The following is a 72,089-nucleotide window of genomic DNA, read 5'->3' on the forward strand; positions in this document are numbered from 1 at the left end:
CCTGAGTCCACTTACAAGGACTGCATGGTCTTTTACCTTGGTTTGGTCCTGCATGAGACCACTTCCTTTTCTCCCTGTGAGTTTGCTGTTTTCTCTGCTGGAACACCTTCCCAACTTCCACATTGCCCAATCTGCCAATCAGAATGAGTTGTTTAATACTCAACTCTGTGTTTTATATCTGTGTGTTGTATTTTGGCTGTTTGTTTTTCAGCCTCTACACTAGATTTTAAATTTATGGAAATAAAGTTCTCCTTATTAATGTTGGTATTCTCTACAGTGTACGTTTCAGGACATTCTACAAATCAAGCACCAAGATAAACTCTGGCAAATGAAAGAATAAAATTTTTCTAAGCCTTGGTTTCTCACCTCTAAAAAGTAGAGTCTTACATAGTAGATTATATCAAAGGTTACTTCCAGATCTAGTATTTTGTAGTGCTTTATATGAAAATCTTAAGAGATTCTAGTGGCCAGAGGCACAATATTAAAATAGTCAGTATAATAGATTCCTAGAAACGATGTAGACTAAGAAAGTGGGAGTCAGAGTAGGAATTTCACCTACAACACCCTGGAGAGATGGTCACCCAGCATTTTGCTTTGTTTTTCCCTGAAATGTGAATGATCAGAAAATCTTTCCTCATATGGAGCCTAGTGCAAGTAGCATTTCATGTAGACCAAATATTTCCAGTTTTGTGTTCCTATCATGACATGGCATGCAAACATCTCGCCTCACGTGTGGTCCTCAACCGAGTGCATTCCAACCTCTCACTCCATATTCCAAATGCCGGCTGACCAGTACTGAAAACAATGGATTTTGTAATGCCTTGCCTAGGTGCTTTTTCACCTGTGAAAACATGCCAGTATAACTGTTTTACTACATTGTTTTGTTTGCAAGGGCTTCACACTGTTGGCTCATGTTGAGTTTATAGTTGAGTTTATAGATTTTTTTCAGAGAAATTACCATTAAGCCAGGTGTCTCCTATTCTTTTAGATGATCTTGGAGCCAAATATGCCAACCTGTCACAATATTTTTAAAACTTGATTCAGTCACCCCTTATATTAACCATCTCTCCCAGCTTTGTATTGGCTGCAGATGTGATAAGCAGGCCCTCTTGTCTTCACTGAAGGTACTAGTAATTGAACACAAGAGACAAGAATAAAACCCTGCAGCATGCCATCAGAACAATGTTTTTTTTTTTTAAATTATACTTTTCCAGATACTACTTCCATAAATAAAATGCTAAAGGAAAAAAGGAGGAAACACTTTTCATGGTCAGATAATTTTTCTAAAGGTCATTTAAGTTCTATATTTTATTTTTGTATTCCACAGACCACTTTGGACTTTGACTTGTGGTTCTGACAGGTTTATGGCACTCGTTCACATTTTTTGTTATACAAGTTTATTCTGTCTTTTGTACATGTCTTTAAAAAATATGATCTCACCCTACACAGCACCTAAGGCTCCATTTTATATTAAAAAAATAGTCAGTGACTGTATTATCAGAGGGTCATTGTTATTCTTCCTTCTCTCTGTAGCAATCTTCCCTTTTAGAATTTCTGGTCATGCGGTCATACCTAATTTGTTTTATACTTTTTGGGATGTGCTTTCCTAAAGTCCAGGGTAGATGTTTGGCTGTCCCCCTGCATTTCTTTCCACAGCTTTATTGTTAATTCCAAGAACATTGTTCACATTCTCCAAAGCTACTATCACTCCCATTGATTCAATCAATTTTTCCTTGTTGCAAATAATTAAGTTCAAAGTAGCAGTTCTGCTTGTTCACTCCTGGACTGATTGAGAGCTGAAATTAATGGCAAAGCATTATTGAATAAATCAGGTAAGTCTGAGTTCCTCATTCAATATATAACTAGTGCTTACCTTTTGCCAGACAAAGTTCTTGCTGGAAGGAATATGGCAGAGAACAGGAAAGAGAGAGGAGGCAAAGGACTTTGTAAACAAATACACAAAACTTTAAAAACTCAGCTAATGGTAGGGCTATATAAATAAAGTAAAATGCCATAATACAATTAAATGTTATCGGTCAGGGGCACACTAATATAAATTAGAGGCTAAGGAAAGGCCTCACTAAGAAAGTAACATTTGAGTTGAAATCTGAATGCCAAGAGAGATTGAGGCATAAAATATCTCTGGGTGGAATATTTCACACTGAGTACACTAGTCCTAAAGTGTGGATAGTCCTGGCCTATTCTAGAAAGAGGAAGAAGGCAAAAGAACTGAGCATAAAAAATAGAAGGTGGAGTAGTGGGAAACAAGCTATAAGAAGTTGGCAGAAGATGGAGAGACAAATAGAGGTCAGATCTTGTCCCTGTGTAAAAAAGCTAAGCCATGTAGGATTGACCTTGCAAGGTTTTAATCAGGGTGGTAACATGATCTGGTTTACGATTTTTTTTAAAGGACCCTGAGTCCAAGTTGAAGAACAGATTTGGGCATGATTAAACAAGATGGATGTAAAGAGCCCAGCAAGGGAACCAGTGGAGACATCAAGAACAGGAAGCTGCCATCTCTCTCACTGACATACCTCACCTCTCATTTTTGTGATCTTAGATATGAATATAATATATGTCTCCCCTGACTGACTGAACAGTGTCTGGCATGCTCCCCAAACTAGATTGTTTTCACATTTCTCATTTTCTTTCTCATTAACAGGCTCTTCAGGCCTCTCTCATCTGGGCCAAGGCTTTTAACATAGTCCATGCTTTCTTAACATGTGATTCTACTCTATTACCCCATCTCTCAGAATTGTTGTGTGTGAGGTTTTTTTTTTTACTTTGAACCAGACTAATAGTCTGAATGCTCCATTTGTGTAAAAAAATGTTATAAATGATGCCCCTGGATATTGCCTAAAATGTGTTTGACCATGAGTCATGTCCCATGTCCTACTCATATTTTATACTTCGAAGGGCTTCTCTTGAGTTTCTCAAAATTATTAAGATGTTCCCATTTTAATAGTTGTGTTTTGGATATGAGGAAGGAAAGAAACTAACTCTTATTGAGAGAAGTCTGGGAAAGAAATAACCTATCTGGGTTCCTTGTTCAAATTAGGTAGCCAATTTGGTATGGCAAAACACTTCAAGTGAATCATACCACTTTAATAAAGAGACTCTAGTCACTGAGAAATAACACTTGCTTCACATCAGACACTGCTTTGAACTCGCCAATGCTACCCAGGTTTTCTATGAACATATTAGTTAAGCACCGACTTCCAGGCTCATCCTTTCTTCCCCCATTGCTCCACTGTCCTTAGGATAATACTGAACTTGCACAAGGATCACAGTCTCTCTATGCTTACTTGACGCCAGAGACCAGCCAAACCATAAATCGGGGCCATGTTCATTTGCTTTTCTCTGCTGTGTCTGGCTCCAGGATCATAGTATCAGTGAGTCTTGCCTACAACCAACTGCTTTAATTTTTCACCAGAGATTACTGCTTTTATAACTGGATGAAGGCAGTGGTACTTCTCCAAGCTGTCTGGGACAGTTCTACTTGTTGGAATTTCACGGCTATAATAGGAAAGAAAAATAAGTGTTCTTAGCTGTTGCCAATAACATTTATAAAAAGAATAACTTCACATATTTTTAAAATAAACAATCCTAAAACACTCACCTCAATGATGTATCAATAAAAGGATTAAGAGTAAAACCACACACATTTTTATGTACAAAACAGAGGGATAATGAACTCTAAGGTACAACCCAGAAGTTTTCTGTGACTTACATCAATCCAGTAATATTATAGCTCAAAAAATATGAATGTGAATATACTGTGAATCCTTCTTTCTTGGTGTTCTCTGATATTTTCTGATTCTGCTATAACACTAATATAATTGCTTTGAGACTTGAATTCCATTTCAAATTTTGTCACCAGAAATCTGTGAGTGTTTGAACAGATTACATTGTCTCTTTTGGTCTCAATTTCCTCATTTAAAAGGAAATCCTGCCATGTGTGACAATGTGTATGGAACTTGAGGGCATTATGCTAAGTGAAATGTCAAAATGAGAAAGACAAATACTGTAGGATCTTACTTATATGTGGTTGCCAGGGTTTGGAGGTGAAGGAAATGAGGGGATGTTGGTCAAAAGGTAGTCTTTCAGTTACAAGATGAATAAATTCTGAAGATCTGAGGAGCTAATGCACAGCTGGGTGACTATGACTAACAATACTGTATTGTATACTGAAAAGTTGCTAAGAGATTAGATTTTAAGTGCTCTCACCACACACACACACACACACACACACACACACACACACACACATAAAGATAACTATATGAGGAGATGAATGTGTTAACTAACCTTATTGTGATCATTTCACAATATACATATATCTAATTATCATGGTGTACACCTTAATTTACAAAATGTTATTTGTCAATTACATTCCAATAAAGCTGGGAAAAAACATTAAGACCAATTACATAAAGGTGTTGTATTAGAAAATGAGCCCAAATGTTCCTTCTATTCTAAAGCTACATTTCTTTTATCAAGATTTTTAATTGAGACAAATTATATTAAGAGCAATTTTATGTATATTTTCTCTTTTTTATACCCTTAGCACAACGAAGGTTCTAAAGCATGAAATGAAAACCTTGGATTCTACTGAGCTTCTTTCTTTAAAATGAGAATTTGGTTCCTTGTTCCATATTCAGCGTTATCTCATTGTCTGATCAAAGTACTTTTTTCTCTCCAACATTCCAGCATGAAATACATCAACAGCTTTAGTGTGTGTGTGTTGGGGGCTGAGATGAGGGAGAGATGGGGGATTATCAACATCTGGAAAAGATAGCAAAGACTAGGTGATTACTTGTAGTTCATGCAGGAAAAGTTAGATTCAGATGTTTCTATGTCCAACTCTGGTTGTCATGAACCAACTCTAAACTCATAAAAGGAAGGTTGTTGTTTTTGAGTTTAGAATTAGGGAACAAAATACAAGTGAACACGTGTGTCTGCAGAATTTCCATCACATAATCATCACATATGCAAGAGGAGGTCAGCCTTGAGAGTGGACACAACATTTATCAGGGAGGAGAAGATAAGAGCAAATGAATGGTAGACAAAAGTTTCATTTCACCTAAGTGTTTGGGGTATTAACCAATCTATTTACAATAGCCAACTTTAATCAACTATAATCATCTTTGCTGTGTAGTTATATGATCATATATATTTCAATATGACAATTGTTTTCATCAAATTCACTTTATATGCAGGAAGTCATGATTTCTCCTTACTTCTTAGCTGGAAAATGATGACTCATTTGAAAGGTGAAGAGCAGCTTAAATATTGTGAGTGGTGTGGATAGTTGAGAAACAGATTGCTTGGATATGGTATTAGTAGTTTTTCACATCCTTCAATGACTTCTATACTATAATAGGACAAATAGAACTAGGACAGATATTTAATAGTTGATGTTAGTGATTTTCTGCATTCTCATGCTATCTTTTATATGTGAGTGTGTGTGTGTGTGTGTGTGTGTGTGTGTGTGTGTGTATACATACATATATATCCGAAGTAAGGCAGAATCATTAAGATATTAGGTTGGAATATATACAGTTGATTCTCATTATACATGATAGTTATAATATAAAATAGCCACGAACCCTGAATTTGTGATTACTGAACCATCATTTCTACCAGTCTAGGTTTCTATGATTCTCTGTATAATCAATCAGTGCATAAAATTGCTTAATATGTGTTTCTGTTTAAAGTCACCTTATTTTAATAAATAATCTTATCTAACTCATATTTTCTCCATAGTGCACATCACAGCCTTCTTGCATTAGGGACATGAGACAGCATTTCAACACAATGCTCAGGGATCATTTTAAACAGCAAAATCATTAATAAAAAGCACAAAATTATGAAAAAATGTGACATTAAATATACCATAAGAAGGACATTTGTTTAATGTAGGAGAACTGAAATGAGAAATCAGCTGGGAATGTGTACAGTGACTCAAATTTTTCATCTCCATGAATGTCCACAAATGGCCATTTAAGTGCTGTAAGTGGGTTTAGTGTTTACAAATAATTTTAGTGAGTAAGCAAATTTGCTTTTATTATATAGGATTCTTTCAACTTTTCACATGTTCAACTACAATACTCCTGGTTAAATGCTTGCCCAAGGCATTCTGTGACCAAATGGAGGGCAAAAGAGAGAACAGATGCCAAATAGCAGTTGGTCTCAAGTTACTTACCTTCTAGTTAGATGAGCAATGGGCCCACAGTTTCTAATATCTATCATGGTAACGAAAATGTGAGTGCTCAGAGTTGGCAGAGGCAAATTGATGGAAGGGATAAAATTTAGGTAAAGCTCTAGAAATATAGTCACAGTTGGAGAAAGAATAGGAGCTAAAGAAGAGAGGAGGAATCCTTTAAAACAGGACTGAGAGGAAATCATGAAGACTTGGAGGTGTACTCAGGTTTAAGTTCTACCCCACTGTCATCTAGCTGTGTTCACTCTAGTCAGTGATTGAACTTCTCTAAGTCTCAGTCTCTTCTTCTGAAAATATTGACATTTATATATACCTCACAGGACTTGGAGGAAAAAGTTTAGTGACAGAATACTTATAAAGTACCTGGCACATGAGAAGCCCAGATCAGATTTTATTTTACTTTGAAAGCATATCAAAGTTGATTGACATTGGCTTCTGAATAACAAATATCCCATTTCAGAGGCTCCCTCTCTATGGGCTAGACAAGTTTCAATGGGAAACATGGATTTTCTTCTCAAATTTACAGCTTCCATGTGTGCTACTCATTAGTAATGTGTGTGCATCGGGAATACCATTTATAGTTTTCTCCCTGGGTTTTCTTTAGGCTAGTTGGAATGCCATGGAATTATAAAACAGATGTTGTATACTTGAAAAATGTAGCAACATTCTCATTCTTCTCTTTTGTCAGACTGTCTTCACTTTTGTTTACATAAGGAAATGCGTAAGCAAATTTTAAAAGGGAATATTTTGGAATTAGTTTCTGCACAATAAATTTTTGGATACATGGACATGTGATGCAAAATTTGCTGGCTCTGTTTCAGAAAAAATGTTATTGTTTAAAGGCTGCCATTTGGAATGTAATTTAAAAACTTGTTTTCAATAGCTATAAAACTATTCACGGATTCTAAACAGAGAAATATAAAATGGGCACGTGATGCTCAATTTTTCTCACACATCTATAATAATCATTTAATAGTTTTAGAAGTAGTGTTGTGTGTGTGTCTTCATGTTTTTCCTTTGAACATCACTTCTTTCTCTGATTCATACCCTTTCTATTAATATTATTATTCTAAACTTCCATTTACAACTATCTCATTTTTAAATTATGAAAGAAGGTGTTTGATATTTTTCTTAAAGTGGAAATTCTTACATTCATTCATTTGTTTAACACAATTACTGTGGACCAACTATGTGTCTAGTGTCATGTCAAGTTCATTGAATATAATCTTGAGCAAAACAAATAGGGTCCTCACCTTATGGTGGCTTAAAAATATTGGTAGAAATAGAAATTATTGAAATAATTCCCAGATGTAATTATACACTGTGATAAGTGATATAAATAATAATTGCAAGGTGCTTTTTAAAAAATATTTTAAAAATGATTTTGAGAGAGAGAGGAAGGAAGAGGAAGAGACCAAGAGAAATATTGATGTGAGAGAGAAACATTGATCAGCTGTCTCCTGCACATCCCCTGCTGGGAATCAAGCCTGAAACCCAGGCATGTGCACTGACCAGGAATCAAACCAGCAACCTTTCAGTACACACTGGTCAGGGCAAGCAGGGTACTTTTGAAAGAAGAGTAAAGCGAAGTGACCTAGTCAGTTGAGAGATGGCTCTCCCTGGAAATCTGAAGGATGAATACAAGCAGGTGAGGAGAGGATGGAAGAACATTCTACACAGAGGCATTGATATATAATCATCAGAGCATTTTCAAGAGACAGAATACTCAACAAGAGACTGGAAATATAGGATTGATTTAAGGATTTGAACTTTATTCAGAAAGTTAAAGGAAGCCTAAGAGGAGTTTTTAAAATAAGTAAAATAAGATTTGTATTTTTAAAGGTCTCCGTGTCCAGGATGAAAAAATGGAGAGAAGGAAAGTAAAAGAAAGAGGAGAGAAATCAGGATGTTCCTGAGGTGAAGGGGTTTGAGATGACTGGTGATGGAGAAAAGTGGACAAATTGAAGACGGACGTGTGAAGAAAATGTTTCCTCTATCTTTCCCCCCATTGTTCCCCTTTATCCTCATTGTACCTGCCTTTTATCGACCTACTTTAGACAATCATCCAAATTGTTTAATGCATATCCTTTGCTCCTTTGTGGTCTAGACAAAATAAGAAATATTGATTTGTAAGCATGTATTCTTAATTTATGTATTGTATTTTGAATTTTGTTGATTTACGGCACAGTTCTCAATGGTGTGCTTCTACTCTCCCACTGAAGGTCATGCAGATTTCCTTCAGCTTTCCACCTGCGCCGCACGCCCGCCCCCCCAAAAAAAAAATAATGTAAAGGATTAGAGAAAGAGAAATACCACATGCTCTCACTCATTTGTGGAATATAGTGAACAACATAAACCGATGAACAAAAATAGATCCAGAGACAGAGAAGCATCAAACTGACTGTCAAGTCTCAGAGGGAAGGTAGGGGAGGGAGGGTAAGAGATCAACCAAAGGACTTGTATTCATGCATATAAGCATTAACAATGGACACAGTCACTAGGGGGTGAGGGCATTTCTGGGCGGTGGGAGTGAAGGTAGGTGGAAGAGGGGATAAATGGTAATTGAAGGAGACATGACTGTGGGTGGTAAACACACAATACAGCAGTGGTTCTCAACCTCCCTAATGCCGCGACCCTTTAACAGTTCCTCATGTTGTGGTGACCCCCAATTTCATTGTTACAAATTGAACATAATTAAAGCATAGTGATTAATCACAAAACAATATGTAATTATATATGTGTTTTCTGATGGTCTTAGGCGACCCCTGTGAAAGGGTCATTCGACCCCCAAAGGGGTCGCGACCCACAGGTTGAGAACCGCTGCAATATAGTGTACATATGATGTGTTGTGGAATGGTGCACCTGAAAGCTGTATAATTATATTAACCGGTGTCACCCCAATAAATTCAATAAAAAGGAAAAAAAGAATATCTAGGTACACATTCACCTGTGGACTTATGTGAGAAATGCAGTGAGGGGCTTACAATTCTTATACTGCTAATGAATTGAAGTAATTCTTTATAAGGTTGCTAGTCTTTTATTTTTTCTCTTTTGTAATTTACCTGTTTACTAGTCAGTTGTAAAAACAAGGAAATTTTACCTTTTACAACAGCATGGATAGACCTGGAGATTATTATGCTTAGTGAAATAAGCCAGTCAGAGAAAGACAAGTACTATATGATTGTGCTTATATGTGGAATATAATGAACAAAATAAACTAACAATAGTTTATTGTATAGGGGGTGGGTTCTGAGACAGACTCGTGAGTCCAGTTACAATCATTAGTCTTGAGTTCATTTGTCTACCGCTGACATCTTTCCTCGCGTTTAAATTATTCTTCTGTTTTCCCCTAGAGGCAGTCCCTCTCTCTAGCTCCAGTGTAAGACCTCACCCTAAACTCTCCCGAGTTCTGGAAAAGGAAAATCAGAATGTGGTCCAAGGTCAAGCGGCCACTTCACTAACTGTATAATTTTATTAACAAATGTCACCCCCAATAAATTCAACAAAAAAAAATTTGCCTGTTTATATAATTTACTCACGTTTTTTTCTCATGGATCAATGTATTTTTCTTATTGATTTACAGGTGTTTCTTGTATAGTCTAGATATTAATCCTTTATTGGTCTCATTTGGTCACCTGTCCTTTCACTGTATTAATAGTCTCCTCATTAAGTAAATATCTTTTTGGGTATAATTAAATCCATCACTGTTTTTTGAGAGAATGCCCGATTTTGCCAAGAGATTGAGTAAGGTGAGGGCTCAAGTGATCATGTAAAACAAAATGGAGTGGTATAAGCAAAAGGTGTAGGCTTGTGAGTCTCAGTTTTTTAATATGAAAAGCAAGAATATTAATACCAGAACTATATGCCTCTGTTTGTGAGTCTGTTTATGAAGAACAAATAAAATAATTTTGTAAGCTAGAAAGGTTCTTATAAATATTTGTTGGATTTATGATAACTGCTTTTAATACATAGTATGTTTCTACTAATGGTCTTCAGATAATGTAACATCTTGGTTAAAATTTAAATGGTACAAAACACGGTTTATGTGTGCTTTTTAATATTGAATTTTGCATGAAGTAGCAGCTAAAATTTTGGAGAATATACATGGTCTTAAGTCACAGGACATAGAATCTGAGTATTCCTTCTCAGAACTTTGCAATTTACAGATAAACATCATTTTGTAATACTAGATTTATTTCTGAAAGTAAATGCTTTTGTTGATTAAATAAATTTAAAATGCAATTGGTAATGTTAATTTGAAGGAATGAAATGTGCACATTCTCCTATAATTTGAATAATAACTAACATAAATGTCTACTTAATAAATTCATATTTTTCTAAGAAGTCAAATTTAATATTGCATAGAAGATTATGTTCTTGAAAAAAACTATATATTTTTAAATTGCAAAAGAAGAGCAATATTTTACAAAGTGTATTCTATACATTTTCTATGCCACTTTATAAAAGCTATATTGAAAAAGTTTCCATAGTCAAACAAGCTTAGAAAACACATATATGTTTTGTTGATGCAGGACCTCATCATAGTTTTTTATTATGCTGTTATTCATTGTGAAAGTATAAGATGTGATAAATTATATAGCGTTTCCTGAACTTATTAAATTTTATTTCTAGATTTATCTAATGGAAGCCACATATGCTGGAATATGCAACATCTTTCTTCCTTTGTGTCTACTTATTCTATTTGTTACTGAGAAGATACTTTAAAATTTCATTTTATTTGTATTTTGTATTTATTTTATTTTTTTAAACATTTGATTTTATATTTGCAGTCTTCAATATCTTTTTTGTCTCAAATGTTTAGGTTTCTTTTCCCTCCTTCTTAGCATTATTCTGGATAATGAATATTTTCATTATTTTATTTTTCCTCTATTTACATACAAGATATATATGTATATATATCTTGCACACAAATACGTATTTACATATATTTTTTCACATAGAGGAAACATAAAATAGTCAAATCTTTGATATACATATTTGATTATTACCCTCGAGATCACAACACACACATCTGAATTATTAGTCTAATACAAAAATTGATTTTACCATTTCCTCAATAATGCTAGCACCTTTTGGTTGAAGTTCTTGTTCAAATATTTTATGGGATTGTCTATTTTTTCATTATTAAGTTCTATGAGTCTTTTTAAAAGAAATGTATTCTTTATACCAGTCTATCAAGTATGTGTTTTAAAAATATGTGGCTTGTCTTTTCATTGTTTTAACAATAACTTTAAAAGTGCAGACATTTTGTACTTTTACTTTTGATTGTTATTCAATTTGTCATTTTTATTCTTTATGATTCTTGGTTTTATTCTTTTTTGGTATGTAAGAAATGAATTTGTCTCATGTAATGTAAGATTTTCTTATATATTTTCTTTTAAAAGTTTTATTTTCCTGTTTATTTAGACCTATGATACATTTTATGTAAATTCTTGTTTATGTTGAGATTAAAGTTCATATATTTCATAAAGATATCCAATTGTTTCAGAACCACTTGTTTAAAAGAGTATCCTCTCACCATTGAGTTACCTTTAAATCTTTGTCACAAGATATATGTGTGGATGACATTTCTGGACTCTATTCTATTCCTTTTATTATTATTATTATGCCAATACCACATTGTTTTTATTACTGAAAATTTATGGTAAGTACTGGAGTCAGATAATTTAAGTTCTTCTTTTTCAAAATTATCTTGACTCTTTTAAGTACTTTGCATTTATGTATAAACTAATCCCCCCTTATTCCCTGTTTCTCTTGCCATGGTTTCAGTTATCGACAGTCAACCATGGTCTGAAAATACTGAATGGAAAATTCCAGAAATAATTTATATGTTTTAAACTATGCATCATTCTGAGTAGTCTGATGAAATCTTGGGCTGTCTTGTTCTCTCTTGCCTGGGGTGAATCATCCCTTTTTCTAGCATATCCATGCTGTATATGCTAAATACCTGTTAGTCGCTTAGTAGCTATCTTGGTTATAAGATTGGAGAGAGAGAAAGAGAAAGAAAACATTCATAAGACTTTATTACAGTATATTGTTCTATTTTATTATTGTTGCTGTTAATCTCTTATTATGCCTAATTTGTAAGTTAAACTTAATTGTAGGTATGTATGTAGGGAAAAAAACACACAATATATATACCATTCAGTACTATCTGCAGTTCCAGGCAACTACTGGGGATCTTGGAAAATATCCCTCAAGGATAAGAAGAGACGACTGTAATTTTAAAAATCTGCCTCTCGATTTCTTAAAAACAAACAAACAACACACCCTGATTTTTATTACCTTGAATCTATAGATTAATTTGGGGAGAAGTGACATATTAAACCATTTAAATCTTCTGGAACATGGTCATAGAATACCTCCCCATTTATTTAGATCTTTTTATTTCTTTCCAGCAATATTTTGTAATTTCCAGACTACAGGTGTTACACCAGTTTGACAATGATGTGTCTAGGTATGTTTTCCTTTACATTTATTCTATTTGAGGATCTCTGGGCTTGTTGAATTTGTGGTTGTTATTTACCTTTGGAATACTCCTGAACATTAAACCTTTAAGTGTTTCTTCTGCTCTGCCCTCACTTTCTCTTTTTGAGAGTGCCCTATTTAAAAATGTTAAAAAATTTGATATTGCTCTACTGTTTCTTGATGTTTTATTCTTTTTTTGTCATTCTTTTTCCTCTTTGTCATTTACTTTGGATAATTTCTATTTATCTATATTCCAATTCATTGATTCTTTCTTCCAATGTGTTGAGTCTATTGATTAGTCCATTAAAAATTTTATATCTTGCCCGGCTGTTTTGGCTCAGTTGTTGAGCATCAACCTATGAACCAGGAGGTCATGGGTTTGATTCCCAGTCAGGGCACAGGCCTGGAGTTGTGGGCTAGATCCCCATTGTGGGATGTGCAGTAGGCAGCTGATCAATGGTTCTCTCTCAACACTGATGTTTCTATCGCTCTCTCCCTCTCCCTCCCTCTCTGAAATAAATAAAAAATATATTAAAATGTATATCTTATATTGTGCTTTTCATTTCTACCATTTCCACTTGACACTTTTTGTTAATTTTCATCTCTCTGCTGCTATTCCCCACCTACTTATGCATATTCTTTAACCTTTCCACTATATTCTTGAACATATAAAAGGATTATTTTTAAAGTCTTTTTCTGGTAATCCCAACATCTAGGTTATCTCTTTGGCTGATTCTGTTGACCATTTTATTGCTAAAAGATGGAACATAATTTTGCTTCTATGTCTCATGATTTTTAACTGAATGCTGGACATTTTAAAAATAAAAAAGTAGAACCTGAGTTAAATCATTTTATACCAGAAAATAGCAAGGCATCTTCTCTATCAGGTTCTTAGCATTGGGATTGAGTCATTTAAAAAGTAACCCAGCTGGGCTTGCGATTTTTTATTGTTATAGTCACTTTCATGGCACCACAGGCTAAAGAAAGTGGTACCATGTGGAAGCTCAAATCTGTAAGAAATAAAGATGTGGAAGCCCAAATCTGTAAGAAATAAAGAAGGAGAAATTTGTGTGGATAAATATGAAAGAATATATATCTGAGGTTTTATCCCAGGAATAGAGGTTGGGTTAATATATTTTAAAGTCATGCTAAAAGAGTAAAGTAAAAATTTTTATGACCTCTAAATGGATGCAGAAAAAGCATTTAACATTATTCATTTATGTACAAATTTGTAACAATTAGGAATAGAAGAAAGCTTATTCAATCTTACAAGTCATTTATTTAAAAGATCTACAGCCAACAATATACCCATTGATAAAATATGTACACTTTCCCCTTGTAATATTTATAAATTGAGGAGGTCCACTCTCACCATTTCTATTCAACATTATACTGGCAATCCTACCTCACACAATAAGGCATGAAAAAGGTGGGAGAAAGTTTATAAATGAAAAAGTAGAAGTAAAATTATCTTTATTGTAAACAACATCATTCTTTCATTAAAAATCTCATAATAGTAAGTGGTTTTAGTAAATTCACAAATATAAGAAAATAATTTGTATTTTTGTAAGCAATGAAAAATTTAGCAAACTAAAAACCCATCTAATATAGCATTTAAGAAGACTTACTTAGAAAAAACATAATAAAAAGACATGTAAGAACTCTATACTAAAAACTACAAAATATTGCAGAAAGAAATTAACAGTGTCATAAATAATTTATCTACTCAATATCATTACCATTTCCATTTTCCCAAGATTGAACTATAGATTTAATGCAATGCCAAAGTCTCAGAAGGAATTCCATTTATCCTTAAGCTGTAGAAAGCCTCAAGAAAAAATATTTTTAAATCTTTATTGTTGAGAGTATTACAGATGTCTCCCTTCTCTCCCCACCCATTGCCATCCTTTACCCAGTTCCCAACCTGCCCCAGGCTTTCATTCCCCTACTGTCTGTGCCCATAGGTAAGATCTTTGGTTAAGCTCTTCCCGCCCCCTGTCCCCCTCCCCTCTGACATTCATCCGTCTGTTCCATGCTTCCATGCCGCTGATTATATTTTATTCACCAGTTTATTTTGTTCATTAGATGTCTTGTTTTTTTATTTTGATTCAGTTGTTGATAGATAGGGATTTGTTGCCATTTTATTGTTCACATTTTTTATCCCTCTCTTCTTCTCTTCTTCTTCTTCTTCTTCTTCTTCTTCTTCTTCTTCTTCTTCTTCTTCTTCTCCTCCTCCTCCTCCTCCCTCCTCCTCCTCCCTCCTCCTCCTCCTCCTCCTCCTCCTCCTCCTCCTCCTTCTTCTTCTTCTTCTTCTTCTTCTTCTTCTTCTTCTTCTTCTTCTTCTCCTCCTCCTCCTCCTCCTCCTCCTCCTCCTCCTCCTCCTCCTCCTCCTCCTCCTCCTCCTCCTTCTTCTTCTTCTTCTTCTTCTTCTTCTTCTTCTTCTTCTTCTTCTTCTATTTCATGTAATACTGGTTTGGTGGTGATGAATCCCTTTAGCTTTTTCTTGTGTGTGAAGCTCTTTATCTGACCTTCAATTCTAAATGAGAGCTTTGCTGGGTAGAGTATTCTTGGTTGTAGGTCCTTGCTATTCATCAGTTTGAATATGTTTTGCCACTTCCTTCTGACCTGCAAAGTTTCTGTTGAGGAATCAGCTGATAGTCGTATGGGTGTTAAGAATATTTTTGATCACCCTAACAATGAGAAAAAGTCAGATAGTCTACAAAATCATAACTTTTCTTAATTTTAGCATAGAGCTAAGATTTCAGTTAACCATGAGAACTGAGTTCTAAATAGTAATAAGTCTCTCCCAAAACAGATGAGACACACAAACCATTTCAATTTTGGGAGAGGCTAAGAGAAAAAGGAAACCACCATAAAAGCAATTAAGAGCAGTGTGGCTCAGTGCTGGAGCATGGACTCAGAGGTCAATTCCCAGTCAGGGCACATGCCCGAGTTGTGGGTTCAATCCCCGGTAGATGACGTGCTGGAGGCAGCCATTCAATGTTTCTCTATCATCAGTGTTTCAACCTCTATATCCCTCTCCCTTCCTCTTTCTCTAGAAAATCAAAACTAAATTTTTATTTTTTAGCTGACTGTACTTTTATTTGCATTTTAGTTATCAAGTTGTGAAGTCATTCATAAAATATTTTATTAGTTTTTTTTAGAATTGGACTAAATTTATAGATTAACTTTGATGAATTGACAGTTTTATGATATTATTGGTTCCCAGGCATAAACATAGTATATTATTTAAATTTAAGTCACCTTTTATGTATTTTAAGAATATATTATCAACAAAGTTGATTATAGTAAAATGAAAATTCATATATGACAAAAGACCCCATAAACAATTCTAAAAACAAACTACAGATGAAGAACATTTACTGCAATGTTTAGCTCACAAAGAATTTACATCTGGAATCTACGAATGAATTCTATAAATCAATAAGGAAAAGACATTTCCACAGAAAGTGGAATTGTATTCATATAGTAAACAATATCAATAGAAACTCCACAGCATAAGAAACTCAAATAACCAATAATATAGATTTTGAAACTTACTGAAGTGAAGAATGTTTAGACTGGTTGGAAGAATAGACAATGATGATAGAAAGTAGAAGATTCTAATGTAAAGTAGAATATTGATGATTCCAGGGAAAGTAGAGAACGTGAAATGTTCACAAGTAAACAGAAGGGCATGGGAATTAGAGCCCAAATGGAAGAAGGTCTTTAGGTCTATGGCTACCTCCTTTAGTATAACAGACAGGAGGAGTAAATGCATGCAGATTCAACTAGGTTTGTGGGTGGATGGTCAGGCATTTTGTTTTCAGGTGGATTTTCTTTTTCTCTGTGAAGTAAATTATAATATCATCAGTTGGAAATAGCTAATGATATGAGACTGAGAGAGAAGTTGCACTTTGAGGATAGAAAATAAAGTTTGAAATAATCTTTGAAGAAAGTAGGAGGGCAAATTGACCAGAGGAAAAGGTAAAGTTTATAATTCCAAATTTATAGTGAGACCTATCTTCCAAAGAAAATGATTGAATTGATACAGAATTAAAGTTTTCTGAGAAAAAGAAACAAAAATATCAAATGGTTTTATCAGGAAAATTGTGGAAATTCTAAATCATGTAATTGAATCTGAAGGGGGAGAAAAAAAGATGGTAAGAAGATAAGAAAGAACACAGAAGAGTCAATGAACTGGAGAGCCCAAAGGGTAGAATAATGTCCACATATAAGTAAAATAGAAAGAACAGAAATTATGATGGGAGTGAGGAACTTAAATTGGTGATTTTTAGAATCAGAGCAATTTGTTTGTTGGCATGTTCTAGGATGTAACTTATGGAGAAAGCTTTTGACTAGAAATATCTGGGGGTTTGGATAAATGTCCACATGATCATTCAATGGGTTGAAGAAGAAAACCATGTCAAGGGTCAAAGTCTCAAATAATAGGAAGAAATGATAAGAGATGGGTAAAATGTAGTGATGGAAAAGTGGAGAAGGTTAGACAACATCTGGAATACTCTCTTCTAAAATAGATAATTGTGATGTATACATGAAGGAGTCACTTCCCTGAGTCTTTGGAATACATAGTATATGATTGCAAACTATAATCAGAATTATTGTCATATATACAGAAGCAATAAAATAATTATAAAATTTAAATTAAAATATAAAAATTCTACATAGGGATGGCTTATAAGAATGTGGCTTCAGCACTACAAAGAATGAGTACAAGAATCAAATATATTCTTCATTTAGTTATTAAAATTACTTGACTGGTCCAATATCCGGCTGGAGTCTTCTACTGGCTTGAAGCAAGCAAGAGTTCTGAGTATGTTTTGTCCAGAAGAACTTGGCTTGAGATAATTTTTGGCTCTGGCAGAAGTTGAGTAACTGGGACATGAAAGTAGGGCTTCTCAGAAGAGAGCCAATGAGCCCAGCCTGCTGCCTTAGGCAATGTGTGTCCTAGTCAGAGTCCTATTCAGGAATTCATGTCATTTGAAGTAAGTGGTTTGTTCTTATTGAAGAAGACATTGCTTGCAAAGACATGCCAAGTAGTGTCCAAAGAAATGAATCACAGTATAAAATCTGGGCGGTCCTCAGAGTTGGCTTTGCATATAGGACAAAAGAAGCATTTGTGAGGTGGCAGAATATCTGTGAAGGGAATTCTTTCTGCAGTCCAGGGGTTGTTTTGGCATAGACAAGGAGATCACTCAGCAACACTGGCATTTGTATGGCCATATTTATTTTTGCCAGGAAATATTTACCCCATAGTCTAACACTGTCTGCTCCTAAATTAGGACAGGCAGTTACCATAATTCTATGGCATTAAATAAGTTTCTTTGGGAGAATAAATGTTTTGGAGATGTACTGTAACAGCTCACTACTGGGCATGTTCCCCAAGGGGATCATATGGATAGAAATGAGAAACAAACTTGGTTCTATGAGGGCCACAAAGAGCAGGAATCCAAATTCAACCCTACCTTAAAATTTTATCCATATTGGTTTTATAGGATGCTCTCTCCCACCTCAGCAATGGAGTCATCGTTTAGCCCAAAAGTGGGTAGTTTCAAGCCAAAATCAGATATTATGGAGGGTGTGTGTGTGTGTGTGTGTGTGTGCGTGTATCCTTGGATATGATTAGCAATCTCAAAAAGATGTACTTTGTCAAACATCCATATTTTAGTGACAAAAATACCATTCTGTATAGAAAAGAGATCAGGATCTGATAGGTTATCAATAGACTTAGAGTAGTTTGACTCAGTGTTCTCACTTTTGAGATGGGGAAAGGAGATCTGGCTGTGTTCAATAATTTACTCAGATTCATAGAGCTAATAGTGATGGAGCCAAAACTAAACTCAAGTCCCTTGATTTTCAGTCTAGAGTGTTTTCAGCAATATCAGTTTACCTAGGCTTAGCGCTGTGTTTTCATTTTCTCAACCTTTGCTTCTGGCTATGGGATACCTTCATTCAGTTCAGTGCCTTACCCTAAAGCTTATCAAATCCTATTGTAAACTGTTTTAAGCATAAAAAATGTCTAGAAAATATTTTTAAGAAAACACATGTACCTACCTAGTTTGAACAAATGCAAACATATTTTTCTTTTCTTTTCCTTCTCCTCCCATTCCAGAGGTAATCATTACACCAAATCTTGAATTTAAGCCAATTCAATTTGCTTTGCTCTATACATATCTATCTACATACACTCATACATATATAATTCTGCATCTCAATATTATGCTTTTTAAAGTTTTATCTTAACTCTAAACAGTCTTCCATTGTAAAGATGCAATGATAATATTTATCTACTCTCTTATTGATAAAACAAAATTGTTTTCATAATATACACAATGTCCTGATGAATATATTTGTGAATATCTCTAGGCCTCAGAAGTAGAACTGCTAGTAGAAGGAGTGCAAGGAGTGCATGCACATGTGCTTGGTATAATAGTGGCTTCCGAAAAGATGTCCGTGTACAAACATCTCTGAATATGTTACTTTTATTGCCAAGGGGACTTTACAAATGTGACTGAAATAAGGATCTTCAGAAGGGGAGATTATCTTGGATTACTCAGGAGGGCCCAATCTAATCAAAGAGTCCTTGAAATCAGATGGGGAAGAATAGAGAGTCAGTGCTTTCCACGTGAAAAGAATTCAACCAGCTGGTGCTGGTTTTGAAGATGGGGGAAGAGGGCATGACCCAAAGAATAAGGACAGCCCCTAGAACAGTGGTTCTCAACCTTGGCTGCACATTAGAATCACCTGGGAATCTTTTTAAAATCCTTTTTAAATCCTGGAGGATGAGGCCCAGAAATCAGGATTTTGAAAAGATTTCCAGGTGATTCTAATGTGCAGCCAAAGTTGAGAACCACTGCCCTAGAAGCTAGAAGGCAAGGAAAATGGATTATCGCCAAGGGCCTGCAGAAAGGAATGCAGCCTGATGACACACCTTTTTAGACCACTAAGACCCATGACAGACTTCGGGTCTCCAGAACTGTAAGCTAAAAAATTTGCGTTGTTTTAAACCCTGAAGTCTGTAGTAATTTGTTACAAAGGCAATAGAAAACTAACACAGCGTACTAATTAGACCGTTGCTAAACTTTGCTCCAAAGTAGCTGTACTAATTTCTGTGCTCACTGTCAATGTGTGAGAATCCCTGTGGCCCTTTAGTGTAGAGTAGCACCAGACTGTGAAATGTTTGTTCATTGGGTGAGTTCGAAAAAGTATGCAGTTTTCTAATGTCACCCCAGTAAATTAAATTTAAAAAAGAAAAGGTATGCAGTTTTAATTTGCAAGTGATTTTAACTATGTGTTGGGCACTGTTATGTGTCCTCTACACATAATAATTTACTTTATCTTTACAACATCTCTGAGGTGAGGGCATTGTTTCCCAAGTATACAGATGAAGAAATAAGGGACAAAAGAGCTACGATAAGTTAAGAAGTTCAAAGAACTAATAATTGGTAGAGCCAAGACTTAAATCTGAGCAGTTTGACTCCACTGTCCACATTTTGACTCTGACACTACACTACTGCTGCCGGATTTTGCATTATGTATTTTTATGACTATATTATTAAATATACTTAGGCTTATGCACATTATGATTTGTTATAGAAATATGTATTTTTTCTATTGTGCACTCACCTTCATTCCATCAAGGCTTTTTCTATTAAATGACTTTAATTCTATTTCATAGGACATTAATATTACTATACCAGTTTCCTTTTGATTAGCATTTGACTGTTGTTTTTCCCACTTTCTTTTAACTATAATTTCCCCTCTGCTGATTTGAACATCATGGACTTTATTTTTTTTAGTTGTTACCCTAACTATTTTAACAGATGTATAACTATCATTTTTTTTCTAACAAAGTTTATTTTACCCTTCCTCCTTCATAACACACGAAACTTAATTCACTTTAAATATCCATTAAAATTCCATAATATTTTCATTTTTGTAAAGCATTGAAGTTTTGTCTTTTTAAAACTCAAGAAAATGTTTTTAGATATATTTGAAACAGTTACATTTATCATTATATTTATTAGAATCCATATTCACATTTGGTTTTGCTATCTTCTTACTTTTCTGTGTTTACTTTCCTTTCTCATTTATGAAGAATGTCTTTTAAGCATTTGTTAAATTAAGGATCTGTCTGTGGTAAATTTTGAAAGCCCTTGAATATTTCATTATGTCTTTGTTTTCTGCTCATTATTAAAAAATAGTTCAGCTTGTACATGCACACATGAGCACACACACATTCTTATATAACCCTTACCACAATGCCTTTTTATTGATGAGAAAACTGAGGTGGAGCAAAATTAAATAACTCCCCAAGGAAATGTGAAAGCACAATATATAAAGTAGAAAGTTTTGAACAAAGTTATTGCTGTGTTTTATCTTTCCTACTCCACTGAAAGCTATTTAGAAACAAAGATTGTCTTTTATTATGACAAAGATTTAGCAAATGAATTAATATCCTTTTATTTCCATAAATAAATATATAATGCATAGAAAAATATAAATGAACAATTTTATAAGTTGTTTATAATAATAAATTTATATTCTCCTTCTGACTGTTACACATTTAATGGACAATATCACATTTGTTTTGTGTCTTTAGTACATATGCAGTGCCTGGTACATGGTAAATGTTAAAAAATAATGTACTTCTGGGAAGAATACTTCACATGTAACTCAATAAACATGTATCTAAACCAAATATAAAGATTGAAATTTTACTTCCACTCATGTTAGGATTCTTAATGATAATCTCTCTATATAAAAGTCTAATAAGCAAAGTGTCCCCTTGGGAGTTCCATCAACCGGGAGTTCCATCACTTGCTATGACATTGTGCTGACAACCAGGGGGCGACGCAGAATGAAGGAAGGCCCCGGCCGGCGACTGGCAGCCGCTAGGGACCCTACTGCTGCATGAATTTTGTACACTGGGCCTCTAGTTTAATATAATCTGAATGTTATTTTTTAATGGTGATATAAAACACCTAACATACCATTTGTCATCTTAAGCATATTTAAGTGTACAGTTCAGTAGTTTTGAGCATATTTACATTGTTAGGAAATGGATCTTCAAAACTTCTTCATCTTGCAAAATTGAAACCCTATATCCATAACACAACTCTTTGCTTCCCCCTCTGCCTTGTCCCTGGAAACTACCATTTTACTTGATTTTATAAGTTTGACTATTTTATATACTTCACTAGGGGCCTGGTGCACGAATTTCATGCATGGGGGGGGTGTCCCTCAGCCCAGCCTGCCCCCTCTCACACACTGGGAGCTCTCAGGGGATGTCCTAGTGACGGCTTAGGCACGCTCTCTGCTCCCCTTGGGGATAGGGCCTAAGCCAAAGTCTGGCCTGCCTTTGTGGGAGGTGACCAGGCTGATCAGGGGAAGGCACCAGCCCCATCACCCCGCTGCTGCAGCCACTGCCAGTCACCGCAGCCAGCAAGGTTTTTTCATCAACACGGACTCCAGTCCCTTCACCATGAAAAAATGACAACTTTCTTTAGGCATTTTCAAGATGTGTCTTTCATATAATAATAATTTATTATTTTTTTTATCCTCACTTGAGGATATGTTTCCATTGATTTTTAGAGAATGTGGAAGAGAAAGGGAAAGACAGAGAGAAACATCAAAGTGAGAGGAACACCTTGATTGGTTTTTTTTTTTTTTTTTTTTTTTTTTTTTTTAATATTTTTTTATTTTTTGCTTAAAGTATTACAAAGGGTATTACATAAAGAGAGGAACACTTTGATTGGTTGCCTCCTGCATGAGCCCTGACCTGGGCCCTGGCCAGGGAGAAGCCTACAACCTAGGTACATGCCCTTGGTCAGAATTGAACTCAGACCCTACCATCGGCAGGCCAAGGCATTATCCACTGAGCCAAACCGGCTAGGGCAGGATATGACATTTCTTAGCCCTCCAGCAGCAGACCTTCGTTTTTTTCACCAAAAGTGTGGTGAAAAACCCTAGATCACCTTTTTGGATTCTTATTACCCAAGTTACTAAGAATATTACCAGTGGCATACAGGGAGCTTAGCCAATGAGCGGTCAGAAAAGGTGTTTCCTCTGTAGTTCACACCAATCACAGGCCTGGGCAGGGGACCCCCATCTCCCCCTGATCACCGGCTCCACCTTCACCCAGGCCTGACGTCTCTGGTCCAGGCTTCAGGCTTGGGCAGGGGACCCCCATCTCCCCACCATCACCGGCTCTGCCCCCCACCCACGCCTGACGCCTCTGGCCCAGGCATCAGGCCTGGGCAGGGGACCCCCAGACACCTCTGATTGCTGGCTCCACTCCCTTCTCAGGCCTGACACCTCTGGCCAAAGGCTTCAGGCCTGGGCAGGAGACCCCCAATCTCCCCCAATCACTGGCTCCAACCTCGCCCAGGCCTGATGCCTCGGCCAGAGGTGTCGACCCCCATCACCCTCCCGATCGCCAGATCAGCCCCTTGCCCAGCCCTGACGCCTCCGCCAGAGGCATCAGGCCTGGGCAGGGGACCCCCGGACCCCTTTGATTGCCAGCTCCGCCCCATGCCCAGGCCTGACACCTCTGGCCCAGGCATCAGGCCTGGGCAGGGAACCCCCATATCCCCCTGATCACTGGCTCCACCTGCCACCAAGGCCTGATGCCTCTGGCCCAGGCGTCAGGCCTGGGAAGGGGACCCCCAGACCCCTCCGATTGACAGCTCCGCCCCCTGCCCAGGCCTGACGCCTCAGCCAGAGGCGTCGACCTCCATCACCCTCCCATCTCCGGATCGGCCCCTTGCCCAGGCCTGACGCCTCCGCCAGGGGTATCAGGCCTGGGCAGGGGACCGCCATCTCCCCCCATCACCAGCTTCTGGGCGGCTTCTGGGGCTTCTGGGGCAGGCCTGCAGCCCAGGATGGTAGCTCGCGCTGGTGGCTGCACTGTCGCACCCTGCCTGCAGTATGCAAATTAGCTACCATCTTTGTTGGCGGTTAATTTGCATATCACGCTGATTAGCCATGTTTGTCTATTATTAGATAGGATTACTATTTTTTTGACTACATAATATTATTAAATATTTCAGGTAGTGCTGGTGGAATTAAATATTTCAGATAGTGCTGGTGGAAAAGTACATTACAGAAGAATAATACTTTATAATTGGCACATGCAAATTTCTCTCTCTCTCTCATCTGCTACCTAATTTCAAGCTAAGCAGGACCCTTCCATGGATAACAATTAAAAAGTAATATTCTATTTGAAACATAAATCATTGCCTAAAGGACTGTGTGAGAGAATTCCCATATTTCCTCTCCTCCTATTTCTTTTTTTAAATTTTATTTGGGAGGAGGTTGAAAACAGAAGCATTGCTAGAGTATTAAGAGTCTTTCTCCCTTGGGTATTATTCTAAAAAGGCAAGTTTGGAAAAGCTTCAGGTTTTCTCCAATAGCTAAGTAAAGGCCAAATTAAATATAAATTAATTAGTTTTATTCTTTTGATTGCTCCATTTATATTTTTAAGGTCAAAATGGCTTTCTTTAGTCATAAACAGATTCTACTTTGCAAACCCCAATTTAAATCAGTAAGTGCTCTAAAAAGCCTCACGTTGTGAATTAAGAAAACATCAGGTGGCGCAGAGGTGCCATAAAAGGATTTAGGTTTAGGAGGGAAAATATTACCTTTTGGGAGCCCCTACATAGCACCTGGAAAAACCACCCTGCTGGTTTGGCTTGACCCTCCAGAGAGTCTTAGGCCTTCTAGAAATCCACATTATTACCTTAGGAGGCAGCTTCAGCCATGAATGTAAAAATGTAGCTTAGCTTTGAAGGGTCTAAAGGGCCTTAGCCTCTGGGTCCACAGTTGGAAACAACCTTCTATTCTAGCTTTACCTTTTATTTTATTATTTCTGGCATAAGCAGATTTCAAGGGATTTTTTTCTTATTTATTCATCTAATATATATTTACCGAATGCCTACTGTGGTCAGAACCTCTGTTAGCACTGTAGAGACACACAGCGTCCCTGCCTTCATGAAGCTTCAGTCAGTTTATAATTTGGTCATCATGTGATTTAAGGCACTCAAAACTATGAAGTAGAATGGGATTCCCAGAAGCTACCTGTGCCATACTCCTACCTAAAGAAATGACTCAGTATTTTCTGACAGATATGATTGTCATGGCTGAAGGCCTTCAGAGAGGGGATATCTTTGACCTTTGAATCAGAGTCATGGTTCTTGTATGCAATAAAAATACATGTCTAGAAGTTTTTCATGAAAACTAGGGCAGAAAGGTAGCTGGTAATAGTAGTATTGCTAGACGAGATACAAAATGTCCAGTTAAATTTCAATATTAGTTTGAGCCAAATATTGCATAGGACATACTTATACTAGAAATTTATTGGTAGTTTATCTGAAATTAAAATTTACCTGGGCATTCTTTAACTTTATTTGCTAAATCTGGTAACTCTATATGGTAGAGAAAGAAGAAAGGTCAGGCAAAAATTATTTGAAATATTTAATTAATTAATGACAAATAAAATAATTCACTGGAACTCAAACACTAATGACTTGGGTTATAGTACCATCAGCAATGTACTTTGCAACTTTCTCCTGACTGATTCTCTTTACATAAGGATGACATTGGGATAGTCTGTGCATCATTGGTTCTCACACTATGGATTCTTATGACTAAAAGAAAGATTCAGGCTATTTACTTTTAAAGAGTCATGTGTTTTCATGGGATCCCTTTGGAGACCCGTGTATATCCATTGCTTCTCCAATAAACCGCCCATGAGACAAGGTAAAAGTAAAATGGAGTCCACATGGTGTACTACTAGACTAGAATTTTTATCAGCCATTTCACAAGGTACTTGAAGCATACAAAAACTTTCCTAATATCTCTGTGGTTTATGTTCTGTGTCTAAAGTTCTACCAAAAAGTAAGGTAGTGAATGTGTAGAGAATAGAAATAACTGCACTATAAGCTCTGTGTTAGCAGAGACTGGACCTGTTTTATTCAATGCCAGTAACCAAGTGCCCAGCACAGAACTCTCAAATGTTGTTAGATGGCAGTAAAGAATTCTATCTTCCACATATCTTATGCCCTTTACTCCAGCTAGAAAAGGGCAAATTCTATGACTTTCACAAAAGGCCCCCATTTATTTTTATGCATATAAAAGGCAAGTCTGGAAAAAACACATATGTAGAGTATATACAGTATATGCTTTGTCCTTCTTGAGGTCTTTCATTATTCAAAGTAAGAAAGTTGGTAATTTTAAAAGTTAACTGGTTTGGCTCAGTGGATAGAGCGTTGGCCTGCGGACTGAAGGGTCCCAGGTTCAATTCCGGTCAAGGGCATGTACCTGGGTTGTGGGCACAACCCAGTAGGGGGTGTGCAGGAGGCAGCTGATCGATGTTTCTCTCTCATCGATGTTTCTAACTCTCTATCCCTCTCCCTTCCTCTCTGTAAAAAAATCAATAAAATATATTTTTAAAAAATAAATAAAAGTTATTTTTCCCAAGAAGTCCCCATACCAAATATTTATATTGTATTATTTCTCTAGATTAAAACATACATATTATATTGAAGTATAATTTACATGTTGGGTTACAATACTTCTCAAAAATAACACAAAATTCAAATTGGGCCATTTGTGTTCTTAAAAGCTATACTGAGGCATATGAAAATTTGTAAGAGTTTATTTGAGCAATTATCAATTCCAATTGGGCAGAACCAAACCAGAGGTGGTTAGGAGCACTCCGGCGACAAGGAGTGAGGAGAAAAACTTATGGAGAAGGTTCAGAAACAAAGAAAGAAAATTATTTGATTGGCTATAGCTTAAAGGCTAGTTGACTGCTTGCAATTATTTGTCCTTTGATCTTGACTTTGTAATCTTGAGTCATTTACAAGCTTAGATTTGGCCACCAGGGCATCAGAGCCTCATTGGTCTAAAGGCCAAGTTGTTTAATGAATTTAACAATAGCTTGCTTCTTCATTGAAAAATGTTTAATATTCATTATTAGTTCTATTACCTAAAGGCAAATTTACACATCAATTCTAAATGGAATCATTGAGTATTCTGGGTAGACAGTTTTTTCTAAATCATTTACACAACTGTTACTTTTCTAAATGAAGAAATGGGCATCCACAGAGATAAAGTAGCTAGTCCCAGATCACATAGGTGGAATTAAAACTTAAGTCTGTTTATCTTCATTTTGAGTCCTCTGTTTATATTTCATTATGTCTTTATTTTTTTATTTGGAATTTAAGACTTTTTGGCTTAAATATGAAAATATGCAAATATGTTCAGAAATTGCAAAGAGAAAGGGTGAAAATTCTGACATTCCCTGTCTTAACATTAGCATTTAAACAAGCATTTTAAAAGTTTGCATTAGCTTTTTTTTTTCTTTTTAACAACTCGCATAACAGACTCTAAGGAAGCACTTACTTTCTTACAAAGTGGAAATAGCTCCTTATTACTCTGAATTGTCTTGGACATTGCTTAAATGGCTGTCATGAGGTAAGTTCAATGCAGGTTCTCAATTTGACACGCTGGTAAGGTGACCATCTGAGTTTCCTCTGGAAAATCTGAGAATAAAATGTCTAGACTGATTTTCAGTCCAGAAGCTCAAACTTCAAGAAACTTGGGACAATCTCAGCAGCCTAAGGAGATGGAGTAAACCCAGCTGGGGCATAGTCACGCAGTGTCCATCAGATTATTCACCAATTCCAGCTTCTTCTCTCCTTTGCCAGAACAGGAATCAACTCATTTCCCCCATGCTACCTCCTCACCAAAACTTCTTTCTTTTTTCAAATTTTTTCCGGGTCCTAACTTCGTTCTAGTTTCAACCAATTTTTTTTCCTTTTCCTCTCTTGCTGGCTTTTTGGTTAGATTTTGGAATACAACTATTCTTTATGACTTTATTTCCTTTTTAACTCTGAGTGGGCAAACCAGACTAAATACTTAGCTTTGATTCATTCATTTATGCCTAGACATGTTCTAAGCACTCATTGCACATAATATACAAAATGAATGGGAGATGAAGGTCACTCTATTGCACAACCTCAGCCAGCACCACTCACAAAGTGGTCCTGCTTAGAATTCAGTAATAACTTATTTATTCTGCTGAAGTTGTCTTTGATCTTTCTACTCTTCAAGTACTAAATCAGAGGACCTTGCAAAGTCATAGAAGGAGGTGGCATTCGTATCTGGTGAGACCTTACTCATGACTGTACCCTTTCAGGGTTTTATTTTCCTTCAAACAATAGTGTATCCTGGAGAAAAGACATAAAATAGAACATTATTATAAGGGCTGCCTCTATAGGGACCAGCTTAGTATGGAAGTGGATACTACCTCTGGCATTAGAGCTATACTCATCATGCCCTGGGTGACAGTTTGTGGACTCTGTCTAGAAGATAGTAACTCAGGCCAACTTAACAATAAAAAAGCAGCCCATACCAGTGGCTATAAATCACAACCCATAGAAAAAGGCAAATATACCTAGTGAGGGTTCAATCCAGTAATGAGATTAGGGGCTCCTCTGATAGAGAATAAGAAACCAAGGAAAATGTCTTCACCTGGGAGACATGCAAAGGCATACAAAGACAGGGACATCTGGGGCTACCAAAGAGTTCAAGGAAGATTCCTAAATCTCTTGATTCCATCTACTTCTATTTTAACCAACTCTGCAAGAGGCCTGGCTACCATAATCTCTGGACTATAGCAATAGAATCCTAATTCACCTCTCTTTCCCACCTCCAGTCTTTTCTCCTTGCAGCTAAAATAACTTTAAAAAAAACCAACAACACACAGATTTGATCATGTAACATACTCTTACCCTCCTTCAATATCTTCCCATTTTTAAGGTACAGCAAAATTTCTTCATGATGTAACTTTTAACACTACATTTTCAGCCATACTTCCCACTGACTCTCCAATGTTCTTGCCAGTCTCACCACCCAACTGGCCTTCTTTCAGGCAGTACTATTTATTAAACACACAAATGGTTCCTTTGGCTAGAACATTTCTTCTAACCAAATGGGAATCTTGAAAGTCAACTATTCAACTATCATTTTCAGTTCAAGTTTATCTTCCATTGGGGGGTGGGAGGAGGGCATGTTTTTCACAACTCCAAAAGTAGGTCAAATCTCCTAGTCAAGGTTTTTGTGCACCACTCCTTGATAGCATTTACAGATCATGATTGTAATTTTACTCCTCTTTATGTGATCATTTGATAAATGATCTACTAGACTGCAGTGTACAGGAGGACAAGATTGGTCCTTTGGGAAACCTTTGTGTTCTAAGAGCCCAGAACAGAGATTGGTAAATAGTGGTCACTTTTCATGTAACTGTTGATTGAGTGTGATGTAAGAAGTGGGACTTGAATGCTTCTAATTGTTCCTTTTAATAGATTTTTGTTGTGCTCTTAGTACTTGGACTCAGAACCTCTTGGATCTCCAGGTTTATGGATGAAGAATCAACCTAAATAAGGTGGAAATTCTATGAAGTATAGAGCTGTGCACCCTGGGTGTTTCTGGCTCCAGTCTGATGATAGGAGCGGCCAACCTTCCTACCACCATAGTTTCCCCCATATACTTCAATTTTAAAAATATTTCTACCAAGTGCTACCAAGCTCATCACTTGTATTAAGCAATAATTCATTTGTTTGTTTCAAAGACACAAACAATAGCCAGCTGGAGCTATTAGTTGGCATAAGATTACAGGGTTACCATACGATGTTGATATTTTTGCAAACCAGAACAATAATGTGAACACATTTGATTCATGTGAGACTTTAAATTTTATTAGAAATAATTCTGGGCTTTTATTTTTGTGTTTTGAGGACTTCTAGAAATCTAGGGCTCTCAGGTTAGGAACTACTGCATTAAGTCTCATAAAGATGGGACAGACAATGACTTTCCTCTCTGTTCTGATAACGCTGTGTCACTCTGACAGGACTGTGACTTGGAATATTTGGTAATAGAGACCACAATGAGCCAAGCCATAGTGTAAAACTGTACTGACATGATGTTTTAGGCAGAAGCACCCAGCTGAGGATGAAGCAGACAGTGATCCATGCCTTAACTTAGAAGAAATTTTTCAAAACCTCAGCATGGCCAACTTCACCCTTTTCTTAATTGTAAAGGTATTGCAGCCCAACCAGTGTGGCTCAGTGGTCGAGCATCCACCATGCACCAAGAGGTCATAGGTTCAATTCTCGGTCAGGGCACATGCCTGGGTTTCAGGCTTGATCCCCAGCAGGGAGTATACAGGAGGCAGCCGATCAATCAACATTGATGTTTCTATCTCTCTCTTGCTCCCCCTCTTCCTTCCCCTCTCTTTGAAATCAATAAAAATATTTTAAAAAAACAAAAGTATTGCAACCTGAGGGTTACACTTAGTAATAATTCCAGACATACATGGCTGGTTTCTTAAAGCCAAATAAGTATTTAGATAATAGAAGGAACAAAAGGTCAGGCACAGGCCTGCCAAAGCTTGACGGCTATGCATGTTTTCAGAAAAAGAAACAGTGATTTCCTTTATTCTACTTTGAGACAATATCTTCGAAGTCTTCACTTACCATAAAATAATAGCATGAACATGAGGAAATAATTAAAACCTGACCTCAACTTACATTGTAGAAGTTGAGTGAAGACAAATGCAATTTTATATAGAAAATGCTTTAAGCTTATAGGAGGAAGGCTCTCATACAAAACCTAAAGAATGCTCACTAGGTATTCCTATAAGTAAAATTTACATTTAAATCACATTTACTCCCTTTTTATGAAATCTGAAGCAGACTCTAGCTAAATTGAGCAGATTCAACATGATCAGGGAAACACTGCTGCTATACGGTACTATCTGAAATAATGGTGTGACAGGTAGGCATAACAATCTTGTGCTGACTAGGGTGAAAAATGAGACTGTGGCTAAGAGGGTCATTTAAGGTGAGTCAACAGTAGAATTCCTCTGCTCATATCCTTTTTGAAGTAAGTGAAAAACAGCACTATTACACTTGTCTCCAAAACGACCTCTAATACCATTCTTTTGCATCATTCAAGCTACACCCACCACTAAATTGCTCTTTAAAACCACTAAACTGTAGTTCTGTCTAAAGATTAATGATGCAAACTCATAACATAACATTCATAAACAAACAGTTTCAGAAAGAGAGGATTTCTTAACCAGCAAACAGAATTAATATTTATAATATTATTGTAAGTGCATGGAGCACAAGTAACATTTTTTTAATAAGACCAATTGAGGAGGAGCTGTGTTATGACTCTGAACTGACTTTTCCTTTAATCTGATATGTAGACATTGGTGATAGTGCCAGCACTTTTTATGATGAGATTTGTCTACCTATGCTCTGGATGGAATATCCTCAAATAGCCCTTCCTTATTCTTTGAGAAATGGAAATGGAGACAGTGAGAGGGTGGGAAGAAACCACCCCCTCACTTCAGATCACACCGAAGCTGGATTTCCAGTACAAGATCCAATGCAGGGTCTATTTCTAGCCCATGAATTAATGAGCCAGTAGTGAAATGAGGAGCCCAAAAGAGCCTCCAGCCTCTGTAATCTGTGCCAACTCTCTCCAACCACAGTATTTCCAATGGTTAAAGGACACCTGGGCACCATTGCTCTGGAATGTAAAATAAAGAGTTACCAGCCTAGTTGAAGCTCTTTGGAAATAACTTTGGTTGAACTTGCTGAATATTGATGACAAAAAATAATCAGCCAGAGTGCCCTTATTAAAAAGTATGTACCGCTTTCCAAACAGTGTAAGACTTTAATGGACAAAATAAAAGATATATTTTTCTTCTTGGTTCCTACCTGGAAGAAAGGGGGATCACTGAGTTTCTTGGGCAAGAAGCTACATGTGTCTCTGCTTTCCCTTATAAAAGGGAGGATGGAAGGGAACTAAAAAATGCAAGGTGACCTCCCTAACAACTTTTCATGGGAAGTCAAAATGTATATTCATGCAAATGACCAGATATAGCAAAAGGAAAGGAAAAACAATATGTTTATGATCAGCTAAAACATATTGCCCAGGGCTTAAGCACTGGTCCTGCTCACATAACATCTTTTCAGGGTATATACATAAGCAGGAGTTAGTTTCAGAAGGAAACAGAAGCTTACCTGTTCTCCAGTGATTTACATGAAGTAAAAACCCAAAATAAACTGAACATTTAAAAAATAGCCAAAAGCCACATTCACATTTGTCTGGGAATTCATGTTGGAGAATGGTCTTTTTGGAATTATAACAATGAAATACTAACATTTTGATCATTTTAATCATCATTAATAAATCTTGAGCAGTTTAGCCAAAGTAAATATATTTTTTTTTGCTTTGGGTTAAAATGTACCAATTTTTTACTTTGAAAGAACTGTTTTCCTTTTTCTCAAAAAGCTAGATAATTAACACACAGGAATTTGAACACAACAAAGTGTGCCCTGGACTTTAGGTTCGTAGCTATTTGATATTTAAAGTGATAGAATTATTTTGCCTCCCAGATTTCACAAATGTTAACCTAGTGCCACATTTGCTCCTTTATCAAAAGAAATAAAACATGTAGCTGTCGCTGATGTCTCCCTCCTCATGTCATTCCCCTCACTCTTTTCATAAAGAAAGCCATGAGGCCACTGAATCTGGCACACTGTCCAAGGATGCGAGCTCGGAATGTAGAACTCCGCTGTGCACGGGCAGCCCGATAACCACTCTTTGTTGGTGACCATTCACTATACGTATTTGTACATTTACACAATATGCAATATGCTTTCAGGGCTTCAGAAATATTTACAAAGACACAAAACTGTGCATATCTTTCTACATCTTGCATTGCTTTTACTTGCATTAGAGTTGGTGTTTACCTGACAATTAACTATTGCCTTGCTAACAGAGCTTCAATTTTGTTCATGTTTCCATTCCTTAGGAAAGGAGAACCTATCCCTAGTCAAGAGCCATGCCAACTAGTTTAAGCAATCATAACGATCCTGTTCCTTCTCATTGAGTGGACTATGCAGGGCAATGTGACATAACTTTGGTCAATGAAACAATCCGAATCCTGCTGGGAGGCTTCTGGGAAAGATTTCTTATTCTTGAAAGCACAGAAAGAAATGGCTTTCTCTTCTGCTGGATGTTGTCACATCTGAATGTGAGACATAGAACAGTGCAGCCATCTTGCTACTTTGAGGAGCTGACCTGAAGACCTGCACACATAGTGACGATGACAGGGAAGAAATATGAACAAAACAGGGGGAAGCTATACTAACCAATCTTCAGGCTTCTCTCTCGGGTTCTTCTTCCTTGAGCTAATGCATTTATTTCTTGTAAGCCATTCTGATCATATGCTTTTATCAATGTTGGAAAGTACAGATTTTCTTTCATCTTTTTAACCACAGAACGGTTCCACAGTATGATATTTATTCATTCCCCTGTTAATGAACATTTAAACAATGATAGGGTTTTTGTTATTACTAACAGTGTTGCAGCAAACATCCCAGCACATGACTCTTTTTTTTTTTACTTAAAATACACCTTTATTCTCTTCCACTTCTGGTGGTCAGGAGTCAAAAATAAATATCATTAGGCAGAAATTAATGTTTTGGCAGGGCTGCACTTCCTCCAGATAATTTAGGGGAAACTCTATTCCTTGTCTCTTCCAGCTTTTGGTGGCTGTCAGCATTCCTTGGCTTATGCACATGACGCTTTATGCATATTGTGTAAGTGGAATTGTTGGTTCACATACATAGGCTACATACATCTTTACCTGTACTAGATATTTCCAAATTGTTCTGCAAAGAACTTGAAACTATGCCTTTGCAGCAGCATATATGAGCATCTCTTTCCCAACATCATTGCCCCTTCTGACATTTAAATTTTGACATTTTCAAACTTTGAAATTTTGCCTTCTTGATGAAATGGTGTCTTTTGTTGCTTTCATTTGTATTTCCATGTTTGCAAATGAGGTTGATAAACTTTTAATGTATTTCCTAGTCATTGAGGTTTCATTTAAGCCATTGATTTATTTTTCCATTGAATTGTTTGTTTTTGTTAGTTTTTAGAATTTTTTTCTGATAGTCTAGACTTTAATGCTTTATCATTTATAAGCATTATAAATATTTCCTCCCAGTGTATTATTTGTCATTTTCTACCATATCTTTGTGACACAGGCCTTTTATACTTGAATGTAGTCAAATTTATCATTTTTTCATTTATGACGTGATGTTTATGTCTTCTTTAAAGGTCATATGTCTTATTTTGAGGTCATAATGACATCACCATTCATTATCTTTAAAATTGTAAAGTTTTGCTTTTCACATTTAGATTTCTAATATATCTTGTCATCTTTGTTTTTCTCCTGCCTTTAAATAGGAGAACAGACTTCTAAGTTTTATTGTCTAAATTAGCTGTGTAAGTTAAAGTACAATTAGCATACAGAAACCAAAGTAGGTATTTCATGAAAGGGAATTTAATATAGAGAAATGGTTGCACAGATGTTGAAGGAGTAAAAGGATGAACGAGGAACACTTTTGTAACCCAGAGATAATAACTTAAGGAAGCAGGTACCAGCCTGAGGTCTGAGAGAACAGAATGGAGAGTTGGAGTACCAGATTTTAGAAACTCAGAGGAATCCCCTGCAGAGTATGTGCTTAGACCTTTAAAAAACAAAGACCACCTGGCTCCTGCTGGGACTTCACAGGTCATGCTAAGGCTGGCTCTGAGAGTGCTGAAAAGAAACTAGAAACTGGAGTGAATTGCCCCCGCTAGGCTGAACTGCTATTGCCTGTGTAAATTACTATCTCTAGGGCAATGCTAATAGGAAAACAAGAAAAAAGAACAAAGTTCTCTTTTCTTCCTGCATTCCAATCTGCCTGTTACCTTCCATTGACAGAACTTAAGGGGCAGCCAGGGAGCAATAGAATCTGGAAAATGTAGATTGTTTTTTCCCAGTTGCAGCTTTACTGAGTAGAGTATAGACGGGTGGATTGAATCCAAGAGACAACAAAGGTAAATAAAGAGCCCACCAGTTGTGGGCTATATGTACCCAAAGGGACATGCAACCTGACTCATCAGAGTGGGAGAGGAAAAGGAAAATGAAATTTAATTTTGCTAACATTTAACAAGACCATTTACTTTCGAGTTTTCACACTGGTGCCTCCACTCAATCTATGTAGCCTTGTTGAATTTATACTAAAAGACCTGTATTACAAAGTTGACCTTTGATAGGATGACATGTTACTATTGGTAGTATACTGCTAATAGATATTTCCGTAAAAATGAATGCCGTTAATTTAACCCTTCAAGATGAAGATGACATTTTAGTAACAAGTACGAAACAGCTTTTCAAAAGAAGTCTCTTATATAAACAGGACTCAGAAGAAAATATTTATATTATTATGTTACTTTGTTACCCAATTGATATCTATCAAAACTCCCATCTGCACAAATGATAGCCTTGAAATTAGAATACTCAAAATATTTCCAAATTAAAGATTTTAGTGTATTTTTAATTCATTTTCTAATATAAAAAATAGACTGCCTTCTAATTATTTTTCAGGAGCAGTGGGCTGACATTAGAGACTATGGAACTTTACCAGCTGAGTTTTGACAAAAACCATTTATGTTTGCTGGATAATAGTAAAAAAATGAATCTTAAGACTTAACAAATGCCACCAATGACACACTTTTTCCATTTGGATATATAGGATATTGTTAGTAATCTTTTTTTAAAGTACAGCATCTTTTAGAACCAAATATAAAACAATCTGAACCTACAACCAGATTTTTAAAATAACTTATAGCCTAATGTATTAAACTAAGATTTTAGAATAAGGAAGAATATTTGCTTTCAATGAAAAACATTAATAAGTGAACAAAAACACTTTTATATTATTAGTAAATAAAATAATAAAATATTTGTTTCACTTTTATTTTTAATTTCTCTTGTTTATAATTTAAATTTGAATATGAGTTTAGTAATATGCAGATAGAATTTATGAACAAATAAATATACTATATTGGGGCTGTGTGAGAATCTGGTTATTTTTAACCTAATGAGGTTTGTAGTGGGGTGTATAACCAAAAATGTTTGGAAACCACTCATGTTAGTAGTCATGATGTTTTACTTATTTTAAATCCTAAATCTAAATTATGTAATATCCTAAGGAATATCCCAGAATATGTAGACTGAGTTTGAAAGTTTTTCTTTCCTAAAAATTTATAGCATGTAACATATGTTCCAAGTATTTTAGGATTAAATACTTTAGAAGTGTTTACAGTATGAAGTGCTTTGATGATTAAGTGACTGACTTACAACTATTAGTTCAGCATCCTTTATAAACAGTCATGTGTATAGGGTTTCATAAATTTCTACTATATATATATACATATGTGTGTGTGTGTGTGTGTGTGTGTGTAATTTAGTTCACAGGGATTAAGTAATTCTATAAAAGTTAAACTCCAATTTATTAGCAATGTATTTGAGTTGATATATTTTCATCAGTTGCCCATTTTACTGCATATTTGTTCTTAAGTAGCTATACAGACATAAGCAAGCCATTCTTCCTATTTAGGCTTTAATCTCATTTGTGCAATGAAGGGTTGGCATAGATATCAAAGGACCCTTTCTTTCAAACCACCAAGTTTTGATACTATATAGAAAATTAATCTTAGAATGGGGCTACTGAAACTATTTCATTAAATTTCAAAATTCCAATGAGCTGACTTTCCATTTTAGTGGCTGGCAGTGTTCCCAGGGTCTGCAGTAGATGCATAAAATTCTCCCTGGTCAAGGTGAAGAGACACTAATGCAAGATTTTACCACCACTGTGTAATCCTTGGAGCCAGGAAAAGAACTCACAGGACTGACCTGAGTCTTGAGGAATTGTTTCCCATTGTCTGAAAATGCCTTCTAGGGGCAGGCAGCATTTAGACCTACTCTGTACATTGCAATTTGTGCTTGCTTCCATCTGTTTCATCTATAGACTCTTTTGCTAGCTTGCTTCTTTCCTCTGCCATCCTGGGATAGTCTCTGCTCTTGCGGCTTGTGTACTTGATGGGTATTCTTGTCCATCTTTCTCCTCAGACTAACAATATGCCTAAGGGTTCCTTGAAAGAAAAATAACATAGCCATTTGGGATATGTTTGTTTTGTGTCTGTTCCACCAGTAGCCGGCATTGGCCCAACCTGCAATGAGAGTTTGAAGTCTAAGGCATGAAAAACAGCCCATAAGAATTTTAGAAACTCATAAAGTTTGCAAACTAATGATCTAGGCCTTTCATTATTTTTGGAAAGGTGGCAACTCAAAGTTGCATGAAGCCAAAAGGAATATTTAAAACACAAGAAAATGCTTTTATTTAGGCTTTCATTCCTTGAAATGTTAGACAACTTGTCACTTTCCAGTAAAAAAAAAAAAGAATATCAAAAAGACCTCTGTGGGATGAAATGGCCTTTAGAAGGGCAAAATAAGATAATCAGTTCCATGACAGGGGTATATTGGCATGGCTAGAAGGCATGACAGACAACAACTGCTGTGAGAGGAGATGAGATTGAGTAGGGACAGGGCCAAGAAGACAAAGGAGAAACAACTCGTTGGGGCGTGGTTAGAAGTCCTTTCCTGTGCAATACAGTGGAAAAAACCAAAAGCACCAAGAGTTCAAGAGACAGATTTAGACTCAAAAATCTATAAAAGAAATAATGAAGAAGAGCCAAGCACAGCCAAACTCTGGGGCAGCCTAGGTAATAAAACATGATTTGCTCCCAAATATCTCATCTGCTGTTGTGGTGCTTGAAATGTCTACTATTGGTCATTCATTTGGGAGGTGACATTATCTCTAAAGTGCAAATGTTAAAAATTACATTAATTAAAAGAAGACATAAGAGAAATTTATAACAAAAAAACACTGATTAGTATTTCAGATTATTTGCATTTTTGGAAATCCAAGAGTAAAGTCCTAGGATAATCTAATACAGGAAGGTATATTTTAATGGAGCCACCCAGCCACTTACTAAAATATAAGTTTATTTAATTTTCTTACTACCTCTTATTGCTCTCTTATGTTTTCCTTTTATCCCTTTTATTCTTGTCTTATACTCTTGACTCTTTCCATTAATAACCACAAACACAGAAACATGTCTTATTTATCCATTGATACCCAGTACCTGGTACATTGCTGAGCACATGGCAAGCTCTGAAAATTATTTGTTAAATGACTGATAAGTGAGTGAATGAACAACATAATGAATGATGTAAGGAAAGAATAATGTAGAAAAAGGACCACAGATGTGTGTGTTTGTGTATATTTGAAAAAGATAAGCTTAGGTAAGGTGCTGGAAACATGGATAAGATGAGAAAAGTGAGGGGTTTAGACAAATGGGTACCTACCTAAAGTTAGAACAGAAAGAGGGTTATCCAAAATATTTTTCCCTTTTCTCCAGTATTGGCTCTGGAAAGAAATATACTTATTATGCTCTAATCTTAGGAGGGGAGAAAGCTATTAACTATATTTTGGGACTATTGAAAAACCCTTGGAATGAGGTGTGAGCAGTACTGCTTCTGTATTTGGCCTGGGCCTCTACAAAAGTATCCCATGTGCTTTGTAAAAAATGTTATAGAACTGGGTGCTCTGTAATGAATGTTTTTAATTTATAGAAATAACAAGCATTTTGCTTGACACCATGGTGGTCCTTATTAAGCAAGTGCAAGCATTGAATACTAGTGAAACCCTGCCTATGAGCCTTGGTGGTGTTATTCATGACTGACTCCAAAGTTCTTATATAGAAAATAGGCAGAATGAGCCCTTGAGAATTTTAAAATTTAGTAACAATTTCATCATTGACTTCATTTCATAAAGTAATGAGAAAAAAAAAGTTGGTTTGGGAATAATTTGACTTGCCTATATTACCCTCAAATAGCTTAAGTATTTTATTATTATAGATGAAAGGGTATCTATAATAATAAAAGCATAATATGCTAATTAGACCGGACGTCATTCTGGATGTCCTTCCAGACAGCCGTGGCAGAGGAAGCTGAGGCAGAGGTGGCTAGGGGCAATCAGGCAGGCAGGCACAGTAGTTAGGGGTGATCAGGCAGGTAGGCAGAGGCGGTTAGGGGCAATCAGGCAGGCAGGCGAGTGGTTAGGGGTGATCAGGCAGTCAGGCAGGCGAGCGGTTAGGAGCCAGCAGTCCCAGATTGTGAGAGGGATGTCCAACTGCCAGTTTAAGCCCGGTCCCTGGCAGTCAGACATCCCCTGAGGGGTCCTGGATTGTGAGAGGGTGCAGGCTGGGCTGAGGAATACTCCCCCTCTTCATTGCACAAATTTTGTGCACCAGGCTTCTAGTATAGTATAATGTAAATAGCCCTAAAGGTTCCCGTATTTTTATAGCTATAATTTATTTGCTTCATTTCTGCATTTTTTTTTGTTTCTCTCTCCCTCTCTCCTCCTCCAACTTTATTTGGGTTGTTTTGTGTTGTTTTGTTTTACACACTCAAAGGAAAATATCTGGGATTACCCAAAAGCAAGATGAAGAGCTAACACACATACACATACTTTTATTTTTAAGGGAAATTCTATGTGCTCCTACCCATACTATTTTCTCTTCAGAATTTAATCTTTGCTATTTATCTATTTCAAGGCTAATCAGTCACCACCTAACTTTAGGTGGCATAATCTTCTAGGAATATTACCTAATATTTTATTGAGAAAAAAATGTAAGAAAGAAGAAAATAGCATTTGTAGATTTGTGAAAGCAAGGTGAAGAAAACAAAAGGAGTTCAGTTGACCCTGCATTTTCTGCTATATGAAAGTTGTCAGGTGACATCTCAAGGCTAACAGCCTACTTCTCTTTTTTGTGTGTACTGTCATCATATTCTCCAGGGTTATCCGAAGGGTATTGTACCTACATTTTGAAAATGTCAAGGGCCTCCAATGATCTGTATCATGTACTAAGTGAGACAGATGTTCATTTGGGGGAGATGAGACAAGTCTTCCTTCTTTGAAGTCTCATGACTAGTTCCAGTATTTTGAAAGGTGCATCATGAGGAAGTATTCACCAGAATGAATATAAGTTGTAGAAAGTAAGTAGAGAAAACTGAAAACTCTGTTTCTTTTTGTTTATACTTATGATTACATTTTAGGTATAACTAAAGAAATATAAGTTTTAGGGTATAACTGTCAAGTGAATAATTTTCTACAAAAAAATTGGTTTTTAAAAATTAATTCTATTGAAAATGTTTTTTTTTATTCCATGGCTGTGCCATCAGACTCTCTGCCCCATCTGATGCAGCTAGGTCAGTCCCTACCATTCTTACCTTAATAACCTCTGTTGACACATTTGTTTATTACTGAGTTCCTGATACACTCCCTTTCCTGATCTTCAGAACCACCATATTTTTCTTGCTCTTTTTTCTTTACTGGCTGCTCCTTTGCTGGAGATTAGTCTCATTTGCTGGGTCCTCCCCATCTTCCTGGCCACTAGGATATGAAATGCCTCAGGATTCAGTCTTGCACATTATTTTTAAAAAGATGAATTGAATTTGTAAATTCTAAGTGAGTTTATAGTTAACCAAACTCTGTTGGTGGTTAATAATTTATGTATCAAATAATTTATGACTTTAGAGTAAAAGATAATACTGTAATTTATTTTCAGCAAGGAAATATCAGGGCTGAAATTTTGGTTCTACCTCTTCCTAGCTAGTTAACACTTTGAGAAGTAAGTTACTTATTTTCTTAGAGCCTTGGTTCTCTAAATTGTTAAAAGAGATGAGAATATTGATCTTGGTTGTCTTCACAACCACAGTCATTAAAGCTGCTATGGAATAAATGGTAGTAATGCTTTCTACCTAAGTCACAGGGTAGGCAAATGCTTCTCCTCTAAAATTTAAGCATTATAAGAGTTTTAGCAAGACATTTAAATGGGCTTCCCCAGAATCTCTGACAGAACTGAGACTTAAAATAAATAGATATAGTAAGAACAGCATGGGACAAAGATCACTGAGGCCATTACAACCCTGGAACCCACTGCCTACATGATCTTAATTCCAGGGTAGCCTAGGCCTCCCACTCTAGACCATCTCTATTCAGAGAATACTCAGGAAATCAGCTTGTTCCCAGAGTCATACCACAGTGGATGACATGAATTTGGGAATCTTCTACCACAAAGAGAATTGAAATCTTAGGGAAGAACATAAACTGACCCTTTCTTCCAGTACCTCTCTAGAGCCTGAATTATACTCAGTGAAAATTAACTGAGTAAATTAAATACTGTATCTACACATATGAAATAGTGACTTTGCCATATATACCTGGAATAGTCAGGAAATGCTACCTTCCAATAAATATTTAAAAGTGAAAGATTCATGATTCTTCTTAAAGTCAATGCTTACTCCTTTTTCATTTCATTCATCATCATTGCTTCCCATCTTGGTCCCTCATTCTCTTCTTTTAAATTACCATTCCACCAATGAAGGACAGAAGGCAGTGGCCCCCAGTACATGGCTAATGTACACTTTTTACAATGTGTGTTTTCCTCTGTTAGATAGATATCTTGAATGATAAGTGAAGAAAAATAGAGATATTTAACTGATAATAAAAAATAAAATGCCCCTCACTTTTTTAGATCTTTTCTTTTCCCTGGAGCAAAGTACTAACCTTAGTCAACAAGTGTTGATCTGTTCTAAAGGAAAGGCCAGAGGAGTTCCAAGGTAACCTTATAAAACTCCAACTGTTGAGGAAGAGGGCAGAGACATAGGTGTTGTGGTTTGATTTGATTTTAGATGGAGTTTGGGTATATAGGTGGGGAACCAGTCATTGGGAAGGGCTCAAGAAACCATTTCATTGAGTATAAATAACCCTGGCAAGGGTGACAATAACTCTCTGGAAGGGCTTACCCCTTCTGCCTGCCACTCCAAAGCCAAATACTTTTATTAAAATTAAAAAAAATACACAACTGTGATTATAGAGTTTATGAGTTACACAGCGTGGCTTCATCCAGTCATATTACCTTCCTGAGCCAGTCATTAGAGGGCCAAAAATGTTCTGACTACAGGGTGATGTGTAATACTGCTTTAGGCTATGCAGGACTGCCTAGGATCACCCTTGTCCAGGAGCCAGACCAAACTTAACCTGGCCAGAATCTCACAAGAATTAATGGTTTTTCAGAGAAGGTCACTGGCAGGACCTTAGGAAATGAGATCCCAAGACATGGAACTAATTGTCCAACAGAAGAGATTTCACATAGGGAAAGAGCTACTTCCTTGTCTGGCTAGTAGGATATGTGGAGGGAACAGAGCCCAGGAATGCTCAAATGTTTTTGAAAGTCCTTTATGTGGTTTGAGTTAGGTGAAAGAGTTTTTTGTCCTGCATCACTTAGAATTAAATAAATTTCTACATAAATTTCAATTTTTTTTTCAAAGAGGTTTTGTATGTTGACTGGACCTTTGTACCAAAAGAACATGAAAGAAACACATATGAAAAATTCACTGCGATTTATTGGTGAGTCGCAAAACCTCTTTTACTAATGGATAGCATAACTATTTGTTTGGTCATACCATATCCTGTTAGCTACCTAAATGACAAATCAAAACCTGGTTTTTCAATTATGATATCAAACTTACTATTAGATGGCAAGCTCTTTGAAGGTAGGGCACTCAATCTTTGGCTCTCTGTAACTCTCACATTGCCCATCACAATACATGTACATACTAGACACCCAGTATGTCTTCCATGAAATAGATTGCCTAGTAGGTACATTAAATTACTGTACACAAAATCTGAAATTCTCTTGACATATTGATGCACAAAAGGAAAAACAAAAAGTCCTCTTCATTTACTCTTTCTTTAAAAAATTTTGTTCAACAGAGGTGTCTAGAGAGCCACTCTGTGCCAGGCATTATAGTTGAGCCTGGGGCTGGGATATAAGCAAGGATAATACATTTTCTGCCTTGAAGAGTGTAGTTTGACATGGGTGGGTATTGAAGTGGAGAAGTAATATGTAAACATATAAAATTATAATTCAATATAAGATAGACTGGCATAGAGATATCAAGAGAATGCTGAGGACTTCAAATAAGTTGGCCTGAAGAAAACAGGAAAATCGAATAGAAAACTGATATTTCAAAGCCTTGGATATTCAATGTCACCAACTAATGACTTAGGTGAGGATTATGATATCAAAGTAGAAGAGGTATGCTGAGTAAATAAACCATGTGGTCTTCCAGAATCATATTTGATGTTAAACAAATCTATTTCTAACTTACTATTAGTCAATTCATCAATCTTTTGTGATCCTACAAATTTATTAGAATTTATTTCTGTGTAAAAAAATTACCCAAAATTTAGTAGTTTAAAACACTACACACTTACTATACCATAGTTTCTGTAAACCAGGACTCCAGGCACAATTGAACTGGATACATTTGGCTCAAGGCATCTCATGAAGTTTCAATCAAGATATCAGCAGTGGCTGCTATCATTTCAGGGCTCCACTGGGGGTGGGGGGTGGGGGAGATCTGCTCCCAATTTCACTCACATGGCTGTTGGCAGGCATTGAGTTCTTGCTGGCTGTTGGCTGGAGATAGCAGTTTCTTGCCACATAGGCCTCTCCTTTAAATAGCTCACAGCAAGGCAGCTGGTATCCCTGACAGAGGGCTGGAGGAGTGGGTATGTGTTCAAGATTGAAGTCACATTTTTTTTGTAACATAATCTTTTATCACTTTTGTGATATTCTCTTTGATACATGTAGTAGTCAGCCTGCATTCAAGAATAGGGGATTATGTAAGGTCATGAATACCAGGAGATGGGAAGGTCATTGGGGGGCCATCTTAGAGGCTGCCTATCTACCAAAAAGAGGTATAAGTAAAATATGAATGCTATTATTATTCATTAGATTAACATATGAAAAGACCTGTGAATCTCTCCACAAGTTCTATCTGGATGGACTGTCCACACACCCTCAACTCCCTCCTCCCAACCCCTCACCAGAGTTACGTGGACTTTTGACATACGTAGTAGTTTGAAAAAGAGACTGGTCTCTCTACCATGTCATCTGTGAAAAAATGAAATTTTCAAATTAAAATCCCTATACTTACATACTAACATGATGATACATGTATGCAAATTAAACATGAGATTTGTGCTTCTCATGCTTCACACCATTTTCTAAAAAGTATATTAGACTAATAAATGAACTGCTGAAGAATGTGTACCATGGTGAAAAGAAACTTCATTTTCACAGATTTTGGCCTCTCTGTATTTATGTCTGGAACCTAAACACTGAACAAATTTAAGTTGTTGCTTTTAATTTCCTTTTGAATAAACATAGAGGGGAGTGAAAAGGAAGAATATATTTTTTTAGTTTTATCATGTTTCCCTAGTCATGTCCCTTCCATTACTCCTCCCTGTCTGCTGATCCATTCACCTCAGTAAAGTTCAAAGAAATTGAGCGTCTATTGTTCCATTTGAGCCAGGTTTATAAAAATGATCTTGCTCTCTGTACAAGATTGTTTTCAATGGTAGATTGTTTTCAATGGTAACAATGACTTTATTAATAAGTAATAAATTCCTGTGATAACTTGAAACTTATAAAGTTTCAACTTTTAAACTCTCATTATAAGCAATGCACCAAAAAGGAATTTTAGATCCTTTAACAATATTAAAAGATACTTTTTCACCTGCTTCTAACTCAAACATAGTTTAACACATTTTCATCATTTTTTTCCAAAAGAAATATACTTTTGGGTACAACCCAGATATACACAATTTCTGCCAAAAGAATAGCTTTCCACAACATTTCATACAAATTAAAATGGGGTTTGAATGGTCTTGAATACATTTTAAGTAGTCTGCACTTCCATATTTTCTAATTCCAAATTCTGAGTCTTATTTGCGTGTGTGGTCTATCCAATGGACACTCCACAAGCATCTCAAACTCAAGACTCTGCACAATGAACTCATCCTTCTTCTTCCACAAACACAACTCATATTGCCATATGAATCATTACCAATTATTTAATAATCCCAATTCTTAATTTATAAGAGAAGTTTAAGGACATCAGAGAATTTAGATGACTTGCCAATGTGTCTGGAGTTAGAGACCAATATGTTGTCCCATCTGGTCCTTCATTCTTCTGATTCTTTTATTTTTATTAATGCACCATAAAAGGCTTCTACTTACTTCAAACCATCAAAGTCAAATGTACCCTTTCACTTTTCCCATATTCAATTGCCTACCAAGTCTTGCTCTTCAAGTATGGATGCTGCTTTCATTCTCTTTCTCACACTACTCATTCAAGTCATATCTTACCTGAGGCTATTGAAAAAGTCTTCTAACTGCTTACCTTGACCTCCAGTCTTCAGCCACTCTAGATTGCTCCAGAAGATAATCAGAGTGATATTTTACTTAAACACAATTTTGATCATGTCATGGAAAATTCTAACCTTGAGTGTCTTCCCATTGTCAACCAAATCAAACACATTCTTTTATATTCTAGCATTCTGGGGTCTGCATAACCTAAATCCCATGAACATTTTCAAGCTTATCTCCTATAGTTTGGTAGCACACTCTTCTCTAGATAAACTGGTACAGTCTATTTCCAGAATATAGCTCATCTGTGTTTACGTCATTTCTTCTTCCTGGAATAATACCTCTTTTCAATATGGTAAAATCCTTCCCAACTAAGATGAGCATTGCTCTATCTAAAACTCCCTTGGCATTATTTCTGCCCTATTTGTGGCTCTTATTATATTCTTTCTAGCTTTAGAGGTCTATACTACTCCTTTACCCTTTGCTTTATTATAAGATTCATAAGAATAGTTACCATTCAGCTTTGTCTCCCTTATGTGTGACTAACGTGGCTCCTCTCCCTAACATGACTCAATAAACGTTCATTGAATTAATAAACTCAGCCTGTCTATGAAGTGGAATTTAAACTTTCAACTTTTTTTTAAGCATCTCCATTAGAGGTACTAGAAACTTCCTGTACAGCCCTCTTAAAAGCCACTTATGAAAGCAGTTACTCTCTCAGTTGCCTCTGTCTTATGTATAGCTCTACCCAGTAGGTGATAGACTGAGGTATGCAAATGGGTAGATAAAGCTGGTGGTGTTACAGGACTTCCACTTAATGTTTTTATGTAGGTCATATCAAGAGTAGCACTGGAGGTAAGGTGTTAAGCAGCTATCTGTTTTATGTTTTTTAGGTTTGGGTTTTGGTTTCATCATTACTTGGCCAGTATGCTCCTCCAACGTTTAACAGTCAACCTCCCAGAATTTTCCCAAAGCTGTCAATCACTAGGGCAGCCCATCCTAGGTCCAGATTCAACAGTTCCTAGGGAATAGTTACCTCTGTTCCATATAATTTAATTGTCTCTTTTCACCCTCAGTGTGAGTACCAATCTCCAAAAATTTTATATCTCATTTTTTTCTTCAATCCACAAATAATCATTTCTTTCTTTTTTTAAAAAAAATATATTTTATTGATTTTTTACAGAGAGGAAGGGAGAGAGATAGAGAGTTAGAAACATTGATGAGAGAGAGAAACATTGATCAGCTGCCTCCTGCACACCTCCCACTGGGGATGTGCCCACAACCCAGGTATATGCCCTTGACCGGAATCGAACCTGGGACCCTTCAGTCCGCAGGCCAACACTCTATCCACTGAGCCAAACCGGTTTCGGCAAATAATCATTTCTTTTATCATTCCTTTTTGTTTACCAACCCTCTTACAAACTTCTAAAGGTGAAACAATAGAAGTTGTCACAAATACATTTTTAAGCTAAAAAATATTTTATTTTAAAGATTCTTGCTGGAGACCAAGAATTATGTCTTGTCAATAGCATTTCATGGGCAGATCATACAGCCAAGCCACAGGCAAGTCTTCCCTCATAGGTTTTACCTCATTACATTTGGATTTATTCAAAGTAGAATAAATGAGGTTGAGCTGTCCAAAATGTGGTATGAGCCAGTGCAAAGAAAAGAAAATGCATCTCAAATTAGCACAATTATCCAAATTCAAGCATGGCCTTTACTTCTATTTTAGTGCTATGTTATATCATTGGTCTTCCTATAATGCTAAATATATTTTTGTCTTGACTGGAGAATTTCCCACAGTAATTAGATGCATTGTGAATACAAAGCTAACTTCAGTGGGGCCTTCAACTGGTCAACAGCTCCTTTTATTTTTATATTACCACTGCACTGAATTACCTACTATGACAACTGTTCCAAATGTTTTACATTCTCTCTGGACCCCCACACAGTTTTCACCTCCTGTATTCACAGCTAATTACCTCACCATTTACTTTACTGTGAGACTATTTAATATAAATACTCTCAACTATAAGCTTAATAACAACCTTTTCAAATCTCTTTGTGCAATTAATGTTGTTCCAAATATTCAGTTACCTCTTCTTCTACTTCTACCTGGTAAGAGTGTATTCTCCTGCCCCCTTTGGAGTTAGGCATGTCCATATGAATTGCTTTGGTCAATGAAATGTGAACGAGTCTCTCCCAGAGGGGAGCTTAGAGTCAGTGGGTGATGTGACACATTTCATTTTCCTCAGCCATAGCTCTTGGCACAGCTCCAGATTCTGGCTATTCTGTCATGCTGAGTCTTAAGGTAGAAATCGACAGGAAGCTGAGTCCCAGCATATGCACATAAACATGAATCATGACCAAGAAATAAACCTTTTGGTGGAGATCCACTAAAATCTGGGGATTGTTTGTTACCTTTACCAAAACCTAGTCACTGAATTATATCAGGGAAAATGGTGGAGTAGGTAACCCCCAAAGCTTCTCCTGTTATAAAAACAGTGAATAAATTGGCAAGAACTATCAGAATCAACTTTATCAGAACTCTGGGAACTGGTCAAGGTTTTATTGCAACTAAGCAAATGCTTCATCAAGAAAAAAATCAAATGAATCTCCGTGAGAGAGCGTGGTAGCATTTTAATTTACCCTGTCCTCATTCTCCACTCCCCCGTTCAGAGGCAGTCTTAAAGATGTCATATTCCTGGTATAGATTCCTGATACTAGAGGAAGCAGAACAGACCTTGTTCTCAAAGAATTATGGCTTTGTTTCTCTACCTGTCTGGTGACTCCCTGCAGGACAAGCTCAAAGGGCTTGCCTTTTTTTTTTTTGCCTAATATGCACCCCCCGCCCCAGGGTGTATTGTCGGAATCTTTTAAAGGCTGATTAGCAGCTTTCACCTGGGAAAGGGATAACAGGGCAAATAATAGACAAGCTGAAAAGCTTGGCATAAAAGGCTAGGTAATGAGATGGTTAATGGAAGAAAGAAATTAAAGAAATTCTAAATAAATGGAAAGATATCCTGTTTTAATGCATTGAAGGACTTAATATTGTTAAGATGGCAATACTCCCCTAATTGATCTAGAGATTCTATGCAATCCCTATCAAAATTCCAATTCCTGCTTTGCTGAATTGGACAAGCTGATTCTGAAATTCATATTGAATTGCAAGGAAACCCTGATAGACAAAACAGTCTTGAAAATGAAGAACAAATTAGAAGGACTAATACTTCCTGATTTCAAAACTTGCTGTAGAGCTGAGGACACTGATGGAAGCTAGGTAGTCAGACTGGCTTCTCTCAATAAACTTTGGTTCCACTAACTGTTTTTGTCCACGACTTCATTCTTTGATTTCACGAGACAATGAACTCAGACTCAAACACCCACATTTTGGTTTCAGAGCTACAGAAATCAAAATAGTGTAGTATTGGCAACAATAAACATAGAAACCAATGGGATAGAATTGAGAGTCCAAAAATGAACTCATATGTCTATGGTCAATTAATTTTTGACAAGCAGGCCAAGACCATTCAGTGGGGAAAAGAATGTTTTTTTCAACATATGGTGCTGGAACAAGTGGATAACCACATGCAAAACAATGATATTGGACCCTTAGCTTGTAACATATACAAAAATCAACTCAAAATGAATCAAAGACTTAAATATAAGAGCAAAATCCATAAACCCTTAGAAGGAAAGAGTGGAATAAATCTTAATGACCTTGAATTTGGCAATGAATTCTTAGTTGTGACACCAAAACACAAATGACAAAAAAAAAATATATAAATTTAACTTCACCACAATTAAAAGCTTGTGTATAAAAGAACACAATGAAGTGAAAAGACAACTCATAGAATGGGAGAAAACATTTACAAATCATGTATTTGATAAGGGTCTAGTACTTGTAATATACAAAGAATTCTTACAACTCAACAATAAAAAGACAATCCAATTAAAAAAGGGCAAAGGGATGGGAATAGACATTTTTCCAAAGAAGATATATAAATGACCAATCAGGATATGAAAAAATGCTCAATATCAGTAGTCATTGGAGAAAAGAAAATCAAAATTACAATGAGAGACAACTTTATATTCACTAGGAAGGTAATAATAATAATAACAATAACTCTATGGGAAAATACATAACATTTAGTCAGTTCTTTAAAAAATTAAACATAGAATTACCATATAACCCAGCAATTTCACTTGGGTGGAATCCAAGAGAACTAAAAACAAGTATTAAAACAAAAACTTGTACATGAATGTTCATAGATTTTTTCATAGTAGCCAAAAAGTGGAAACAACCCAAATGTTTATCAACTGGCAATGGATAAGCACAACATGGTAAAGCCACACAATGGAATATTACTCAACCATAAAAAGAAATGAAGTGTGGATACATGCTACAACATCAATGAATTTTGAATACATTATGCTCATTGAAAAAAGCCAGATGCAAAAGGCCACACCTTCTATGATCCATTTATATGAAATAGAGGCCGGGTGCATAAAAATTCGTGCACTCAGCTGGGTCCCTCAGCCTGACCTGCGCTCCTCAGGGGATTGGGCCTAAGCTGGCATCAGACATCCCTCTGGCAGCCCGGGAGCCCTCAGAGGATGTCCACCTGCGAGCTTAGGCCTGCTCCCTGTCAGTTGGATATCCTTAGCACTGCGGAGGAGGCAGGAGAGGCTCCTGCCACCACCACTGTGCTCACAGCCTTCAGCCTGGCTTGTGGCTAAGCAGAGCTCCCCCTGTGGGAGTGCACTGACCACCAGGGGGCAACTCCTGCATTGAGCATCTGCCCCCTGGTGGTTAGTGTGCATCATAACAACTGGTCCTTCCTGGTCAGTCTGCCTTTAGGGTCAATTTGCATATTACCCAATTATTATATAGGATGTTGGGAATAAATAAATCCATAAAGACAGAAAGCAGATTAATGATTTCCTGGGGCTGGGGAAAATGGGATGTGGGAGAGTGACTGCTTAATGGGGTTTCTTTAGGGGATGATGAAAATGTCCTGGAATTAAATAGTGGCAATGCTTTTACAACATTGTGACTGTTCTAAAAGTCACTGAATTATATACTTTAAAATGGTTAAAACAATAAATTTTATGTTATGTGAATTTTACCTCAATAGAAAGTTTTTTTTAAAAAAAGGCCTAGTCCATCTTGACTTTATACCTTGCCTTTCTACTCTTTTCAGTCACCTGTCTCAGAAATTATTTAATATCTATTTCTATATCTAGCTATCTAAATATCTACCTATGTATCTTTTTAAGGCCACTCCATTTGTCAGTGCCTTTATATCATTTTTCCTTTCTCTTCTGTCTGCTTGTGCCATTAGGCATCCCTCATTTCCAAATTCTTCCTTCAGGTACTTCCCCTATACCTATAAACGTACTCAAATCTTCTTTATTCCCAAAATAAGAAAAGCCAAAACAATCCCTCTACTTTGCTTTCCTTCCCTTACCAAAATTTCAAAATCCAAATCTATGTTCTCTCCTTCTAATTCAGTACCTTTGCATTAGCCCTCAACTCTTACCTGGTGTGAAGGACCCTTTCACTAAGCTAATGAAACTTTTCTGATTTATTGGCAAAAGCATCCTTCTTACCTTTTTGGATTCTTGGTTGCTGTAACTATAGTGATTGAATCTATATATCCTTTAAATTTTATTTTCTTGGCCCTTGTGGTTTGTGCTCATTTATTTCTTTGATGTTTCTTTGAACTATTCTTCTTAATCGCCTCTACTGACCTGTTTTTCAACTATTTTTTAATAAAACATTCAGCCAGTTTCTGTCCTTAACCAGATTCATGGCCACCGACTCCCTTCTATCAAGGTCATGTCATTCTTTAAGGACTTAATAAAATTTTACCTTCTCCATGAGGCTGTTCAAAGTCCCCTTAATTAAATTAATAGCTCTTTGTACTTCTAACATAATGCTTTCCATGATATATCTTATGGTCATTTATTTGTCATGCACATTAGTGTGGTTTTTACATACTGGGTTTTGGTTCTTTTTTATCTCTGTATACCTATTACAACCTAGTGTAATGCTTAGAACATAATAGTGTTGAATGAAATGTATTTTTATTTTCTTCAACTTTCATAAATGAACAATTACAGTCTTATAGCAAAATTAGACTTTACATCAATGAATTATATTAGATATGTGCAAAGATAAATTTAAGTGATTTCTAGTCACTCTTCCAAATTACCACTATGGATACCCTGAAAATATAAGCCATGCAGATAATTGATCAACTGTAGATTCTATCCACTATTGCTCTTTGAAGATAAGCTTATAGGTCTAATCAAACAAGTCAGAAGGCATTTATATTCTCTAAATGATTTAAAACCACTTGTCAAGAAGAAAAGGAAATATTGCTCTGAGAAATCTCATTCAGAGATCTAAACTTCAACACTGTGCCCGCCTTTTAAATAGTGTTCAGAATTATTCACAATTCATGCCCTTGATCAATATTATTGAGCATCTTCTATATGCTTGGCATTGTTCCAGGTCTACAATATAGAGCTTATATTGTAGTGGAGTAAGAAGTTGATACAGTTAAGTACATGAATGAGATAATTTTGGAAAGTGATTCTTGCTGTGAAAAACACAAAGTTGGGTGAAGGAACAGAAAAAGCATTATCTTATGTGATCAAGAAAGTTCTGTGGAGGTGACATTTAAACTGAGACCTGAAAACCTAGATGAAGCCAGTCATGCAAAGATCTAGCAATAGAGTTGTTTCAGCAGAGGGAGCACCAGCTGTAAAATCTTAAGGAATTAAAACTTAGCTTGTCCCGTGCAAGACCAGGAGACACACCTGGAGCATGTGGAGTGTGGCCCTCACTGAGGGAGAACTACTGGACAGGGACAAGAGTATATCAAGTCTTGTACATCATAGTATGACATTGGGGTTTTATTCTCTGAACTAGAGGCCCAGTGCATGAAAATTCATGCACTGGATGGGGGAGTCCCTCAGCCCAGTCTGCCCCTCTCACAGTTCGGGAGTCCTCAGGGGTGGAAGGCGAGCTGGCAATCAGGGGAAGGTGACGCCCCATTACATCTATGCTGCTGCCACTGCTGGCAGCGCAAGTCTTGGCCGGCCCTGGTTACCTGAGCCTCGGGTGGCCCTGGGCAGCTGGGCAGCCACCATCCGAGGCTTGCCTGTGCCTCAGGCTGGCCCTGAGAGGCTAGGGCATTGAGGGGGCTGGGGGACTCCGGAGGCAGGCACGTGGAGTGACCAGGCTCACCTGGGAGTGGGCCCAGCCTTGCAGCACGCCTGCCACCCTGGCAGGGCTAAGGGGAATGGGCGCTGCCATCTTGTGGCTGTGGGCGCCACCATCTTTGAGGGCAGGGCAGTCAATTAGCATATTCCCTCCTTATTGGCTGTAGGCATTGCCATCTTTGAGGGCAGGCAGTCAATTAGCATATTCCCTCCTATTGGCTGTGGGCACTGCCATCTTTGAGGGCAGGGCAGTCAATTAGCATATTCCCTCCTTATTGGCTGTAGGCATTGCCATCTTTGAGGGCAGGCAGTCAATTAGCATATTCCCTCCTATTGGCTGTGGGCACTGCCATCTTTGAGGGCAGGCAGTCAATTAGCATATTCCCTCCTTATTGGCTGTGGGTGCCGCCATCTTTGCGATGGTGTGAGGCTCAATTAGCATATCCCCTCTTTATTAGATAGGATAAGAGAAAGCCATTGGAGGGATTTAAATGTGTGAGAAATATTATCTGATTCATCTTTTTAAAATATCACTTTGGCTGCTATGTAAAGGTGAGATGAATACTTGTAGAGAAGCAGTTAGAAGACCATAGCAGGGCAGGAAGGAGGGGATGGTGGCTTATCAGCGGTTCTCAACCTGTGGGTTGTGACCCCTTTGGCAGTTGAACAACCCTTTCACAGGGGTCGCCTAAGACCATCCTGCATATTAGATATTTACATTACGATTCATAACAGTAGCAACATTACAGTTATGAAGTAGCAATGAAAATAATTTTATGGTTGGATCACAACATGAGGAACTGTATTTAAAGGGCCAGAAGGTTGAGAACCACTGGCTTAGGCAGTCATAGCTATAAATGTGAAGATTCAGTTATAAAAAAATTTGAGTGTCTTTTCTGATTTCTCTTTTACTCACTTCCCCTCACTTCTTTCTTGTGCTAGTCTTTCACTAGATTAAGAAAATATAAGTGTTTGCCCTTAACAAATGCACTGAGAGTGCTCCTTTAAACATACTTAAAAAACTTAAACAAAAAGAAAGGAAGTAGGAGGTGACATTCATCTATTAAATTTATTTTCTTTAGACATTGGGTACCTGGACCAGAGCTTATTTTCATGACTGGATTACAGCCTCAAAAAATAAAGGCACACTTATGTATTTAATCACTTTTTCAGTGATTACATCTTGTTTATAGCTTACAACTAAAGGCTATTCTTCAATTGTGTTACTCATGGATATTTGTTATTTAAAGCAGAAAAAGACATAGAACAACAAAAAAACATCTAATTTGTTTCAACAGCTTTACTGTTTGGCAGATTTCTAAAATTCACATATGGTAATGTTTGTATTAATTGATTAATACCAGGGTACTTGTCAGAACTAAATACTTTTGTAATTAATTATTTAAAACTCATTGAGCTCTAAAACATGAATGGAAGCATGGGTGGTTTGAAAATTTTTCTGTGATATTTTTTATTTTTAATCAATGTATTTTAATAATAATTAATTTGGAAAGAAGCTGTTTAATGACATTTAAATACCCTACTAAGGTGTAAATGATTTTTCACTATGATGAAGATATTTATCAATAAATTAAACAAATTTTAAATATTTACGGTGTGTCCAGGACTTGTTTCCAGGGCATTATAATATAACTAGAAAAAGACAAAACAAATACACATACACTTGTTAGCTCTAAAGTATATGACACATTATTTCCAGTAATATTTTTTTCTATGCAACAATCCAGTGTTTGCTTGAAGTATTTTGAATTACAATAGATAAAATTAAATCTGAGATTCTCATGCTCTCTGTCCAGGTTCTCCTCATCAAGTGCAGTAATCACCTCAGAGAGATTAAAACAGAGAAAGAACTCTCTGCACTCAGCAATAGCAATGGCCGTGGCACTGGAAGACACCTTTTTCTGAATATGACAACTCTTCTGCCTTATATCTTAGCTTCTTCTTGAAGTCGTACACAATATCCTTCTTAGCAGTGGTAATGAAGCGAAATTTCTTACTATTAGGATCTTCATGAGAAAGTCTATGAGCTCATGGTCAACCCAATACAGTGCAGGAACCATGTTCCCATGGTACTAAAGGACAGCATCATGGTTAATAAGGTTAAAAGCAAGAGGTGAATCCTCACCCCATAGTACCCCATTGAGGACATTGTCATCAATGAGGATAGTGTAGAGAAAACAAGGCATCTGCCTTCTACAATAAGCCTTACTAAGGCTCCCATAAACTCCATGGCCAACAAAGTGGAGTCCCCCAGGTTCAATGGAAACTGTATGTACATTGCTTTATAGGCTGTACTGTCCCTGGATACCTTTGGTCATACCACCATATATTATGGATCCTGGTGAGGGTTATGCCCTACCACATACTATCCTATGTCTGGACTTGGCTGGCTATGACTTGATAGACTACCTTAGTTACAGGTTTGCTACTATAGCTGAGAATGGAACTGAACATGACATTGAAGAGAAGTTGTACTGAATGTCTGTGGACTTTGAAGAGAAAATGGTTACTATTCCTCCTCATCCAAGAAAAACTACAAGCTCCCTAATGATCAGTTGATCATCACTGGTAATGACACTTGGGGTTTCATTCTGTGACACTCATGAGGCCACTTTAAACTCAGTCATTAAGTGTGATGTTGATAAAGAGAAAGACCTGTATGTCAGAACAGTGGTCTCTGATCAGACTCCTATGTGCCCTGCATTACAGACTAAATACAGAAAGGAATCACAGCCCTGTCACTCGCACACACAAAAATGAAAGTATTTGCTCTACCTTCCAGCAAATGCAGACCAGCAAGCATGATTATGAATGTCAGCCTATTCATTTCCCACCACAAATTACTCTAACTGAAATGCTAGCAGATGTGTAGCATTTACTTCATAAATTCACAAGTAGAAATTTACCCTAGTAAATATATATACCTCATAACCATATGATATCTCTAATGAATTAGCTGCTTTTTGTCTTGATGCTTATATGTCTAATAATAATATAGCTATCACAGCTTTCCTGTAATTAGTTTCCCTGATATATCTTTTTAAAATCACTTTTACTTTCAGTCTTTGTGTGCCCTTGTGCTTTTGTAAATACCATATAGATGGATTTTTTTTTATTCAATCTGACACTCTCTTTTAGGTTAGTTTAATCCACTTATATTTGTTGTGTTTGCTGATATTTTTGGAATTAAATCTACTCTCTTTCATTTTTATTTAAATTTGCTCTACATTCTTTGATTCCCTTCTTTCTTGCTTTTAAAATTGACGTGAACTAGCATTCATATATTTCCCCAACAGAAACTTCCCCAACAGAAACTTTCTCAACTTTCTCAAGCTCTCATGACCTTTCATATTCTACCCACCCAAATATGAATTATTGTAGAAATACTTTTTCATTTTCTTTTGTTTTGCCTTGACCATTTAAAAATAACTATCAATTCTTCCAAGAGTTATGACTACCATATATCCCATCTCCTCTAATATCTTTCTCTTCCCAGTTGAGAACTTTTTCTCCAAAGCATGTTCATTCTGCAGCAAATTTTTTAGGCTTGTGTATTAACATGTTTATTTTAAACATTTACATTTGAATAACAATATTCATAAATATAAAACCATAGGTTGAAACTTATTTTCCATCAATACTTTAAATGTTTTACATTTAGTGTTATTGTACAAAAGTCTAGCATCAGTCTAATTCTTAGTTCTTGGTAGATGATCCACTCTTTTGCTATAAAGACTATCAGAGTATTTTCTTCCTCTTCCTCCCCCCGCCCATCTCCTCTTCCTTGATTCTTAGATTTCACTAGTATTTGCTAAGTGTGTTAGTGTTTTCTTTTCTCTCCTCTTTGTCACCTATGACACTTTTAATCGAAGTTGGTTTATCTTTTCTTATTTTAGAAAGCATTTGTACTACTCCATTTTAATTTTTCTTCTTCTGATCTATTATCTGGATGTTGATATTTCTATCTACCATATATCTTAACTTTTATTTTTAATTTATAATTTCTTTACTGTTCTCTGTTTTCATCAGAGTTCTTCAGACTGATCTTTCAACTCAATAACATATTCTTTAGGCATATATTACACCAATAATTTATCTCAGTTATTATGTTTTATTTAACTATTATATTTTTCATATATATTTTCATTTTTATGATTTTTGTTCTGATTTTATATTTTTAATATTGCCCTTATCTCTTTTAGATATATACTATTCTTATATTTAATTTGTGGTCCATCTATTTATATATTCCTGCTTTTTTTGGTTTATGTTTTTCAGTTTGGCATTTACCTTTGAAGTAGTTATCCTCTTCAGATGTCCTATTATTTTGACCTACTAGAACATATTCCCAGTGAGAATAGCAGCTCACTGTTTGTTAATGTGTGTTGAGAAGAGCAGAAACTCATGCCTCAGGGGATGTTAGCTTTGTGAATTGAAGAAAAGAAGGAGAAGACTTAAGGTTTTTCTTAAGGTGTATCATCCCACAACTAATTACTCACATTTGCCATCATTTCACTAAGTAACTCTTTAGGTCAGGACTTCATTTTTATTTATATTTTTAAAGGTAGGGGGGGTGGAGGTAAGGGGGAGAGATCAACCAAAGGACTTGTACGCATGCATACAAGCCTAACCAATGGACACAGACACCAGGGGGATGAGGGCATGAGTGTGTGTGTGTGGGGGGGAGGAAAGACACATATGTAATACCTTAATAAATAAAGAAAAAGATTATATAAAAATATTTATTGTTGAAAGAATTACAGATGTTCCCTCCACCCCCCCCTTGACCCCTTCTAGCCTGCCCCCCCCCACACCCAGGCCTTTACCACTCTATTGTCTGTGTCCATGGGATATACATATATGCATAGAAGTTCTTTAGTTATTCTCCTCCCATCCACCCACCCACCCCTGCCTTCTCTCTGAGATTTGATAGTCTGTTCCATGCTTCCATGTCTCTGGATCTATTTTGTTCATCAGTTTATTTTATTCATTAGATTCCACATATGAATGAGATCATGTGATACTTGTCTTCCTCTGATTGGCTTATTTTGCTTAGCATAATACTCTCCAGATCCCTCCATGCTGTCTCAAAGGGTAAGCTATCCTTACTTTTTACTGCTGCATAGTATTCCATGGTATAAATGTACCACAGCTTTCATATCCACTCATCTACTGATGGGCACTTGGACTTTTTTCAATCTTAACTGTTGTAAATTGCACTGCTATGAACATAGGGGTGCATACATTCTTTGTGAATGGTGTTTATGGTCTCTTAGGATATAGTCCTAGAAGTGGAATCACTTGGTCAATTGGAAGCTCCATATTTAATTTTTTGAGGAAACTCCATACTGTTTTTCATAGTGGCTGCATCAGGCTGCATTCCCACCAGCAGTGCACTATGGTTCCCTTTACTCCACAGCCTCACAAGTACTTGTCAGTTGTTGATTTGTTGATGGTAGCCATTCTGGCAGGTGTGAGGTTTTAATTTGCATCACTCTGATAATGACTTTGAGCTTTTTAACAATATTCACATCATAGGAGTATCAAAAGGGTAGGAAAATGAGCAAAGGATAGAGAACCTGTTTGAAGAAATAATGGAAGAAACCTTCCCTAACTTGGTGAAGGAAAAAGTCACACAAGTTCAAGAGGCACAGAAAGTCCCAATCAATAAGAACCCAAACAGGCCCATACCCAGACACAGCATGATTAACATGCCAAAAATTAGACAAAGAGAGAATCTTAAAGGCAGCAGGAAAAAAGCAATATGTTGCCTACAAAGGTACTCCTATAAGACTGTCAGCTGATTTTTTTCATCTGAAATGCTACAAGCCATAAGGGAATGACATGAAGTATTCAAGGTAATGGAAACAAGTCTTCATTTTTAAACCCCCTGAGGAGAAATACCACAGGGAGTTGGAAGTGCCGTTAGGTGAAAATTTATCTGTCTTGTGGACTTAAAAGGGGGAAATGGAGTAGTCAATGCAAAAGCCTAATCAGTGCCCACCAGTTTATCCAATGATTCACCTCATCAAGGCTTCTGAACTGCTCTTTGGATACTGTACCAATCTAGACCATTGCCTCAGGTTTTTGCATAGACAGGGCAAACAATGACTGGGGAAGTTTTCACTTTTTGCTTTACATATATTTGAATTGTCTGAATGCTTTTAAGTATTACATGGCAATTTTATCCCATACTATAGCAATCTTCCCCACATCATTCAAAATAGCCCTCATTCTCCCCAGATTGTTTCATACTTTTAAATAAATTGAGTCTGTATTTCCCTCTATATTCCTTCAATGTTGATTTGGAATAAGAAAATTATAAGCCTATGATAGTTACCATATTGATAAAAACAGGAAGTTCCTCCAAATAAAGGGGAAAATGAAAACATTAGTCATGGACAGAGCAATGTTTAAATTAATTGTGACATATTTATATTATGGAATACTTTTTATCTGTTAAAACAGATGAATTTAAGTACATTGATAGAGGAGAAGGATCATGATATTGTAATAGAAATTAAGCAGGAAAAAATATATAAGATGCCATTTTTATAAAATCTGCTCTTTGGATACTGTACCAATCAAATATGAGTGGGTATGCATTTAATTATCAGAGTGATGCAAAAAAATTCAGGGGAAGTTTTCACTTTTTGCTTTACATATATTTGAATTGTCTGAATGCTTTTAAGTATTACATGGCAATTGGTGAATCCACAAATAAATGGAGAGGGTAGATTCTTATAATCAGCCTTGAGAGAGATTTAGATTGCCCCCTATGGGATGCTGGTTTTTTTCTTTTTATGTGTTCTATATATTGTACATTTTTCTATCCCTTTAACAAAAAAGCAAAAAATCCCCTTGCCCATATCCTGGGAAATTGTTAATTGTTGATAAAATTTATTGACAAAATAATATACAGCAAATAACACATCAATAAAAGAATAAATGTATGAAAAAGTGGGGAAACTATATTAAATAACATCATAGTTTTCTTCTTTAATTGGTTACTTATTTAGTTATTACAAATTGAATGTCAGTTTAACTCACAATTTTTATCTCTCAAATAAGGTAGGAACATTGCACTCATCTTTATCCATGCACTGCTATGGAAGAACCATCCCTTCTGGATACAATCAGTTCCACATCTTCCTCAGAACAAAAGACAGTCCATAAAATTAAGCTGTTACCTTTAATCTAGGCATCTCATTTTTATAAAAGGTGTAGTTATCTGAATACCAGAAGGCCTGTATTCGTGGCTATTTGTAGAAAAAGAACTGCTTGCAGAAATAAAAGCAGAATGATTTCTTAAGAACATAAATTTGGAAATGTAACAACTTGTTGTCCAAGTACCTATTGAAAAATCTGTTATTTCTCCAACATTTTTAATACAGGTGGTATCATTTGTAGTTAATAAAATTGCTGGAACTGGTGCACTTATTATTGGTTGGTAATTTGTTCATGTCCATAAATCAGTGACAACCAATCAAACTTATGAAATCTGAAAGCTCTTTTATGCCAGAATGTTGTTTTTAGTGATCCATAAAAAAATTTGTGCTGCTTGTTTGCTTAAAGGGAATGTTTATTAAAATACACAACTTATTGAATTTGGGACATTGGAAAGATACTATCTTATCATAGCACCCCAAAGAGGGGGTTCCTTGTCAACATAGTCCTGGATGTAGTATTACTCAAAGCACATATGACTGATTATTCTAGTTCATTTACCATTATATTGGACTGTTACAACTTGATTATACTTTTAAATATGTACCATTGGCAGTATATTCAAGCAAAAGGAAGTGTGAATGAAAATGTGTTGTCTGGAATGACTAAGACAAGGAGTAGTGTGGACTGCAGAGTTGAATAGACCTGGGTTCATACCCTAGCTCCACCTCTAACTAAAACAAAATTTACTTAATTTCTCTGAGCAACAGCTTCTCATATGTAAACTGCAGATAACAGTGCTTGCTCCCTAGAGTGGTAAAGGAATAAATGAAATTATGTTTATAAATGCCTGGCATATGCTAGGCACTACAAGCATGGTAGTAATTATAATTCTGTCTCTTGCCAACTTTGCCTTTCTTTATGCCTTGCCAGCATGTACAAAGACTCAGCCAGCGTTTCTCATACACCCTCTTCTTTAAACCCACCCCCACTCTTCTAGGAGAGACATAGGATGCAAAGTGAGTGAAATAAACAACTTGTTTAACATTGATTGGGAATTGACACCTGAAACTGCTTGTGACAGCAGTCCTGATGTTCAGAGAATACTGACCACTGGGCAGAGAATGAGCCACTTCCAGCAAAGCCAAAAGAGAAAGACAGTGAGTTTCAGAGGAGCCTGTCCTACTTTTCCAGCTGGCTAGTCACTAGCACTTCTTACCTGCTGGAGTGTTAAAAGGGAAAAGGTAAACTCTTTAAGGTCAACAGGGATCAATTCCAAGGAAAACACAGAAAAGCTGGTTTCTTTCTTTCTTTTTTATTCTGGGAGGAAACTTATAAATAAGGCTTTGTTTCTGCTGTACTGAATGCAGGCTACAGTGCTGCCTGGCCCCTGGTCTGTGATGTTATGTCTTGTTCACGGGAGCCCTGGGGAAAAGAACTCATGTTTGTTCATGGGTACATCTTCCTACTTAAGGCCAAAACAACTAATAATTGTGAAATCCATAAAAGGAAAAAGTAATTTAGAAAGCAAATCTGTGTCTATACTTAAATTTATTGCTTGAATGTGTGCATGAGTGTGTTTTTATATGTGTATTTCTTTTATTAATTTTATTTTTCCATTACAGTTTATATTCAACATTATTTTATATTAGTTTCAGGTATACAGCATAGCAGTATATACTTTACAAAGTTTCCCCCTGGTTTTTCAAGTCCCCACCTGGCACCATACATAGTTATTGCAATGCTATTGACTATATTGCCTATGCTTTACTTTACATCCCATGACTATTTTGTAACTACCACGTAGTAATTCTTGAGTCCTTCACCTTTCTCACCCAGCCTCCAAACCCCTCTCCCCCTGATACCTATCAGTCTGTTCTCGGTATATATAAGTCTGTGCTGCGTCTGATAAGAGGTTACTATCCAAAATTTATAAAAGACTTAGACAACTCAACACCAAAAAAACATGAACAATCTAATTAAGAAGTGAGCAGAGGACCTGAATAGACACTTCTCCAAAGAGAACATACAGATGGCCAAAGGACATATGCAAAGATGCTCAGCATCACTAATCATCAGACAAATGCAAATTAAAATTATAATGAGGTATCAATTCACAGCTGGCAGAATGGCTACTATCAATAAATCAACAAACAACAAGTTCTGGTGAGGATGTGGAGAAAAGGGAACCTCATGCACTCTCATGTTGGGAGAATGCAGATTGATGTATGTAATTTGTCCATATTAATTCTGTTTGGGCATCATACAGAAGGAGCCAATTATTTTATTACATGGGAAGTGCACTATGGAAAAGTTATTATTAAGAGCTCTTTCTGACTGACTGCTGTGGCTCAGTGGTTGAGCATCAACCCATGGACCAAGAGGTCTCAGGTTCAATTCCTTATCAAGACACATGCCCAGGTTGCAGGCTCGATCCCCAGCAAGGGGCATGCAGGAAGCAGCCAATTGATGTTAATTTTACTCTCTTATAAATGTTTCTATCTCTTTCTCCCTCTCCATTTCTCTCTCTCTAAAATCAGTAAAAACATATTTTAACAAAAAAGAGTTCTTTCTGCCAAAACTGAGAGAATATTTTTACCACATACATAGTAGGGAAAAAAGTAAGTCTGAAAAAGAATGCTTAAAATAAATGCATATCCTGGTTTTTCAAAACTACAAAGGAATTTGCTGTGAGCAATTATTAACTAAAGATCTAGTTTTTTCCCTCGAATCCTGGTCTACCCCACTTAGCTCTTGGATGATCCAATGAAAAAGAGAAAAAGGTGAAGATATAATTTACCACATTTGCATTCTAAGAGAAGAAAGTCAGTGGCCTCAGAAAAGATAAAATTCTATATCCATTTAAGATTAAAAATAAAATACTGTTAGCAAGCTATGTCTAGAAGAAAATGTTCTTAACTGACAAAGAACATCTATAAAAACCATCCTGCCAATATCACAATTAAAATGTTGAAAGTATGGCCAGCCCTTTGTATCAGTGGGTTCTGATAGAAAAAAAAAATGTTGTTGATGTGGGCTGGACAGACCAATTCATTCCATTGAGCAGAATGGGGCAGAAGTGATGCTTTGTGATTCTGAGACAAGGTCAGAAACAAAAGTTTCTGTCAAGCTCTTCCTCTCTATCATTTGCTCTGGGGGAAGCCAGATACTTCAGCATCGTTGGGAGAGGCCTACATGAAGAGGAACTGAGATCTCCTGTCAACAGCCAGCACTAACTTGCCAGCTAGTAAGTAATCCAGGATAGTCTCATCGTCTTGATTGCCACATCATCAGCGACCTTGAGTCAGGTCTCTGCAGGCAAGCCTCTTCTGTCTTCTTGACCCATAGAAATCATGAGACTTAACACATGCTTACCATTATTTTAAGACACTAAGTTTTGCAGTAATTTATAACAGAGCAATAAGTAACAATACACATGGTGTGATCATCACAGCATCTCTGTAAGTTAGATACTGTGGTCAATTTACCAATGAAGCAAGAGAGGCAGAGAGAGGTTAGGTGGCATGCTCAAGGTCAGACAGGGATACGTAACTAGTAGAGATGGGACTCAAGCACAGCCAGTCAGTTCTCAAAGTTTGTTCTTATAATTGTGATACTACATTTCATTGCATTTTTCCCAAGCTCTCAGACATACTTTATATTTTATTCCATTTCCTTTTATACTAAATACTTCTGTCCTTTAGACTTCCAACCTCCTAATTCAATACAGCTAAGTAGTTCTCTAGACCTATTGAGCCACTGTCAGCTGGAATTTCTCTTTCTTTACCTTTCTATAACTCTCCTGGGTCCCCTACTATCATCTTTGATTTGAGAATAAAATCTACACTTCTTCAAGATACAAAAAAGAACATTCTGACTGTTATTTTGCCCCAAACCCAAGTCATAAACAGGATACCTCAGAACGGATTTAAAACCTATCCTAGTCAATCATGATAGCTTCATTTAAGGATTCACTTGTTTGGGTAATTATGAGATGCTTCACTGCAGAAAGCTTCCATGTCAGCCAGTCTCTAAACTCCACCTTCCGCAGGCTTATATAAAGTCTCCTCTTTGCTTTGTTCAGAAACTTCATTCTACATCCACAATTCTCACCTGCATAGCAAGTAAAAAATTCAGCTTCTTTGCTTCATATCTATGTAAAGGTTATCTTTTTCTTTGATACTTTTTTCACCCACTTGGATTGCTAGTGGAAATCTTAAAATAACTTGCTAAGCAAGAATATGTGGGAGATAAATTTTCTGAATCATCACATATCTGAATATCCCTTCTTCCTGACTTCTTATTTGGTTGGTAGTTTGCCTAAAAATTTAATTTGGCACCAAGTATCACCTTTTTCTTCAAATTTGGAAGGATTAAATTACAGTCTTCTAACTTAATCCAGTGGTTGCCGATGACAACTCTGAGGCCAATATGATTTATATTCCTTTGGAAGTGATTTTTTTTCTATCTCAAAGATTTTAAAATATTTTCTCTATTTTGATGTTTTGAAATATCAGAAGAATTTTTTAGATACTTCTTTTATTTCATTTTTTATTAATGGTGCTATTTTGTGATCCCTTGCAATCTGATGACATATATCCTTGTTTTCATATATCCCATCATTTTTCTTTTCTGTTTATATTCCAATAAATTTCCTAAATTTTATTCTCCAGCCTTTCTGCTGCAAGTTTATAATGATTAGTTTCATGTGTCAATTTGCTTAGGCCACAGTACCCACATATTTGGTCAAACACTACTTTAGATGTTACTGTGAATGTATTGTTTTTATTATTTTTAAAATATGTTTTTATTGATTTCAGAGAGAGGAAGGGAAGGGAGAAATATCAGTGATGAGAGAGAATCATTGATTTCTGCTTCTTGCACACCCTCTGCTGGAGATCAAGCCCACAACCCAAGCATGTGCCCTGACTGGGAATCAACCATGACCTCCTGGTTCATGGGTCTACACCAGTGATGGTGAACCTTTTGAGCTTGGCATGTCAGCATTTTGAAAAACCCTGACTTAACTCTGGTGCCATGTCACATATAGAAATTTTTTGATATTTGCAACCATAGTAAAACAAAGACTTATATTTTTGATATTTCTTTTATATATTTAAATGTCATTTAACAAAGAAAAATCAACCAAAAAAATGAGTTCGCGTGTCACCTCTGACACGCGTGTCACAGGTTCGCCATCACTGGTCTACACTGACCCACACCGGCCGGGTGGTGAAGGTATTGTTTTTAGATAAGATTCACTTTTTCTCTTTCTTTTAATTAAATATATTGGGGTGAATTGATTAATAAGATTATATAGGTTCCAAGATTCACTTTTAAATCAGTAGACTTGAGTAAAGCAGATTGGCCTCCATAATGTGCATGGGGCTAATTCAATCAGTTGAAGGCCTTAAGTGAAAACAAGACTGAAGTCCCCCCAAAAAAGGGAATTCTGTCTCCAGACTCTCTTTGAACTCAAGCTGCAACATCAAGTCTTCCCTGGGTCTCTAGCCTGCTGGCCTATGCTGAAGATTTTAGATTAGCAAGCCTACACAACTGTGTAAGCCAGTTCCTCAAAATAAATCTTCTGTCTCTCCCTCTTCCATTCTTCCCCCACCTTTTTTATTCTTACTGTTTTTCTCTCTTTCATACTGCATTCTTCTGATATAACTGGAACTTAGTTTCCCATTTGTATTTATGAAGGAAAAATGAAATAGATTGGTGAATTTCTAATGCACATAATATTTCTATGTTACTCCTCCAGGGGGTTTAGCTCATGAGTAGAGGCAGTAGCTCTTTCACAGAGGCATACAGGTATTTAATATTGTTTCCCCATCAACCCCCCCTTCGTCCACTGTGCAACCCAGTATAGTTTCCTAGGCTGAGGAGGAAAGAGGCCCTCTGACTGATCATGATCATGTATCCTTGAAGTCTTTTGCCTTCTTTTCATGGGCCTTGACTTTTGCAATTAAAAGGCTGAGAGCATAAATTTTAAATTATCTTATTGTGGTATAACAACATTTCTTTGAGGCAATGATGATCTGGTTTGCATGTTGAGGGCCATAGGGCCATAAATAAAAGCATTATTCAGAGCAACAGCAACAAAACTCCACATGGTAATAGATCAAAATATCATCCAAATCACAGACAGCATTTACGCACCAGAATAAAATAAAGATAGTTCAGTCTTCTTCACTTCACATTTTTGCCATGTAATTCTTCCAAAACTTCTTCCTAAAATAAGCCCATTTTCAAAATTTGCCATTGTAATCCCATCATTTGTCACTTTCTGGCCAGAATTATGGTGACAGTAAACTATAATTCAGGCTTTATATTTGCCTTACTGAAAATCCAAGAGCATTATCCAGTAGCAAAACTGTAACTGCATAATTTCCAATTTACACAGATCGGTTATTATTTCAACATAGAGAAAAAATATATTTTCCTGTTTTATTTTTCAATTGAGATTGCCAGAAAAAAATTATAGGAAATTTAGGTGACTGCTTAACTTCTTGGCTTCCTTTGAAACTTCCAAGTCCAGTACTTCCAAATCCCCTACACCAGTGGTTCTCAACCTTCCTAATGCTGCGACCCTTTAATACAGTTCCTCATGTTGTGGTGATCCCCAACCATAAAATTGTTTTCATTGCTACTTCATAAATGTAATTTTGCTACTGTTATGAATCGTAATGTAAATATCTGATATGCAGGATGTATTTTCATTGTTACAAATTGAACATAATTAAAGCATAGTGATTAATCACAAAAACAATATGTAATTATACATGTGTTTTCCAATGGTCTTAGGCGACCCCTGTGAAAGGGTCGTTCGACCCCCAAAGAGGTCACGACCCACAGGTTGAGAACCGCTGCCCTACACCTACTTCTTGAAGACTCTTATCAAGATTGACTGTTTCTTATGATGACATATAAAGAATTGGTGTTTCTTAGTTATGTTGGTCATAACTACATTTTGAGAGTCAGGGCTCTAAAGGAACCAGGCCAAGAAGACATTAACTCCTCTAAAGAATTGTTATTCTTTCTTCTAAAAACAACTTCTTAGCATATTTTCCTCATTGCTCTAGCCATCAGAACACTCAAAGTCAAACACAAAGCCTTTTATAAATAATATGGTAGAATTAAAAACAAAGTTAATAGTCCAAAGTTAATGTCTGTAAATCTCCTATTAAAGTTTTTTTTTTTTTTAGTTTTGAAGATGTGTATGTGTACGTGCGTGTGTGCGCATGCACATTTTTTAATTCTCTATTATTGTTGGGATAATTATTGAGTTTTTAAAGATATATCTTTGTATACTTAATATAATTATAAGCAATGTTTTATAAAGTGTTATATAATAAGTTCTGCTGGAAAACTTCATTGAGCCTGGAAATTATAACATTCTCAAAAATCACCAGGCCTCGAAAAGATACATAGTTCCTCCCAAAGTTTCCACTACCTCACTATAACAATAGTTTTACCTAAACTCCCTTACTTAAAAGGAAAGAAGACAAAAAATACATTCACCAAACCATTTGAAACTCATACACTTTTTTAAGGCTCACCATCAAATTCCAATATGCTGGGAATGTTTAAAGTCAGTGGGTACTAGTCACCACTTTGGTAGAAATTTAAGGACTGAGAGCAAGATATTTTTGGCAAAAACAGTGTGTTTCTCTGAGACTTGTTCTCTGGTTTTCCTTAGTAACTTGGGTGAAGCATGGAAGAAATCTTAGAACTGCTGGGGTTATAGAGTTGGGGTAAAGAGCCTGGGTAATAGTATAAATGTTTGTTCTAGCCAGTTATTTAGCATAAATATTTTTACAAACAAAAGCTGTCTACTGTTTGTAATTTTATGTTTTTGAAGAATTTAAATTTTTTAAAAAGTTAATGTAATTATGCAGAGAATTCTGGAACAATAGATTTTTGAGAAGAGTCCAACATAGATTTGACCTCTGACCTTCTCCTTTAATTGCCCTGATGTTTCTGATATTTACCCCAAGACTTAACAATGCCATGTTTCAACAAAGTTGGTTTAAAAACATGCTCGTAAACTTTCTCTTCATTATTCCTTTTGGACGGGCCCATAATATTGAGGAAATCCTGGGTAAACAAATTCATGATTAACATAGTAATCCCATCATCTTCATCTGGATGATATGTAATTCTAGTCTTTATTTGCCTTTTCATTTTTATCCTTTTGGAAAGCAGTTGAAATATTTATTTGCACAAACATAAAAAATGGTACCTCAGCTACGCAGTTGGTGTTCACATTTGTGACAGCCAATCTCCTGTGATTCCTGTTACTTATGAAGCCCTCTTATCTCCTAAAGTCACTGGCATATCATTTTTTTTCTATTGGAGACTCTCAGAGGTTGAGGCCAGAATGCATAAGGGTGCATTGTGGGGAGAACAATACATTCTTTCCTTGCTAGTTTCCAAATAAGGAAGAAAAGGAATATTAAATATGCTGACCTTCAGTTAGTTACATAAATTACCAGAAATAATTAGTACTAAAAGGACTCCTATATTCTCCCCCATGGTATAATGTGGTATCAAACAGGATACATGCTCATTGGGATGAACAAGTAGACTCTCACGGAATTTCACATGACTGCTTCACATCACCATCTTTAGCCTCCATTCCATTTGTAGTTATCCTGATCTTTTCCCATTTTCATGGAGAGTCTCCTGACTCAATCCTTTAGTTACTTCCTCCCTTGTAAATCCTTCTGAAAGCTACATACTTATATACTACACTGTCAACCATTCACTGTGCTCTTTCCTAGAAAATTTTGTTCCTCACTTCAGTGTGTATGCGGGATGCAACCAATTGATACATCTCTCTCACATTAATGTTTCTCTCTCTCTCCTTCAGGCTACTATTTGGGTGAAGTAATGAGATGTGAATGTGAACTGTTGGGTTCATTGTCTCAAGAAGTCCATGAATTAATTCCAGCCAAGGGGAAAATAAGCAAATGTAAAGCAAAGTTTATTACAGCAAAAGTAACAAAGCTCTCAGCATGTGAGAGGGGTCCCAAAAAGGGTTTCCACAGAAGCTCACTAGTCTAGAGATTTATATTTTCCTGCTCTTGCCCTCTGCTATTGCCCTCTATTGGCTCTTTCAATCTCCGCTTGCCCTCCTCTCCCTGCTTTCAGTTCCTGCTCTTGGCTTCAGGGGCAAGGGCAGCTCTAAAGTTGACTGGTACATTCTGCCTATCTTGCTCACATCTTGACATCTGGCTCATCTCTTTATCTACCTTCTTCCCTCCCCACAGCCCTTACCCTAAACTGCCTAGTCCCATCTAACTCCTCAGTAAGAGCAGCTAGAATATTACTAAATCTGTTACAATCCCATTTTAAAGAGTTATGGTTAATTTTTTTCACAATTACAATCACAGCACAATATTTTGATCCTTTTGTTCACTATCATATAAATTATTTTATTAGCATTAATCTATATATATAAAGAGCCAGGGGCTATCGCTACTGAACGGATGACCAAACAGACTGAGTGGGGCAACAAGGCCGGCAGAGGGGCAGTGAGGGGTGATCTAACGACCGAACAGCAGGCTGTGTGGGGCAACCAGGCTGGCAGAGGGGGGCAGTGAGGGGCAACCAGGCCAGCAGAGGGGGGAAGTGAGGGACGACCAAACAACTGAACAGCAGGCTGTGTGGGGTGACCAGGCCAGCAGGGGGGGCAGTTAGGGGTGACCTAATGACCAAACAGCAGGCTGTGTGGGGCAGCCAGGCTGGCAGAGAGAGGCAGTGAGGGGCGACCAGGCCAGCAGGGGGGGAAGTTGGGGGTGACCAGGTTGGCAGGGGGGGTGCAGTTAAGGATGACCAGGCTGGCAGTGGGAACAGTAAGGGGTGACAAGGTCAGCAGAGGGGGACTGATGGAGGTGACTAGGCCAGCAGGGGGAGCAGTCGGGGATGACCAAACTGGCAGGGGGGGTCAGCTGGGGCTGACCAGGCCAGCAGGGGGGCAGTTGGGGGCAACTAGGCCAGCAGAGGGGGGCAGAGGGGTGACCAGGCTGGCAGAGGGGGACAGTGAGGGGTGACCAGGCTGGCAGAGGGGGGGCAGTTGGAGGCAACCAGGTCAGCAGGGGGGGGCAGTTAAGGGCGACCAGGCTGGCAGAGGGGGGCAGTTAAGGGCGACCAGGCTGGCAGAGGAGGGCTGTTGGGGGCGACCAGGCTGGCAGGGGGGCAGTAAGGGGCGACCAAGCTGGCAGAGGGGGGCAGTTGAGGGAGACCAGGACAGCAGAGGGGGCAGAGGGGCAACCAGACCAGCAGAGGGGGGCAGTTGGGGGCGACCAGGCCAGCAGGCAGAGGTGGTTAGGGGTGATCAGGCTGGCAGGCAGGTGAGTAGTTAGGAGCCAGCAGTCCCTGATTGTGAGAGGGATGTCCCAGATTGGAGAGGGTGCAGGCTGGGCTGAGGGGAAACCCCATGCATGAATTTTGTGCACCGAGCCTCTAGTTTACTCATAATCAGGAGCCTGCAAAGATTAATTTAAGAAATCACTCTCTTTGTTGTTTTTTGTTAATTTTCACCTGAGAATATTTTTTTCTGTTGTTTTTAGAGAGTGGAAGGGAGGGAAGGGAAGAAAGAGAGAGAGGGAGAGAGAAACATTAATGTGAGAGAGACGTATCAATTGGTTGCATCTCGCACACACACTGACCAGGGCTGGTGATCAAATCTGCAACCCAGGTACATGCCCTTGACCAGAAATCAAACCTGTGACTCTGGTGCATGGGCCAACACTCTAACCATTGAGAAACACTGGCCAGGGCAGAAATGACTCTCTTTAAAAGAATGTAAAAAAACATACTTTCAGATGCCAGTATTTTATATCCTTACCTCTTTTCCTTGAGTATTTGAGGAAGCATCTCTATTCGTCACTTCATTGTTGCCCATAGACTTCTTAGTTCTCAATTATTTACTGAGCACCTACTATGTCTATGCACTGTCTTAAGCACTATATAAATGTAAAGCAACTATGTTTTCTCTATGTCATGAATTAGTTGTAAAATTGAATATTATGGAATCAATCCTACACAAGATAAAACAAATACACAGAATCAGTCCATATAAAGCAGTTCTAAATAAAAAGCTGTATGGTAAATGCCAAAATAGCTGGTGCAGCTTATTGGAATTAATTGTTTAATACTAAAAGAAACATAATAAGGATATTGGTCTAAAAGAAAAAAAAAATTTCTGAAATTCTTTCAAACCTCAAATCACTGATACCACCTAACAAAAATCAGAATTCTTCCCCACCTCTCTTAGAAATCTGATGAAGTTCAGACTTTAATGAAATATCTTTGGCAATGTCAATAACATAGGCAATTTTTCAAATTGAACTGGATATGAGTCAAATTAAAAATAAATATGGCATTTCTACAAAGATACCCAGGCCAAACTACCCATTTCCAAGTGGGAACAATAGAACAGGCAGTTGATTTCATTTTTTTAATGTTAATTGAACTGACATTCTAGAATACCGCAATAGCTGCACCTTTTATGAAAAATATTATTGACGACACCAAAAAATATAGCAATTGAGTCAGAGGAAAATGCCTAAATAAATTTCCACATGCTTCTTCTACACTATCATATTAAGATACAAGGATATAATTATAAGTGTTTGTAACTGGATGATATCTAACTTTAGTGAATATTAGTCAAGATTTCTCAGTTTGGGGGTCAAATGTGTAAGTCATCTGCTAAAGAACTTGTACTAAAAATTATAACCAATGAGTGCATACATAACATCTTCCTAAGTTAGGAATTTGTTAACACTTTTCATTGTATTTTATAAATTCTCTTTTAATTATTTCCTAATTATCTACATTAAAGTTTCTTGCATACTCACTGTAGGAAGTTAAAATTTAAGCTGAAACCTGAGAAATGAGGGAAAGGTGGAAAATAGCCAAGCAAAGGAGAAAATGATATCTAGACAAAGGGAGTGGCATCTACAAAAATATCAGATGAGATAGAGGATTTTATATCCAGAAGTTGATATTAGTTTGATAGTCCTGAACTATAGAGGTCAGAATATGAATGAGTGACATGGACACAGTTGAGGACATAGAACCACTGGAACGCAGAGATTTATAAACAAAGTTAAGGACATCATAATTGTTTTTAAACATTGCTTTTCTTTTAAATGGCCAAAGTAGATTTGTACTTTTAAAAATTATTTAATTTACTTATCCTATATAATAAAAGCCTAATATGCTAAGTGTTCGGTCGACCAGTTGGCCGTTCAACCAATCAAAGCGTAATATGCTAATGATATGCTAAGGCCACTCAACTGCTTGCTATGATGTGCACTGACCACCAGAGGGCAGACACTCTGACTGGTAGGTTAGCTTGCTGCTGGGGTCTGGCCTATTGGGACTGAGTGAGATGGGCCGGACACGCCCTGGAGACCTCCTGCAGTCCCTCCCCGGCTGGCCAACCTAGTGCACTGGTGGGGTCCTTCGGCCTGGCCTGTACCTTCTTGCAATCCAGGACCCCTTGGGGGATGTTGGAGAGCTGGTTTCGGCCCAATCTCACAGGCCAGACCAAGGGACCCCACTGGTGCATGATTTCATGCACTGGGCCTCGAGATAAGATATAAGTGACATATGACATTTTGCTACTTTAAAGTTTATTATGTCAGTGTGATAC

This window comes from Myotis lucifugus, unplaced genomic scaffold (assembly GCF_000147115.1).
Source record: "Myotis lucifugus unplaced genomic scaffold, Myoluc2.0 scaffold_140, whole genome shotgun sequence".
Taxonomy (NCBI): Eukaryota; Metazoa; Chordata; class Mammalia; order Chiroptera; family Vespertilionidae; genus Myotis; species Myotis lucifugus.